A 72,089-nucleotide genomic window follows, 5' to 3' on the forward strand; every position below is an offset into this window, starting at 1 on the left:
TACATTGGAAGTTTGCTCAACAAATGATGAACTCAATTTGGTGAATAAAGAAACATCCATCCTCAATGATGAAATTATTGAAGATCAAATCACAGTCAAGGATGTGGATGGTCATGAGGAAACTGAACAACCAATTGAGAGGTTATTTGAGAAAAGCAAGAAAGAGGTGCCATTGGTGGTAGAAGAATCACTTGTAGTTGTTGATTTGAGGTTGTCAACACCACTATATTATGAACCACCAATGGACCCTTATTTTCCACTAATGCCGCATTCTCCATATTGTATTCTCTTTGAGTTACCAAAGGCTTCTCCCCAAGCACATCATCCAAAGTCTTATGCTGTTGGTGCTGACTTTTGTTCAAACTCATCGCTTGCCAAGCTTGAAGGCGAGTACAACAATAATTTTCAAGTTGTCTTGCATGACGCTTATTACGGGCGTCAACCGCTTGTTGATGTAGTGCGCAGGTAAGTATCTCTCAACCACAATTTTATTTTAACACATTGGGGACAATGTCATATTTAGTTTGGGGGGAGAGATTTAAAAATTTTATTTTTTGCACTTTAATTTTCTGTGTTAGTTTTTTTTTTTCTGTTTTAGTTAAGGATGGCAATAAGCTAAAAGATAATCGTGTGCTGCTCTTTAATGTAATGTGCTCTGAAATTGCAAAATAACTGTGTGCTTAATTCTGTTAACTCTTTGGATTAGTTTGGATGCTTAGGAACCTGTGTTTATCTGTAAATACTCAATCTGTGAAAATTGTTATAATTGTTTTACGATGGGTTGTGGTAAGATTGACAGGATAGCTTAGAACTTGCATGCTTATTCTCTTGAGACGAAATCCTTGATAGTGTTCAATTGGAATATGATTTAGGCATTTGTTGGATAGTTTGAGCCTTTCAAGCCTACCGTAATAAGATGTATCCATAGTTAACCTTTTGAGCCTAAACCTATTATGTTTTTCACCCATCGATTTGAAAAATTGCAACCACACTATTAATTTTTCTTCACCATGTTATCCATGATATCATAAGCTACATAATTAGTTTGGGGGAGGAGAAACATTTAGTGTGAGGAAATAGTGAGAGGGAGAAAAAAAACTTGTAAGATTGAGAAGAGGAAAATTGTGTAATTCAATGTCACTGAAAAAAAAAATGAAATATGATGAAAAGAAAAACACAATAAAAAAAGTAAAAATATGTGTGAAAGAACAAAAAAAGAAAAAAAAATTCAGTGATGTTGAAAAATAATAGAGATGTCTTCTATCAATCTTGGTAAATTCGGGAATATTATGGGATCTTAGAAAAAGAAAAGTAAGAAGCTTGTGGGTTCTATTGTGTGCTTATGATATCTTGAGCCAAAAATTGTCTTTTGCCTATCCCTGAATATCTGAGCCATATTACCTAAAGCCTTGAAAAGACCTAAGGATTCCAAAGAATGTTGTCAACATTAGTGGAGAAAGGTAAGCATGCAAGCTTATGAATTATCGGGCTGTGGAACTGTTGGAAAGAGTAAAGCTTTTATAACAATGTTTCACATTTGAATAAATTTCTGCAGATATACATAGTGTTATAAACTGAGCATCTAAATTAATTGTTAGAGTTGGTAGAATTGAAATTCTAGTTCGCGCAATAGAAGAGTACAACACATGAGGCAGTAGTATTATGATTATCTGATAGCGTAGTTAGTAGTTAGTTTTTAGTTTTTTTTTATCTTACTCGAGGGCGAGTAAGAATCTAGTTTGGGGGAATTTGTTAGGCCAAAATTAGTCTAAGTTTCGGGTTATATTTTCGGTTAGTTTTCACTCTTTGTTTCTAGTTTTAGGGCTATTTTACGCTTGATTCTTTTGTTTCAGGTCCTTGGGTGTTTAAAGAAAGTATGTACAAGAATTTAGGAAAAGTGGTGAAAGAATCGAGAAGAAAAACCAAAGTTTGTGTTCTCCTGGGCCGCGACTGGGAACATGCCACCGCGATCGCGGAGGAACATGCGCGCCGCGACGGAACCGGCAGAGAGGATCTCGAAGTTTCAAAGCGAACCCGTCGCGACGGGCTTTGCCGATTGCGACGGGGACCCCAATGACGGATTTTTGGCGTTCGTAATTTCACGAATTTTAAAGATGAGAATTGGTTTAAATAGTGAGTGGTTCGTGAAAATTGTGGATGATTCGAATTAGAACCCTAGAAACAAAGAAGGAGGCTAGAAGAGCGGCTTCGTGGCGACCGGATCAATCTTTCAACTAGTTCTTTCTCTTCTCTTTAATTTTTCTATGCTATTTTCTGTTTCAATGTTAATTATGGATTTGATTATGGATGTTTTGAACTAAACTCCTATTTAGGGAGAATGATGAATGTTGTTTAAGTTTTTCCTAGTTAATGATTAATTGTCATTCCTCCATCTTGATTGTGAATACTATTCATATTTGTGTTTAATTTCCATGTGCAAGATTGATCACCTTTTACATGTTTTATGATCTCAATTCGAAATCTAAAAAGTGAGAATTGAGAATGCTAAAATTGGATAGTCTAGGTTTTGATGTGAAACGAAAGTATTTACATAGCCTTTGTGACATTTAGATTATTGCTTAATGCTGATTTCATGTTAATTTAATTAAGAGATTAATTAGAGAGCATGAGATTTAGAACCTAGAAGATCTGAAAAGAGCTAGGTTAATTTATAATCTGTCATTCACTTCAAGAGAAGGATAGCAATTAGACATTAACATTGGTAACTTAACAACAGGATTCGTCTCCCTATTCTCTCATCTTGATTAATATTCACTTGTTTCTTTAAGTTTCTTGAATTTCTTTCTTCCTTTTTCAATCATAAATACTTTTGATTTGCCAAATAGAATTATACGTATAGTTTAGTAGTAATTAATCCAATTCCCTGTGGTTCGACCTCACTTGCGTGAGTATACTACTTGATTGCGTGCACTTGCGTAGTAATTAATAATTTTCGCAACATATTCACATATATAGTTGTACTATTTTTATAATCTCATTGGGTATATATGGGTTTTGACTTTTCAAAAGGCACTTAAAAACGATTTAGTTCAATATATATGAATTATATGTATGTATAAATGATCACGTCGCTCGTATCATTCGAACCAACTTACATATTGAACTAAATGACATTTTCGTAGCATTTGTCTAAGCCATATATTCTTTTGAGATTTTTTTTTGAATCGTTTTGTGGAATAAGTGTATTCCGGATGAAGGTATCCATTTTAATTTTGTAGAATGAATACATTTTTTTTATGAGAGCATCCATTTTATTTGCAGAATGAGAGTATTCTATGGATGAGAACATCTATTTTACTTGTGGAATAAGAGTATTCCATAGATGATGGCATCTTTTGATTTTGTGGAATGAGAGCATCCCTTGGATGAGGGCATCCATAAATTTAATGGAATGAGAGCATTCCATAAATTTAAATTTAGTGGAATAAGGGTATTCCATGGATGAGAGTATCCATAAATTTAATGGAATGAGGGCATTCCATAAATTTAAATTTAGTGGAATAAGGGTATTCCATGGATGAGAGCATCCAATTTTTTGGTGGAATGAGGGTATTCCATGGATAAGGGCATCCTTTTTCATTTACAGAATGAGGGCATTCCATAAATGAGTAGAGAAAAGAACAAATACAAAGTAAAAGAAAGAGAGGGTGAGAGAAAGAGGAATGCATGCACTCTTACCCTTGAAGACCTTGAATACTTGGAAGAACAACAATGGCAGTGATTTTTTTTATCTCTTTCTCTCTGTTTTCTTTCTCTATTTTTTTTCTTTGCAAAATGCAATACTCTCCTCCCTCCCTTTTGTCTGATTTTCTTCTTTTTTATAAACTCTTGATTTTCTTCTTTTTTATAAACTCTATTTTTTTTACGTTATGTGAAAAGTGATAAGAGTGGGATGTGAAAAGTGATAAGAGTGGGAAGTGGGAAGTTAGAGAGAAAAGTGTATCTATATTATTATTTATTAATAATAATATATATATATTTTCTCTTTTTTTTTCTGACCAATTTTTTTATTTTTTTTTTTTTGTTATTCTCTTTACTTGTTTTATTAATAATGGAATAAAATAGAATCGTTTTAAAAAAAAACGATTCAATGCCGTGCACTGTAGACAAACCCTCAATTTGCAGTCATAGTTGCTGCCTCCTTGGAGCATTAACCACTTCATATATCCATTTTTGCTGCCTCCTTGGAGGTGCTCTAATAGGTATAGAATAGAAGAAGGAATAGAATATGTATAGTGTGAGTGTTGTTGAAAGGGAACAAAGGACATGGGAGGAGTAATGCATGGTAGAAAGCGAGCCACTTATTCCCGCCGCTTATTAAAAAGCCCTCATACACTATATGCTACCTTTTTGGGGCTCACTTTCAAATCTAGATGACTCTATTTCTATACTATGTGTTTCAAATCTTTCTCTGCATTAACTTCAACTATAATCGCAAGGGGATTTCAGTGATTTTTCTAATTTTCTCTTGGTTTTAGGGGGAGTTGATCTTCGTTGTGTTGGCAGCTTTTTTACCTGACAAATAATGGCAAGTTTTTCGCATTGATACATATTTGAAAAAGTATGAAAAGATAATTGAGACGCTATAGAAGAAATTTAAAAAGATTAGACAAAATTGAAAAGATATATGGATTACAGAAATAAAATATATCTTATCTGAATTATTTTAAGTGACTATTATATATCAAATTCGGTCACATGCTTTAAGAGCCAAAAAAAAAAGTAGTTTAAGAAAATAAAAAACAAATAGTCTAAATGCGCTTAAATATGAAGAAATCGAATTTAGTCTCTGAATAAGTGCAGTAAATGAACCCTAATCTAATGGTCTAAAAATAGGTAAAAATAATGTCAAAAAATATGTCCATTAAACCCATCCTAAGACATATTTATTATCTATTTAATATATGTTAATAATTATAGTTCAATATTAGTTTAGTATTTAATAACTGTTCTCACTAGAAGACACAATTTTGGATGTTGAAAAAGGGAGAATATTTGAAGTTAGTGAGCTTTACAACTCTTTTCTTACCCCTTATGCTAAAGTTGATAATTATAAAATGATTTGGTATAGATTATCTATACCAAAACATAGATTTATTCTTTGGCAAAATTCTCATAATAACTTATTAACTAAAGATCACCTGTTGGCAAGAGGTAATATATTATGATGATTTCTATTAGCTGTCCAGTTTGTGAGGTTGGTGATGACTGTTCTTTTTCCAAGCATTTTATGTGTGCTATCCATTCTTGGCTTGACAATGCTATTTGGCACAAGTAGTCTTACCTGGATTGGCTTTTGTGGTTGAATGATAATCGTGATCGTACGTAGTCAGCTTCATATATAGGGTTGTTGTGGCTACTTGCGCAACATCAGTTTATTTGGTGGAATCGTAATGCTTGTATCTTCGAGCAAAAGGTCTTCTTGATTTCTCATGTGCATAATTTGATTAGAGTCACACTTAAAGCTAGATTATTACTTGTTAATAGGAGGAATATCTTTAAGAAAAACCAACAAATTTTTAATTTTATTTGTAATAACATGTAAGTAATCTCTCTTTTGTTGTTTTGCGGGTGCTAATTAATTTTTGTAGCATTTGTTTTGTTTTGATTAATGAAAATTTATCTTTTACTAAAAAAATATTAAATATAAATCACTTATAAACAACCAATCATGGTAGTGGCTAACTTTTGTTCACACTTCAGAGTCATATACTGGTCTATCTTAAAAGCAATTAGTTTGGTGATAAGAAAAATAGTTGATGTTTTTAGATGTGATTTAATACTTTAATTACAATTTATTTTATATGGGACAATACAGTATCTATAATAATTTTCAACCCAAAGCTTGTTAGAAGAAAAAAAAAAAGTATCATACACTACAATTAAATTTTCAACTGTTTAAATTACTACTTATTAGTTAAGACGCATGCAGTAATAAATATATATAATTTAAAATATAGGAATATTGTAACTATGGTAAGAGAAGATGTTAAGAGCTAGCAACTATACGAGAATGCTTTATTTACTATTAGACTTTTTTTTAAGTAGCTGGCAATTATAGCAGGCTAGACGTTTATATTAGCACTGGAAGTAGAAGCTAATATATAATTAATTAAAAAAAGATCACGCACACGGTTCAGGGGGCAGAGCATCATTACGATATGACCCCAGTAGCCAAAGCCACCTTAATTAGTTTCCTGCTTTTCTGCTCAGGTTTAGGAAAGGTTAGTTGGACTTCATTACTATGCATGTCTTTATTATCGATCACATCATGATCAACTATCAAAGTTTCTTTTGCTCTTGTTTATTTAAATTCATCACATCAACGTAAAAGCATAATTTTTCAATTTAATTTTTTTTTATAATTATATATGTTATAATTTTTTTATTTTACTTAACTTTCTTAAAAACTTACATATAATTTTAAATAAATACAACCTATACAATTATAAAATATAATTAATTAAGAAAAGCTCTTTTTTATACTAAAACAAATAAAGAATGAATCCAACAATCTAAGTGCATGTTTGGCATCATAACTAAAAAACTCTTTTTTGTTTTTAAAAATAGAAAATTATTTTTTGAAAATAATTTGGCTCGTTTAGCCTTATTTTTCTGAAATATTTTCTGAAAACAGTTTTCAGAAAACAAAGTTACAAAAAACAAGAATCTTGAAAACAATAAAATGTTGTTTTCTGTTTTAAAAACTAATTTACTTTTAGTCAATATTGTATTTAAAAAATACTAACCAAACATGACTTATTTTTAAAAACTTCAAAACTATTTTTTGTTCTCATTTCTAAAAACAATTTTTTGAAAACAAAAAACAATACCAAACATGCTCTAAATTTTTTAGAAAGTGTATTATAGTTTTTTTTTTCTTATTCTAAAAATCCTTACATTCCAAACCTAGTAGCTTATAATGAATTATTAATTGTACTGATTTTACAGTATCAAAATAATGCATGATGCATCATTGTTAACATGGTCCATGTATAAATCTGTAATTATAACTACTTTTGCAAATAAATTATTTTCTTTTCTTTAGTTATATTTAATTTAAAGCCTTTTTTCTTGGAAGATGATCTAGGAAAGGAATCATTTTTTCTGAACCAGCCCCCTTATGGTCTACGCACAAATTTAGTCAGCCATTGAGTCAAACACTCAGAATTTAATGCTTTCTAATAAATAATTTAACGATAATAAATGTTTTCCCATGCAAAAGCAATATGGCAGCCCTAAAATAAGCTAAATCTTTTTTTGCTCAAAGGCCGCACCAGACCAGTGGCCAAGATGGCAATTTTATTTGCAATGCTCTTTTCGTTAGTATAATATAATATTTAATTTTATATCTTTTGGGTTAAAACGATTAATTATACGTACGAGAAATACTAAAAAACACAAGTAGTACCTAGTTATTTTCTGTGTCATTATCGCTATAGTTTAATTAAGTATCGAGTTCCATATATAATTCAATGTAATAATTTTTAAAAATATAGCTAATCAATCACAATGCGACATGTCTAGAGATGTTAAGTACTACTGGTGCCCAATAACAACTCCTTAAAGACATTCCAAAGTGATGTTAATTTAGTACAATAAAACCTTTATCTAAACACTAAAACAATATCAATGTATACTTTCTTAATACGAGACTTAAAAATATATAACTAATTATAATTTAAAAGTTATTCTTATTTATAGATTATATAAATTAAAATTTGATTTTTTTATAATAAATTAGAGGATTATAGATTATTTTTAATAGAGTATTCTTAAATAGATGTTATACTTATACTGTATTATACTAATCACTAAAAATAATAATGTAGTAGAGTATTATACACTATTAAAACATTACTAGAGGACCTTAAGGTGCTCACCACTAGAGATGGAAATTTATACCGCGGGAATGGGTAACCGCGGGGACCCGCCCCTAATGGGGCGGGGATTTCCCATCTTGGTGGTTAATGGGGCGGTGGTGGGGGACAATTTCAATACCCGAAGCGGGGATGGGGCGGGGATAATACTATCCGCACCATATCCGACCCCGATATAGATATATATAATTTCATTTTTATTCTTAACATATATATAGTATATATATCTTTGATAATCAAAATTATCATCCATAATCAAAATTATATATCATATGCTTAAATTATGAAGATCTAATGACGATAGTGAACTGATAATCATTGTGGATTACATGTGTATAAATATTTTCTTCTCGATTCTTAATTTCATCTTTGTTTACTTTTTAATTTGTTGGGAGGCTTGAGAGGTATGAGACTATGGTCCTATACTTGGATTATGATTTTTTGTTTTGTTTTTTCAAACTTTAAGATATATTTAGTTTTTATTTTCTACTAGGTTATGCTTTTTTTAGGTAAGTTTATCTTTTATCTTCCATGAATTATGAATGCATAATAAATATTTGTGAGAATATTAGTTTAATTTATTTTTTTCAATTATTTTAATTATTTTTTTCATTTTACCTTAATGGATACCCGATGGATTCCCCATAACCGATGGGTATTCCCCTACCCCGAATCCGTTGGTTATTAGACGGGGATGGGGCGGGGATGGGGGTATAAATAGGTAGCGGGGATGGGGGCGGAGATTGCATTCCCCGTACATTAACCGCCCAATTTCCATCTCTACTCACCACCACACTTATATAGCACATTTTGAGTGGTCAACGGTTTGTTATATTATTTATTAAATTAAAATGTATGAGACTTGATATTTATTTGCACAAATAACAATATATCCTAGGATATTTGTAATTAAATATTTAGTAACAATTTAATTTGTTGGATATTTGTAATTAAATATTCAGTTCAAATTAATTTATTAATTAGGGTAAATTGCGGCATAAATACTTAATGTTTTAGATTTTATACACTTAAATACTTTATCTTTACTTTTGGAGGCAAAAATACCAATGTTATAATTCTCTTACACCTATTACACTACTACTTCTATTAACTAATAATAAATATGGACACATAGAGGACCAGATGCATTACATTTATTTATTTTATTTTAAAATTTAATATTCTTAAAATTAAATGCTACTTATTTTAAAAAAAATAAATAAAAGAGATGCAATACCAAATTACCATAACTGAGTGAACTACTGCACTATATGTAAAAATTATTATAAGAATTGTTTTTTTAAAACAAGTAGCATTTAGTTTCTGATATTAAGAATTTTAAATTTTAAAATAATAAAAAAATATATAATGCATCTGCACCCTCCACATGTCTATATTTATAAGTTAACGGAAGTGATAGTAATGGAGGTAAAAAAATTGTAACATTAAGTATTTTTATCTCTAAAAATAAACATAAGATATTTAAGTATATAAAATCTGAAACATTAGCAGTATTAGTTATTTATGCCGCAAATTAGCATGTTAATTATAATGAAATAGTATGACGGACTATTTCCAAGGTATAATTCTCTTTAATGTATTAGGCTCGATAAAAAAGATTCAGGGTCACATTTAAACCGATCGATTGACCAATATATATTATATACGTACAACTACGTTCTCTTCCACACTATAGATCTGAGCTCATTTGTCTACTGCTTTCCTTTTCTTCCATCATAAACTCCTCGTTCGTGCACTTTTTTTGGCACCTCAAAATGACAAAATCTATCTAAAATAATCACAATAATCCAACTAATACTTTCCGCTCAAAGGTTCACTCCCTTTAGGAGCTAGCATTCAGCTGTATTCAAGTACTTCTCTCTCTCTCTCTCTCTCTCTCTCTCTCTCTCTCTCTCTCTCTCTCTCTCTCTCTCTCTCTCTCTCTCTCTCTCTCTCTCTCTCTCTCTCTCTCTCTCTCTCTCTCTCTCTCTCTCTCAGGTAGTGTAAAGCTCCATTGAAAGCTGTTTTCATGTATACTAAAATGTGGTATATATATGCAGGTGAACTATATATAAATATAGTTAAGATCATCGAAGGTAATTGCTACGTACGTGATCATGAGAGGTGCACTAAGAAGCCCTGTTAGTGACCCAAGAGTTTTTGTAGTCTCTTGTGGTCTGATGTTTACTTTCTTATGTGGTATGTACTACCTAATTCTTATATTTCTCCTTATGCATGTGGATATACAGCATGGAGTATATAATTGTATACTATGCATATTCATGTGTTTTCTAAATTTGAAATCTCTCTGTACGTGTCAATGTCACGCAGTGACGGAGTTGTTTGAGTTTAAAGCAACGAGTACAGGAGAAACTGGCATTAATAAACAGGTCATTTTCAAGGAAATTAGTAGCAACAGTACTGGCCTCAACAGGAAGCTATTACACTCGGCCAGTAACAGTAAGATCTCATTTCTTCAAGTCTTGAAACTTAAAAGCTTATTATCTTCTTTTTCCTTTTCTAATTTTAAAAAAGAAACAAAAATCTCTTTTATTTCTTTGCACTTTTAAATTGGTATGTGAATTAATGAACACTACGTGAGAAATCGTTAATATCTAATTAAACATGCAAATAATGCTAACGGAAGGAACTACACATTGTTTTAAAATCAACCTCTTTACAAAAAATGCCAATTCAAAGTCGCAATCGAGTTTACATTTTCTGTTACTGCTATTATCAATTTTTTATTGACATAATAAATGGAACAAAAACTAGGAAAATTCTAAAATTCTTAAAAAAAAAAAAACTAGGAAAATTCTAAAAAAAAAAAAGACGTCCAAATACAGAGAGAAAAATGAGAAAATATTTTTCTATGTATATTTGGACCAAATTATTTTTCTTTTTTGAACAATTACCCTTATTTTAATTTTACAATTACAATTTTTTTCCCTTCCCTCTTGCACATTTTAAATTTACCAAATATGAATGAGGTATCTTTTGCACTCTAATTTCCTATCTCTCTCCCTTTCAATTTTCTAATTACTTTGAACACAATTTAATGAATAGAATGTAAAACTTAGACAGTTGTTTGGTGTATTTTAAATTTATTACCCAAGACTTAAATGCTAGAATGATACATACTTGTGCCAATTAGTCTATAGAGTCACACCTACCGCTTCCACCATTAATGCAAGGGAGGCTCCGTCTCGGTAGTTAAAGCAGTTTAATAAACAAAACAAAATCTAAAACTTGGTGGTTGAACTTGACACAGATGGAGTTGACATGGATCGTATTTCTTCAAGTACATGCTCAAAAGATGACATTGCAATCTTCCAAGGGTCAACAGCCCCACTTCCTAATGGGATTCCCTCCTACGCAGTTCAGATCCTAAACGCCCGCAATTCAGGCTGCAGCATCTCCCACATTCATGTCAAATGTGGATGGTTTAGCTCTGTCCGTTTGATCAATCCTACAATTTTCAGGAGAATTTACTATGATGATTGCCTAGTCAACAATGGTCAGCCTCTTGGCCCCGGCGAAACACTCTCATTCCAGTATGCCAATAGTTTCCCTTATGCTCTCTCTGTTTCATCTGTCGTTTGTTGCTGAACTTATTTGCCTTTCCTTTTCGTTTTTGCCTTTTTTTTTTGTTTTGTTTAATGAAATGTATAATATATAGTGAAATCTTAATAATAGTTGTCCTATATTTTCACTAAGGCTATATGTATCTAAGCAATAAAATTAAAAGGCAAAATTGACAGCTCTGATATTATTAAACTTTATGTTTTTGCTAGTATTGAAAATTAAAACAGAAAACAAGATAAGCCTAGCTAATTAATAACTATAATCATAAGAAAAATCAGTGACACCAACCATAGCAGAAACCACTTGGGAAACTAGGTAGAATCCTCCCCCAAGAATGGCCAAAATGAGAATTGCAGAAATGGGATTTTTCAATAACTCAAATATAGGCAAGAAGATGGTGTATAGAGCTCCAGTACTGACAGTGAGAGCATAAAGTGCATATCTTCTTACGTTGTCCCAAAACTCTTCAGCCAGTGGCCCTTCTGGACCTAAAGCTAATGCCTTTTGGTCATCCAATCCCATCAGAAACAGCAGAACTCCAACAGAAACCGCCCCAACTATTAAAGACCTTGAATAGTCTATCTCATTTGTACAAACATGAGCCATATTTTGACCCTTTGACAAATTTTGGCATCTGGGGTCAACTTCTTGGATTAAAATTGTATTGTTGATGATATCATCTGATTTGGCTGTGCATTGTGGCGCAGTGTGTCTCTGAATGGTAATACTAACTTTTGAAAGCAAAGATGAGGCAGCGCGTGGATTTGTGTGGTACTTTTGGTGTGAGATTGGGAAGAGTGGTGGACGAATTGAGATAGAATTGGTAAGATTGGTGCACCTGAGAAGGTTGAATTGGGATTTCAAGCTACACATTTTGACCCTCAGCAGATTAATGAGCTCACTGTTCTGTTTTGGTACAATGCGGTGTCATACCATCAGATTAGCTTTTTTTAGTTTGTGGCTGCTATTTGCTGCTCTTTTCATATCCTTATCTTGTTTTCAATTGCCTAAATGAGGTCCAAATGTAGGTGAAATTCACTTTTGACTTTTCAGTCATGTTAAGTATATCATCTAATTTCACTCACAACGCCCAACCGTATACAGTATCAGAATTGAATTCCTGTACAAAATATCAAAATTAGAATTTATTGTATCCATCGTGTGAAATTACCCCTCCTAAAAAAAGTATTTTTAATTTATATTTGTAAACTCTATAAATTTGAGTATTTATATGGGTAAATACTGCATTCCCGTTTGGTACGCGAAATTTGGATTGGATACGCGCTAATTTATTCAATCCAATGTTTGGGCAAGTATTACTGATGCAGATAACTAATCCAATTAACTTCATCTGTCTGGGATTATTTATCCCATCCAGCAGGGTGGGATAAATAATCCCATGTGAGATTTTTTTTTTATCGTTTTTTAATTTAAATTTTATTAATATATTTTAAATTTAATAAGAATTTCAAGGAAATAATTATCACACATTTATTTATACATTTTTTTTATCAAAAACTTATTCATTAAAATTAGTGAAAATGTATAATTTTGAATTATTATACATAAGTTTTTAAAATTTAGAATATTATTAATTAAATAATAGTTACTTAAATTGATTCTAAGAAAAAAAAATATGACAATAAAATTATATATTATTTTTAAATTACTAAAAAATTTATATAAATATTTTAAAAAATTAATATTTATATTAAATTAGTGTTTAAGATAAACAATTTTATATTATTCAAGTATTTTTATTTTACTATTTTAATTATTTATCAAATAAAAAATATGACAAAATATTTTATTATATGTTTATGATATATTCTTAATTATATATGATATATTATTATTTTTTTGCTACGAATTATTTATTTATATTTATTTATTATTATATATTTTAATTTTAATTTATTATTATATATTTTTATTTAATTTAAGGTTTTTTTTTCTAAAAGGAAATAAATAAAATAGTCCAGTCCATTCTTAAACCAAACACAGGATTACTTTCAGCATAATCCAATCTTGTCCAGTCCAGTCCAATCCTTTTCAGTCCAATCCAGTCCAATCCTGCGTACCAAACGAGCCCCATAAGTATTCAATGTTTTAAGTTTGTAAGCGGCATAAATTTAATATTTATTTTTAGCAGCATAAGTAGCCAATGTTTGTAAAACTGTAATTTCCTTCCAATTTCGTCAGTACAGACTCTCTTTTGAATTTATTAAAAAAACATTTGGAAGTAACTGATACATAACTTTATCTAGATCCAATGATCTAAAATTTAGGTTTTATATGTGTCTTATTTAAGACAATAATAGTCTGCACTGACAAAATTAGAGAAAAATTACAATTTTACAAACATTGGTTACTTATGGCGCTAAAAATAAACATTGGGTTTATGCCGCTTACAAACATAAAACCTGATATTTATGTCACTATTTACCTTATTTATATATGTTTCAAAAATTCCATTACTTGGTTTTTTTAGTAATTTTTTTACATTCTATTAAACGATTTGTAAACAAAAATATTTATTGTCTCGATCGTAGCTTTTATTTTTCCTCGGATCATGTCCTAGGTGCGTTTGGAAAGCCACAATATAATTGGATTTGTGTGTAATTAGAGGTAATTACACAATTTGACATGTTTGTCTGACCATGTAATTACATTGTAACTGTGTAATTGAAAGTAATTGAGGGGTTCCAATTACACTCTCCAATTCTCATGGCCCCCCATGAGAATTGAATGTAATTACACTGTGTAATTACTAAAAACTTTCCATATTAAATATTAGCTACTAAAAAATATTATTTTCCCATGTAATTACTAACTATTTTGCCAAACAAGATATTAAGAATTCATATGTAATTACCACCTTATATCCAAACACTTTAAAATATAGTGTAATTACTAGACTGTGTAATTACTACCTTAGTAATTAGCCTACCTAATAATTACACAGTTACTTCCAAACATTGTCTAATGTACGCAAAATTTTCAGCTTTTATTAAAAACAAATTCTATTTTATTAAATATTTTTCTATCTATGCCATTTTTAACATCTGTACATATATTCACTATGATTACAAAACATAAACTTAAACAAAGTAGAATCATCACAAAGCTTAAGAATATCATGCAACACCAAACCGAACTTCGCTAAACAACTCTCTTTTTTAGCAAGAAGCAAGACCACCAACTGGCGATCCGTCTCAACATATCAACCTCGACATACCCCAACCGAAGACACAACTGAATGCAATGCAACACAACAATGGCTTTAGCAATAGTCGCGAAGAAAGAACCATTTGTTGGAGTCGATGCAGATGCCATTACATGGCCTTCACGGTCTTGGATCACTTCTCCAAACCCCACCCGCCTCTCCATCGGCCTCAAAACCTGCATTCGTATTAAGCTTAAACCGCCCTACAGTTGGAGGAAACCACGGGGAGACACTAGTAGCAGCAGGTGAGGACGACTCAGCTTCAAAAGCGACACCTTCTTTTTGTTAGCATCCCAAAAATTACATGTGAAAGTCGAGGCTCATCCAACATCACCTTCAATATCAAGTACTTTATGGTTATGGACACATAAGTTCCTTCGATACCAGATGCCCCACAAAAATACCAATAAAACATCAATTTCATTCTTTGTGAGATCAGCCTCATGTTCCCTAAGGAAAGTGTAAAGATTAGTTCTAGGCAAATAAGCCTCAGGTTGCACAAACTCAATTAATTCCACAATAGGCCTAAGATTTGGACAATCCCAGCATGGAAAGAAGTTTTAAAATCCTTACCACATATGGGGCACACTCTATCAGTGGGAACCTTGTGAGTAGCCAAGTTAAACGACGTGGGAAACCAATCAAGGCAAGCTCTCTAAATAAAAATCTTAACTTTCAGGGAAAGAGAGAGGCTTCAAAGATACTTCCACCAAGATGAGAGACCCGAAGAAGAATCATATTTCCCCCAACCCAAAAGTCTTATAGCATTCCAATAACCACTCTCAACAAAGTATTCGCCAGAGAAATTGTAATGCTAAATTAAACAATTGGGCCCATGAAGCGACCATGGAATAGACAAAACTTGCTCAGTTTCATCAATAGAAAAGAGATCATCAATCAGGTTTCTATTCCAATTACTATTATCATCCTTCAAATCACTAACCATCACAATGTGAGGGTGAACATGAAAAGAGTAGGAGAGAGAGGCAGTAAATTTAAGAATCCAAACATGATCTTTAATATTCATCGTACTCCCATCCCCAATAAATCAGTAACTCCCATCCATCAAGAGTTCTTTTTCTCAAAGAATGCTTTTTTAAATGCAGTAATCTTTTTACGTCTTATCCACATCATTATCCAAAGAAATCTCTTTAAAATTCTTACCCGAATTTTTGAATTTAAATCACAGAGTGTGTCCATACTCCTTACCCTTAATAATCTCTACATGACTAGGAACATGTGTCGAAATAGGAAAAAAATCTTTCGCAATAAAAAATACTTAATTTCGAGTGCCATTAATTGGATATCTTTTATTCTGATTTATGATTTTAGTTTTTCCTTTAATATTCCCCCCGGCAGAATTAGGGGGCATTTTCTGACCATTGTGGTTTCCACCAAACCCCTCGGATTAAGATGAAGATCTCTACTCCTTCCCCTCTTATTAACTAGACCACAGATACCACAAAAATAACAAAGGTCAGGTAGCTTTTTTATATTATATGGGGAATAACAAAGGTTCACAGTCAGGTTAAGGCTTTCGTCGAATCATCTTAATAAGGGGATGTGTGATATTGAGGAGAACATGAACCTTCAAATAACGTCCCAAAAGAATGGGTTATTTTTTCAACCCATCCTCAACTAACTTCGCATCAATGTCCTCACAATACTCATTTTTAGAATCATCTTCAACCGCTAGAGAGATACAAAACTGAGAAATCATTCATATTGAAAAAAAAAAACACACTGGAAATTGAAAGAATAACCAGTGGAAAGACACTTTTCTCACTAAAGCCAAAACCCTTATATATTAGAGAGAATTTTTATCTAAACCACTTGGGGCTAGCTCAAGTGGTCATAGGTGGGTGTGTGAGTGTTGGAGGTCTTGGGTTCGAGTACAAAGTAAAACATGTTGTAATATATAAAGTATAAACGCTTAAATAAAAAAAAAAAAATGAATTTTTATCTACAATGTGAATTGTTATTTTTTTAAGTAGTAATTATGGTAAAGTTTGGTAAACACAAATAAATGTAAAGCCAGTTCAAAAAAAAAGGTAAAATTACTGTGCTTTTTCATGTGAATTTTTAATGTACTTTTCATGTGAATTTACTGGGATAACTTATTTTTCCCTTTCTAGGTATAGACTGAGTCAAAGATTCTAATTCTTATTCGAAAAGAAAGAAAGATATCTTTCATCCTAGCCTTGTGTGTTATGTCTTGGGCATAGGATAGGACTCTATACTTAACTTTAAGCTACATGTGAAAGAATCATGCTTAAAGACACTAAACCCAAATTAAGTTTGATACTGTAAAACGACACCGTCACAGAGTTTTCTTCATTGGGCTCAAGAAGCCACGTGGCACATAGAGTATAAAACTTTTCTGGCCAAGGCAAATCGACAATCATCATGGTGTCTTTCTCTGCCACGTATACAAGTTAATTAATACCCTATTTGAAAATACTTTATTTTCTACTTCGTCCTTCTTCTTTCTTTCCCCATCTTCCTTCCCTAACGTTTCGCCTCACCTTAAACTTTTTTATCAATGGAGTTGCTTTGACCCCAAGCTCTGCAACACTGGCATTTTCTCTGTAATTCTCAAATGCTTCTGCAAATTTTTACAGCCAAATCTCTAACCAGAAAAAACGTTTTGTATTCTCCACAAGCAAACCTTTTAACCAGAAATTTTTTTTAAACTCTTTCAATTTTTTCTACGTATTTCACACAGTCAAAAACCTTTGCGTAGTTTCTTGTTTTCTTCACTTGAAGATTCTTTTGCAGACCCAGAAACCTCTCATTCCATTCTCCGCAATTGCTTTGAAAGTTAATGTCATTAGTTTGATTCCTCCTGTCTCTGTATTTGAGTCTTTTCAGCCACACCAGAGTTGGAGGCCTAGGTTTTCTTTCCCTTTGTTTGTTCTTTTTTCCGCTTTCTGTGGACCTTGTTTTGGGCTTTTCTGAAGGAACCCTAGTGCCACTCTTTCTCGTCTGACTTTTGCGCATTTGTTTACTTGTTTTCCTTTATAATCGTCACTTGTTTGGTTGCTGGTTTTCCTGAAATACCATTGTTTGTCTACCTTCTTTCTCGTTTTCACATGTATAAACTCATGTAAGGTTTTGATGACATGAATTCCGTGAAGCGTGTCCTAAATACTTGGGGCTTTTTTTCCCTAAATGGGTTTGAACATTAATGAGAGTGTTTTTAGGGTTTCATTGTCATCTGAGTTAGCTCAAAGTATCAAAATAGTCTATCGCTTGGATTGGAGATTTGCGGCTGATATGATATAAAGGAAGACCTCGAATTATCTGGGTTTCGTTAACTTCACTATGCCTGAGAACGGTCACAGTTTCGTGGCGTGGGAAGAGCACATTCTATGCCATGAGCGTGGTAATCGTGTTGTTCATTATTACATGAAGGCGGAGTCAGGGGATTTGATTCTCGCTGTTATAGGGACTGAGAGGAGTATAAGGCACATGATGTATGTTGTCTCGGACGAGTTTGTAGAGGCTTATGGGTCCAAAGGGTCCGTCAATGCCAGCACCAAGTGGCGAGCCAGAAGAGAAGTTGTAGAGTGGCTTACATCCTTGGTCTCCAGGCAGCTTCCAGCAGAGTTCACAAGTACGTACTCATTGTTTACAAATTGTTTTTCTCTCCAAGATGTCTTTTCACTGATTTTGAGTTTTGAGATTGCTAAAGGTTATGTTTGGAGCAAAATCTTTATAGAATGGGCACGCTTTTGATGCTACTTTAGGACTACGCATTGAATGCATGGTTGTTCTTTCCTTATGGAGAGTGCTCCTAAAATGAACATTTTAAGATAATTCTCCTTTGCGGAATATTAGTATTCCTTATTGAAATCGTGTCATTTGGCTAGCTTAGTTAAGTGCAGGTATGCTCTTCCTAATATGCTGCAAATTTTAGATGCCTGTGTAGAGTATTGATTGTTGAAGTTTGACTAGCTTAGTCAAATGAATATGAAGTATAACATACTGGTCAAAGACTCTGCTCTGCGCTTGCTGAAAGTGGATGCTTGTAGTCATGTGAATGTCATGCAAGGTCATGTTTGTGCATAATATATTGCCACGTGTGTAGGATTGAATCTTATAGTTGATATTGAAAGATATTACCCTGAGTAAGAATACCTTTAATTTCATCTGTTGTTGTAGTTATTGTTCTGAGTTTAGCTGAACTATAAATTGTTTGGAGAAATTTTTGAATGGTAAATGACAGCTCGTGAGAGTATGTTATATAATCACATGTTGTGATTAAATTATTTTCCAGTAACTTGAATGGCGCAACTTGTGTGATGTGCACAATCAGTTTACAGGTGACTTCTTGGTAGAACTTCACTTTTAATTTAGTTGTCTCTCTCACCTTGAATACTTTGCTCTATCTTGACATCGTAGTAGTAGTGATGTGACCTTAGGATGTGTTTGGTTGGGGGTAATGGATTGGAGATGAGTTCATTTTTGTTCTTTTCCTTTATTTGGTTTTAATGAAAATGTCTTTCCAACTGAATGACTTTTCTACTATTCATTTTGGTAGAATGACTATTTCAGGAAAGACAATTCCGATCAATGTTGAAAGAAAGAAAGAATCATTTTTTTTATTACTATTAAAATTAATTCTATTCCTATTCCTCCGTATTCATTACTTCTAACCACACCTTTCCTTAACGTCTAGGTTGAACTTGACCATTTAGGTAGGATGCTTTGTCACTATACATACAGATTCACACATACATAAATAAAGGGATACTTATAATTACTTAGCTCTTTTGGTTAAACAGACATATTTTGAGATTTTATGTGGTTAAATTCAGTTATTTAGATTTGAAGCCAAATGAAGTGATATGATTTTCTTGGCTCATAGTTTATAAACATGTCCTTATAAACCAAAAAAGAAAAGAAAAAAAACTTGTTATCTTAGCAAAATTTGAAGTTGTTTTTTTCCTCTTCTTAATCTTATGGTTAATTAGACACATGATTCTAAGCATAGTAGCTACATGACATCACACTTTGCAAACATAAAGAAGTTGAAGGTATTAAATATTAGAAGTAGCACAATTATATAGCTTAACCTTTCTTCTTGGATTTTGGTGAAGATACAACAATCACATGCTTCGGTAATTTAATGATATGTTTGACATTTTATTTTATTTTTATTAAAAAAAAGTGGTGTACAGATTTTTTTTTTGCTCCCTTTTAAGCGGAACGACTATTTTAGATATTCTGTCTACAGATGGTATTATACCCAAGGGCTATCAAAGAAGCACAAGTGCACAACTGGTTGATGTCATATAATTCATATTTTGGTCTGTTGCATACGTAGAAATGTATTAATCTTACGAAGGTGCAGGGGTGCAGCTACATGCACCCTTATTTTATTTTGTTTTATTACGAAGATTTCCAATAAATTTGACCTTTCTTTTTTAAAAATGCTTTATTCCTATTATGTTTTTAAATTTTTAGCATCTTTTAAGGAAGAGTGGCTATTATATGTGTCTATGTGTCATGTGTATGGGGAGAAATGTGATGCCTAGATACTGATCGCTCCTCTTGTATTGAACTTTGATAATTTTATAGCTCATCTCATTAGTCCTCAAAGCTGGTAGACAAATTTGATATGGGTCCTCTGATTTATTTTTTAATAAAGTGATTGGTTGGTAAGAATATGCAGTATATTCTAAAATAGGGAATGGGCTGAATGGCAGGTTCGGGCATTCACCAGCCCATGTGAGTCCAATTGCTTGATTATCATTCTATTCTTTTAGGCTGGTCATCACAGAGTAAGGTTTTGTTTAGTTTCACTTTTCCCTTGTTTTGATTCTTAAAAATTGATCGAATCGTTCGTGTTACTTTGACATAATAAATTTTACTAGGCATTACAGTACTTACAAAATTGTCAAGTTGCTTTATATTAAGTAAATATTAGTTTTCAAGTCGCTGTTAGCTAGTTCAAAATATAGTATATCTATCTTTTCAATTTACATGGGCTAGCGTACCCTGTATGCTGATTGGTGTAAAAGTATGCACTCCATCCATTCTTATCATGACCAATATAAGAGAATGGTTTAATTGCTTGGGTCTCAGAGGCCTCACAAGTTAATGTTTTAAGTACCTCTGGATTTCACCATTGGATCTGCTACGCTAAGCAAGCTTGTAAAGTTCATCAGCATAAATCAGATTGTTGAATTTTATTTTTTCAGATAACTGTGAGTTTAACTTGACATTTTGCTCAAGATCAGGTTATTCAAACGTTTAAGCATAACCTATTAACATTTATTCTACATTTGCTTTTCGTCTAGTTCTCATTTAAAAATTATGAGAAAGTAAGATGTATAATTAATTGATCATTTGATTGTTACTTTTTCTTTCGGTGTTTTCAAATTCTAATGGGTGTATTGTTCTGATGTTAGATTCACCCCCGAATGACTCAACACTGGCCCCGTTGGCTCATCGAACTGTCTTGTCTAATCAGATGGTATTTCTATTTTTTTTTTTACTTATTATCTAGTATATCTTTTCTCTTTTAAATACTACCTAACATGAGCAATCTCTCCATTGTCCAGATTTTGAGAAAATTCAAAGTTCAATATTCAGAAATCAAATGGTCAGGCAATGCTTGGATCTGTGCCAAACAGCTCAAGCACTACCCAGCTTTTTCCAGGAATGGAAATACTATAGCAGTAAGTTACAACCTCATTTCCATTGCCACACTAGCTAAATTGTTCTATTGTTTCTAGATGTAATGGTGGTCTTCTCTTTTATCTGTACAATACATCACTGTGTTCCTTTTGTTATTTATGAAGATTATTATTTCTAACTATAATAATATTGGACTTCTCTGTGCTCTGTACGTTGCTTTGTTTTATTTGCATTTCTATTTATCACGATTTCAATTAATATTTCTGTTCCTCTGATTATCAGGTCCATTCCTTTGTATTTATAATGGCTTCAGACTACCCTCACTACCTTGGTTACTTGGAAGATATGTATGAAGATAGGAAAGGGCAGAAAAAGGTAAAGGTACGGTGGTTTCACCATTATCAGGAAGTCAAGGATTTAATCCCCCACTTAAATCCACATCCTAGAGAAGTCTTCATCACACCTCATGTCCAAGTGATCAGTGCAGAGTGTGTTGATGGTCCTGCAACTGTTTTGACACCTAAGCATTATGAGAAATGTGTAGATATTGTCACACAGGATTTACTATCTGGACTTCGAATGTGCTTTAGACAGTTGAAAAACCAAATTCTTAGACCTTTTGCTCTTGCTAAATTACACGGGTACTCTAATCAAGCAATTCTTTCCTCCCTAGATATCGATACTGTTCCCAAGAAGAAAATCAAGTTCTCTAAGTTGTGTGGTGGAGATCAGGATGAATTTCCCCATGATGATCATGTGAGGGTTGGTTCCAAGAGGAGTAGAAATTACAAACCTGAGCAAGGACTGGAAAATGGTACTCTTGGTTCTAAAAGTTCTGGTCCCAGGAATCAGACAACAAACTGTGAACCAAAATACCCAAAGTTGAAATTTAGGTTGAAGAAGCCAACAGGTGTGAAAACTGTTGGATTTGAAGTTCAGCCTCCTACATCCTTTTCGGTTGATGAGAGAATAGAGGTGCTCTGTCAAGATAGTGGCTTACGAGGCTGCTGGTTCCAGTGTAAGATATTGCAGATATCTCAGAAACTTCTGAAAGTTCAGTATGATGATGTTAAGGATGCAGATGGCATAGGCAAATTAGAGGTATTGCTGTCATTTGAATATATATGTGATTGTGCATTTGTATGATTTGCATCCTTTAATAGGAAAGGAAAATTACTAATATGCATAGTTTTATTGTTGTAGGAGTGGGTACATGCATATAGAGTGGCTTCTCTTGATAAACTGGGTATGAGATGTAGAGGGCGCTTGACAATTCGACCGTGCCCTCCCAAGGATTCAACAGAGATTATGTTTGAAGTTGGAACACCAGTGGATGCATGTTGGAGTGATGGTTGGTGGGAAGGTGTTGTTACTGGAGTTGACGTTTTTGGACCCAATACGGTGCAAGTTTTTCTTCCTGGTAAGCCCTAATATTGCATTATATTTTTGCAAATTTAAAGCATATAGTATAATTATTGTTGTGGTATTTTTTGGGTGCTGATATTTATCTACCATGGCTCTCTTTGTGATCTAAGGTGAAGGGAAGCTTTTGACTATCCAGAAAAAGAAGATTAGGGCTTCCAAAGATTGGGATGGATGCAGTTGGGTTAGTATAAAGCCAAGGCCTGACATACTCTTATGTATACCTGAAAATATCTGTCCCAGTATTACTACAAAGGTCTCAAAGGGTACAACAGAGTTATCTGGGTCTGAAATTCATTGCATTCCTAAGCATGAAGCTTTTGACGGTCCAGATGGAAAAGGATTGCATGACTTAACCGAGTCTGTTGAGCTTGTAAAAAGTTTCGCCGATTCCAATTCAATAAGTTGTCCTTTGGGAAATGATAAGATTGATACTAATCATTTTAGTGCTAATAACCATGCTGATTTTGGGAATGAAGGTGAATCAGGTTTGGGGAAAGTTCTTTGTCATCCTATTTTTGAGAAAAGTGAAGCAGGTGTAGCAGAAAATATGGAAGTGGTCTCTTCTTAGTCTTAGTTGGTGCTGGCTGAAGATCTTAGAAAAGGCAGGGTTCGTTGTTTTTGTAGATAGACTTGAAATGTGGGCATGGGAAAATGCAAGATAATGTTCTAATTTCCTAACATCAAAAGAATTTGGCTGTGGTGTACAGGAATTGATGTATGTGGTAAGTGTGTTGGGGTAGAAAGAAAGGTGTAGTCATAGTTAATTCAGGGGCGATGGTAGTATTATTAGTTGTAGCTCATTGCTATTTGAGTGAAGTGAGAATATGTTTATATGCACGTTATTATAGTATTTTCTTTGCTGAGTAAAATAGTTCTATACTTAGACGGCTTTTTGGGTTTAATTGTAAAGCTTTAGGAGTTTTGTTTGGGTTAATAAAACTAGAGTGTTTCATATTTTATTAGCTATATAAAGATATAGCTGTTTGCTTCCTATATTATACGGTAATTGGTTGCTAAGCTTCCATGGTTCTCCTACATTAGTGTTTGGCATATAACATCCCTCTAATGAGGTGTTTTGGTAGACACCTAATTATTTTAGCATATAATTTTTTTATGGTCCTATATTATAGGTATTTAAGACTATTTGTGAATTTTTAGAAAATTTTTAAATAATTTATAATACATAAAAAAAAATTATTTATTTTATAGTACGCATGATTTTGTTATAAGTGTACAGATGATTTTTGTTATAAGTAAGTAATTGTTTAAATTTTATTTTTAATATTATAAATTATTCGAATTTTTTTTTAAATTTACACTTGGGCTTGGGCTTAAATAGCCATAATTAACTATAACAAAAAAAAATGGACAATTTTTTCTAATTGCTATTTTTATGGTACTCCAATTCATATTTTAATAATATATGAATAAAAACATAATTAATTTTTTTATATAGCAAATAACTTTTTAAAATTTGTATATATAAAAAAGTTAAATAAATATCAACTCAACAAACACATCCAACAATTATAAAAGGGAAATTTTAATTTTTGACCCTAATAAAATACCCCATTTCAAAATATATACCCTCCACTAATTTATACAAATTAATTCCACTATTACTCATTTGTACCCAAAATACCCCTCAAATTTAATTTTCCTATTCACACTCTCTTTCCGTCTTTCCCTCTCTTTCACTCTCTCTCTCTCTCTCTCTCTCTCTCTCTCTCTCTGTCGTTCCATCTCTCTCTCTGTCGTTCTCGATTGACTCTTCGACATCGACCCAACATCACGACCCACTCCGGCCATCCACCCACGTCCCCGACCCACTCCGGCCATCCACCCACGACCCCGACCCAACCACGAACCACCACGGACCACCACCACGACCCAGTGACCACCACGAACCACCACGAACCACCACGGACCACAAAACGTCGCCACCACCACCACCCGTGATCGTCGACACCGAACAGAGGCCTTCGCCACCACGAGCAGCACGAGCAGTACCCGTCGCCACCACCACCCGTGATCATTAAAAGGTAATGTTTATGTTTTGAGAAAAAAAATACATTTTTCATAGATTTGGATGCCAATTATTGCATGTTGTTGAGATTGGTGGATTTTGTGTAGCATTTGTGATCTTTAGGTGTAGTGTTTGAATGAAATCTGTGTAAATTACAGGGTTATCGATGACATGTCAATAGGTTATCGATAGGATGTCGATAGATTGAGTGTCTGTTTGAATGTTACTGTAATTTGTATGTCGATAGGATATCGCTTGTATGTCGATAGGATGTCGACTGGCATTTTAAGAGTATTTCTGCCCTATATTGTCGACTACTTATCGACAGTATGTCGATGGTATGTTGATTAAATGAACATGTTGATTGTTAGGTTGTATTGTCGACTTAATGTCGACTGTATGTCGACAGTATGTCCATATATTGTGTAATTGTTATTTATTTGAATTATCGACTGAATGTCGACAGGATGTCGACATTTTGTCGACATGAAAGTGTTTTCTCTGCTTTTGATAATGTCGACATAATGTCGAGGGTATGTCGACATAATGTCGACATGTTTGTTTTGAAATTTTTGTGTGCTTACTGTTAGATAATGTCGACTGAATATCGACATGATGTCGATGTTATGTCGACAATTTTAAATTTTTTTAGCAGCTTTATTTATTTGTTTTTTTGTTTTTTCAGATGGCTCCCAGACTCATTATTCCAGCACCCGAGCATTTCACTGGCCGCGTCACATATAGGGGCACTGGAATTTTTGCCAAAATTAAAGCTCGGTTTGAGGAGTTCAACCTTAACAACACGGCGAAGGAAAGCCGTTTCGGGAGCTTCTGGAATGCCGTACCACTGACATTCTCCTCGGTGTTATTTCACCAGCTGATGCTCCACAAAATGAAAGTGGATGCTCAGGAGGAGTTGAGGATGAGGTTTTATGTTGGTCGGAAGGAGGTCCGATTCGGGGTGCTGGAGTTTGCACTCATTACGGGTTTGGACTTCTCCTCGGGGCCAACAGAAGAGGAGAAGGCTGCGCAGGTCGCGCGCTCGGGGTCAGACCGACTGATCAACAAATATTTCAACCGGTCTGATAGTGTGAAGACAGAAGCACTCCAACTTCAGTTCACAAACTGCCAGAACCCGGAAGACTTGTACAAGCTCGGCTTGTGCTTGTTTGTGGAGTCAGTGCTTCTGGGCCGCGAGGCCAACGCGCTGATCACGCCTCACATCATTAGATATGTGGAAGACCTCGAGTTCTTCTTCCGGATTCCTTGGGGGAAGCACTCATTCGCCAGACTCATGCACTCGCTTCAGAAAGACATGTTGAAACAGAAGGCCAACTACGAGAAGAAGCTGAGTTCGGATGTTCAGCACGAGTGCAAATACACAGCATATGGCTTCGCACCTGCAGTCCAATATTGGGCGTACGAGGCCATTTTGGAGGTTGGCAAGAGGTATGGCACGAACCACGGGATTCGGTTCCCCAGGATGCTTAGCTGGACGAGCAAAGGCGATATTGGGAAGAAAGACGTCAGCGCATTATTTTCTAGACGGGTATGATTTTCACTTATGTTCTGAATAATTATTTAACATAAATGCTTGTAATAAATGCTAAATGGTTTTATTTTGATATTTGTTAAACCATAAACAGAATCTGGAAGTGGTGAAGGGGCTCCTTCCACGGACAGAGGAGGAGGCATTTGTGAGGACAATTTCTTACGATGGTGTGGAGAACCTGGTTGATGATGCTGTGGATGACACAGAGGCTGAGGCAGGTAGTCAGGTACCAGAGACTCAGGTCCCAGACACTCAGGAAAGAGACACTCAGGTACCAATTTTTGGAACTTTTTTATGTCTTCATTTTTTATTATTTTTGTTTTGTGATATTTGTTACATTGTGGAATTATCGTATGCTTACCGTATTTTTTTGATATATATTTTTTCGAACGCGGTTCGAACCTCAGCCCAGTGCACCATCTTCATCAGGCGTTCGGGGTGCCGAGTACACTGATTTAGTGGCTCGGTTGGATAGGATCGAGGGTGACACTCAGGGTCTGTATGCTGCTCATGTCGAGCTGAAGAAGGCATACGAGACCAGCCATGTAGAGCTGAAGGGTGGTCAGAACGTAATTATGGAGCAGCTCAGAGACATATTGGCCATGTTGAATCGTCCGCCAACGACAGCTTCGGCACGGAGGCCCCAAAGCAGATCCATCTACCCCACCACCACCGCTTCACCCCCGGTAGAAGAGGATGAGGTCTTCCCCGACGATTACGATCCTTATGAGGGAGCTCCAGCGACTCCGATCGAGGCACAACCTCTTATCCATGTACATGACACCGAGTCGCAGGGTGAGATTCTGTCCATAGAGGCACAACCTGCAGTGGTTAAGAGTCGGAAGAGGAAGAGAAAGCCTCCTGTATGGTTCGGTGACTATACGGAGATGAAGAGGAGACATAGGCCATCTTCGACTTTTGATCCCCTGGAGCCACCGGACGAGAAATTGTTAACCACTTTCCGAAAGTGGTGTGTTGGACTCATTCCGAACCACCGACTTCGGGATTTGAGAAGTGGTGATTACGGTCCAGGATTCTTTTGGATAATGCTCACACCAAAGGAATGGCTTACAGATGACGTAAGTAAAGTATTTTATAATATTACTTCACTTTACAACTTTATGTGCAATTAATATATTTTTTTGTGTAACTGACATTTCCGTTTATATGCAGCATATAGATGCAGCAATGCATATGCTGAGGAGGCGACGCACCGACTATCCACTGACATTTCCTCAGAAGGGTATCATTCTCTCCACATTCGTGACCGCCATGATCAGCAGTGCATGGACGAGCCACAAGGGTCCGAGGAAAAACTTTAAATGGGAGGAATATATCCTGGACTACTGCACAGGGTTTCATAAGGTATTGTTTTAGTAAGATTTTAAATGTTAATTGTTTGGGAAGATTATTATGGTTTGTTAATTGTTTCGTTGTTCTCTGTAATTACAGTCCCAAGTCTTTGAGAGATGGAGGGGTAACGAGTTTATTTACTTCGTTCTGCACCTTCCCACGGCAAGACACTGGGTCACAGTTGAAGTGGACATAGAGCTGTGGAAAATTAATGTCTACGACTGTGATTCTAGCGTCTGTCATTGGACCGCCATGGAACCCATCTTGAAGGTTTGGTCAGAACTGCTGCCCTCGCTAATCCTTGCAACCGGGGAATTTCCACATAACAACCAGATCATGTCGTTAGCTAACGGTGACATCACGGTGCTTCCAAAAATGCACGCGAGTCGAGCCACTCACGACTTAGTTCCGAAGTCAGCAACCAGGTACATAGCGATAAAAAAGTACTATAGTATTAAAATATGTTTTACGTTAGACTGACTTTACATTTTATTTTGCATTTAGTGGTGATTGTGGCGTGTATTGCATTGAGTATGTGGAGCATCTCATGATGCAGCGTGGATTGACCGATGTGACGCCAGACCGGATAGCCATGTTTCGTCAACGGTGGTGTGTCGATTTATTTTACCAAAATGTCGGCTGATTATATTTTTAATTATTGGGACATTGTATATTTTGTGTAATTAACATTACAGTTATGTATATATATATTTTCTTTTCGTTCAAATTTTGATAATTATACGTGGTTTCAAATATAAAATATCAACATTATTCAACAAAAATAACTATTAAACCTAAAAATAATTAAAATATTTGAAAAATATTCAACCTCAACAAAAATAACTATGACAAAATATGCGTCATTACAATATATCAAATTTCCCAACGAATACGTACAAGACGCCTCAGATGCGGGCTTTGCATGTTGCTCTGTTGTGGCCTGAAGCACCACGGCGGGCTGCGGTTTCGTGGTACGTAACCTTTTTTATCACCAGACGGGAAACGGTTCTCCCGTCTTCTTCCAGCGTTGCTTTTTCTTGGACGACCTACAGGCTTCTTTTCCACAGGTACCCCAACTTTCATATTCTTGATGTGTTCTGGGAGAACCCAATCATCCTCGTCACCAGCGAGATTGATGGTATCATCGTAAATCTTCCTCCACGTTTCTTTTGAATAATAAGGTGAGCAAAGCGTGTACACACTTGTGTTCGTTTTCAATGCCGCGGCACATGCATGAAGGCAAGGGAGTTTCAATAACGTGAACACGCCGCAGGTGCATGTTTTTTCAACTAGATTCACATCACCACCTCTTTCACCGTTAGGTCCCCTACCAACGTTATACAAATTGGCTCCATTTCGTTGGACGCGCCTGTACCTTGCATTTTCATGAATTTTTGCCAAGTTTTTTTCGAAGAGTGTGGCCAAAGGGGTGGCACATTTGTCAGCATTTTCGAGGCGATCAGCGAACCACGATTGGAGTGTGAACCTGATAAATTCAACCAAAGTAGTTATTGGATATTTCCTGAACTCTTCTGTGACACTATTGAAGCTTTCAGCAGCGTTGCTCGCTCTATCACCCCTGCTTCCTTACTTTGTAAACAAGTAGTTAGCTCATGATTTTCCATTATATCTTCCTTTGTCCACATGGGAGCTTTGAACTTGGTACAAACTTCGAAAGAGGAGAACGTTGAGAACGTTGCATGACGAGCATGTTCTTCAGTTCTGCCTGGTCGACTACTGCTAGTTCCAGGTGTAGTGCGATTTTCACTACGAGGTTGTCGTTCTCGCTGTGTACCTTGGTTACTCGGTACACACTCTAACCTCAACAATGGTCCCGCTACGGGTTCATCGACTGCTAAATCATGGTCATCGTCCATATTCAAATCTACAATAGGATCATTATTGTAGAAGGGTGTATCGAACTCTTCAAACTGATGAAATCCTGTCGCTTCTTGTTCTTGCCCTACATTGGTCGGAACATCAAAATTGGTCGGAACCTCTAAATTGGCCGGAACCTCCTCATTCACACCAATCCCAACATCTGTTTCGGGAACGCAAGACCCTACCACACTCCGAGGGAGAGGATTAGTAGGCGGCGTAGGCTCCGAATTCCCAACTTTTCTCACCTTGGTCACGAATAATGGCATAAACTCTGGCGCAACCATTTTTCCCTTCATGTACAAGGAACAAATCTCCAACTTTAAATCATACGCTACCGGATCAACTTCCAACTCTTCATATAAAATTTGTCGCAGTTCTTGTAGGGTTGTCTCGGTTGTAACTGTCAACGTCAAGCTGCTATTTGCTTTGTAGATCCAATTATAATTCTCACATAACCAAACACCATCGTACGATACAACAAGGAACACTTTGTCTCCTGCAATTGCAAACCAAAAAAACAAGGTGAGTAAAGGAAAAAACACCAAAAAAAAATAAACATCGACATCCCATCGATATCAATAGACATAATGTCGAGAAGCACAATACCAGAAATTAGGGCACTGATTGTCGACATTGTGTCGACATAATATCGACATACAATCGACAACAACAACAACCATGCTAGTCATCGACATACTATCGACATACCATCGACATTACATCGACAATAGAAACGGTTGCACATTAAATGTTAATAAATTTTACATACGTTCCCAACAACCCTTCCCAACTGAAACGTTGCATGTCAGACACGTGTCCTATCGACAACATATCGACATGAAGTCGACATGTCGTCGACAAATGTGGTAGCAGTGACACTAAATTGGCATGTTGTCGATAAGATGTCGACATAGTATCGACATTCTGTCGATAAATACGCCATTTCATGCGTTTTTCCCTGTACAGTTACGCATTTAATGACCATTAAATTTTCATACATTCCCAACATTTTTACTGCTCTATAAAAGCAAAGGGAAATCTTATTCATAAGTGCTCTTGTATTCTACCTATCTCTTACTCTTAAAAATTTTCTCTTATTCTCTTAAGTTTGAAATATGGCCCCAAGAAAGAACGGCAAATTCCCCATCCTAACTCCTGAGGAGCTGAAGCAGGAGGAGGATGTTGGCATAGTTACTCCTGCAATGCAGAAAGTTTTGGACGCCGCTCGAGCTTTCGAAAGAGAGCGAAACGGTAACGAGTTCAGGTTCATGCAACTTGAAAGAGAATTTGCAAAAACTGGTGAATGGCCGGCTCCACCACCTGGGTTCCCCGAAGGATGCCGTCGTTGCAAACTGGGCATCTTCAACGGTAAACCGGTGAAGCCTGGAACATTATGCAAGTATTGCAAGGCTCACCCACAAGCCAAAGAATTTAAAAAAAAATAATTTCTTATGTTATGGTTTGTGGGTTTTATTTAATGTTTTTTTTTTAATTTTTATGAACTTTTATTTTCTGTTTTTTTTTTATGTTTTTTTTTTGTTATTTTTAATGAAGTTTATTTTCTGTCAATGTTATGTTTATGTTTATGTTTTATCTACGGTATTTTTCCATTGCATCGATATTTTGTCGACATCATGTCGACAAAATATCGACAACTTCTCAAAAACAACAAAAAATGCTTGTTGTCGACATTCTGTCGACAAACATGTCGACAAAATGTCGACAAATAGTTAATCCCAAAGTTGGTTGCATGATGTCGACAACATGTCGACATAACGTCGACATAACGTCGATAATGGTCGTCACTGACCTTTCCTTTATAATCATCGACAAACCATCGACATATCATCGACATATCATCGATAACACTGGAAAACCCAGAAATCAACTGAAAACCAGATCTGCCAGATCTCAACAATTTCAGACCAAAAAACAGCAGTTCCAACAATAAACACACGTATAACAATTTTAAACTACATAAAGTCAAACAAAATGCTTAAAATGCAACTTACCCATTATAATGGTGTAAGATTCTTGAGTGATGTTGTATTGTGCTTCGGTTTTCCACCAACACCCACCGAGAAAACAACCATGCAACAGCAAATAATATCGTGTGGGACGGATTTCAGCTTCGGTTTTTCATAAATTTTTCAAATTTTTTCCTAGAGAGAGAGAGTGGTGCACGAGAGAGAGAGGGAAGAGGGAAGAGAGAGAGAGAGAAATACACTTTCAGATTTTAGCTTTTTTTTTTTTTTTTAAAAAAAAAGGGTAAAATGGGAAGTTCATGTAATTAATGGACTAAATTTGTACAAATTATAAAGGGGTATAAATTTTGATATAGGTTGTATTATTAGGGTCAAAAATTGAAATTTCCCTTATAAAATGTTGTCGAAAGGAAAATCAATTTAGCTAAATTGCAAAAATATAAAATTAAAAATAATAAATATTATCAAACTTTTCTAAAAAAAATTCCAGTCTAATTTGAAAATAAATAAGAAAAAATTAAATACAAACACAAAACTGATACCAGTAAATATTAAAACACTAGAAAAATATTTAATTATAAATTATTATTTAAATAAGTGAGCAAATATAAACACTATTTTTTTAAAAGATGCATAGACACTGTTGATATTGTTAATAAGTTTAAGGTTAAGTCTTTAGTACACCTTACTGACAGGGTGTTTCAATAGACTCTTTAACTTGTTTAACTGTTTCGACATAAAAAAAAAATAGTAAATTTTTTATATGGTAAATACCATTTTGGACCCTGTGTTTTGCAAAAGTTACAGATTGGACCTGTGTTTTGTTAAATGACAAAATGGACCCTGTATTTTCTAAAATAGTAAAAATAGGACCCTGAACTTAATTTTTGACAACTTTTTTTTTAATACAATCAACTTGAAGACAATGCTTAATACGAACAGATACAAAAAATGTAAACAGTTTTGTCATAGCATTTTTAGATCGGATTATAATTAAACTTTATTTTGACAAAAAATCAATTCAGGGTCCTATTTGTACTATTTTAGAAAATACAGGGTCCATTTTGTCATTTAACAAAACACAGGGTCCAATTGGTAACTTTTGCAAAACAGAGGGTCTAAAATAGTATTTACCCTTTTTTATAATCATATACACAATAAATATTTAGCAATACTTGTAAATTTTTTTAAAAAAATTAAATAATTTACAATGGCGAATATAAAATTTGGCTTTTTTCAGTTTTAACCAAAAAAAAGTAACAATTTTACAAATATACTTCCAGCAGACTAAATAAACAAATATACAACCCAAATAAAAAAATTACACAAATACTACTTACACACACCTCTAACTCAAGATCCATGATTCCTGGACAACTATCACGCAACCATCGCGCAACCATCGTGCAACTATGCAGCAACCCAACGCAACCGAAACAAAAATTCAACCAGAAAGAGAACCACCATTAATTCTGGCTTCACCTGAGAAGACGACCAGAATCAATCAAAACAGGGACTGTTTCGAATTCATAAAAAAATGTAAAAAAACTACTACGAAATTAAAATTCAACTGAAAATCTAGTTTAATTTGCATAAAACTAATGTCTTGACTTCAATTTTTAGATCCATGAAAGGCATATCTCAAAAAGTTGAATTGGAGTTCCCAAACAATCCAACTCAAGTATAATCCAAGAAAAAATACATCAATACTATAGTAAAATGTTTATCCTGGTGTATTTTTATTATTTTCCAAATTTCTAATGGTGAATTTGTTCATATTAAATCATAAAGAGACATGTAGATAGAGTTACGTATGTGAAAACACTATTTTGATTTTTAATGTTTCAAAACAGTTGCATTATAGTTGCATAACCATTTTGCTAACAGTTATTTCGACTGATTGAAAACTTCGTTTGATGCAACCTTCGACCAACAACCCAGCAACCACCCAGAAACTTTCGTCTGATGCAACCTTCGACCAACTACCTAGCAACTACCCTGCAACCATCGTCTGATGCAACTACCGTGCAACCACTCTGCAACCATCGTCTGATTGTGTAAGTGATGATAGTGTAAGTGGTATTTTGGTAATTAAAATTACATAAAAGGTATAAATGTTGACTTTACCTTATGGAAGTATTTTTGTAAATAAAATGTCAATTTATATTTTCTATGTAATAATTCCTATAAAATTTACATATTTTATTGCACACATGATTATTTTCTCTTAAACTAGTAAGTAACTGTTTAAATTTAATTTTTGGCACTATAAAATACTTAGAATTTCTAAAAATTTACAAATAATTCTAAATAGTTACAACATACACGATCATAAAAAAGATTAAACTAAAAGAAAATTCTAGCTACTAAAATATCTACTAAAACAATCTTTTAAAGGGATCTACTATAAAAATGTTCTAAGTTTAATATATCTTTTTAGATATAAGTTGAAAGTTACTAATATAAATTTTTTTAGTTATATATTGTTATAAAAATATTTGGCTATGTTTACAGTACATCCGCTAAAAGAGTATTTCGATAGATTTTTTATTTGTTTCGGTATACAAGAAAGTTTTTTAATTTATTTTTTTCATGATCATATACGTTATAGTTATTTAAGATCATTGTAAATTTTTAAAAAATTCTTAAATGTGTGATAAGTAATTGAAACAGATAAAAAATTCTACCAAAAAAGACTCTTTAGAAAGAAATTTCTAATATATTTAACATAAAAGTTATTTATTTATTTATTTCTAAAAATATAATAAAAATTGTCAGATTTTTCAGTTAAAATTAAACATTGTTATATATTTAGTAAATTATGCAATGTGGTGAGTTTCATATTATCAACTAACACACGATCCATTCTCAACCATCAAATATTAAATCAAAGGTACACAAAACTTCCTCACTGGTACGGAAAGCTTGGCAAGCCCCACGATTTAGTACCCTATATATTATATGATATGAGAGAGAGAGAGAGAGCTTGTCTGCCGTCTCTTGACAATTTAATTTCAACCCCATTCATTACATTACTAAACAATCTTCAATTTCCAGATAAGTTCCCTCTGTCCACTCCTCATTGGTGGATCTCTTTCTCTCTCTCAATTCTCAACCAAACAAGGTATACAAAGGAATCTATTGACAACCCCAAAAACAAGGAAACGACACTCTTCCTTACTTCCTAAATAAAAACATCACATCCTCCAAACCAACAGCACACCAACATATGGAATAATGCCATTCTTTGTCCCTTTTCGACTTGTTTAATAATTTCTTGACCAAGTCTGTTTCTTCTTCTCTATCCTCTTTAGCCATCAACATCAACCATTGCTAATTCCTCTTCATACATCATCCCTAAATAGATATTCTAATTCTTCTCCTTAAGTAGTATGACAAGTTAAGAAGAGCCCAAGACAAACCACACCTCAGATCAAATCATGGACTGGCTTGAAGATTCAGTTTCCTTCCTTCCCTCTTTCTTAGATGATCCATATCAATCTGCTGAGATCAGTGGCTATCCATGGTGGGATGAAAGACAAGATATTATTGGCCACGATCTACTTCATACCATAAACACTTCCGTTTATAGCCCTCCCACCACTGCAACTGTAACTGCCACTGCCACTATCATCACCACCACCACTAGCCCTCCTGATTCCACCATTTCCAATCTCCTTCCTCTTCCCAATTCCTCAAAAAAACGAAAAACAGCTGATGGCCCAATTCCTAAAACGTCTCAAAACCATCATAATCCGCGAAAAAACCAAGGCCGGCAGACAAACCAGGTTGAGGATGGAGACACAGCTGTTGAAGAAGTGGTTGCAGTAAGGAAAACAGTTGGGAACAAGAGGAATTCAGGTAAGGGTGCGGGAAATAATAACTGTAATAACAAGGAAGGTAGATGGGCAGAGCAGCTGCTCAATCCTTGTGCCACTGCAATCACTGAAGGAAATTGCATGCGCGTACAACACCTTCTTTATGTTCTACACGAGCTTGCTTCTCTCACAGGAGATGCCAACCATAGGCTCGCGTTTCACGGCCTGCGGGCACTGACTCACCACTTATCCTCCTCCCCTTCTGTCTCAGCCCCGGCGGCGGGGTGTGTTACCTTCTCTACAGCAGAACCGCGATTCTTTCAGAAATCTCTGATCAAATTTTCAGAGGTTAGTCCTTGGTTTGCCTTCCCTAACAACATTACAAACTCTTGTATCCTCCAACTTCTCAATGAGGAAAATGATCGAACACGTAGTCTGCACATTCTTGATATTGGGGTTTCACATGGGATTCAATGGCCAATACTTCTGGAAGCCTTGTCCCGAAGATTAGGTGGTCCTCCTCCGCTTGTTCGCATTACAATAATCGCCGGCACTGACCAAAATAACGACACGGCATTCTCAAAAGGTCCACCAGGTGACAATTTCTCAACTCGGCTTCTCATTTATGCAAAATCCATCAACATAAATTTAGAGATCAACCGATTGGACAATCAACCATTACAGAATCTAAATGCCCAGATCATAAACTCCTCAGAGGACGAGACTCTAATCATCTGTGCCCAATTCAGACTCCACCACCTAAACCACAACACCCCAAATGAGAGAACAGAGTTTTTGAAAACATTAAGAAAAATGGAGCCCAAAGGTATTATACTAAGCGAGAACAACACGGAATGTAGCTGCAGTAACTGCGGAAACTTCGCCTGCGGGTTTTCTCGGAAAGTGGAGTACTTATGGCGGTTTCTGGAGTCGACCAGCAGCGCATTCAAAGGGCGAGAGAGCGAGGAGAGAAGATTAATGGAAGGAGAAGCTGCGAAGGGTTTGACAAACAGGGGTGAGATGAATGAAGGGAAAGAGAAATGGTGTGAGAGAATGAGAGGAGCGGGGTTTATGGGAGAGAGTTTTGGAGAGGAAGCCATTGATGGAGGTAGAGCTCTTCTGAGAAAGTACGACAGTAATTGGGAAATGAGAGTGGAAGAGAAAGATGGGTTTGTGGGGTTATGGTGGAAAGGTCAGCCAGTTTCGTTTTGTTCGTTGTGGAAGTTAAACCACCAACCAACTCCCACTTAGTTAAATTTTTTCTTTTCTTATAGATAAGTTTTCGTTTCGTGTTAAATTTATGTGTTTTAGGCACTATTTCCTGATCAATCTATATTTCTCCTATTGATTTGTTAACTTTAAGGTATACACATGAAAACATAACAAACAATTTTTTTGTTTTTAAATAAAATATAATTAATACTAAGTTGATTCATTTACTAAAGGAATGATAAACAAATGAAAGGCCATATGGGCACTTTGTTTAATATTTTCTTATAAGGCCGGTCCTAGATATTAATAAAAGAGTAATGATACGGCCACCAACAAATCTCTCTCTCACACACACAAGGGCCAAGTAAACTTCTAGTAATATTGTTTTAACTGTAACATTTCGTAACACTTTTATTTTTAAATATTTAATCACAAAAATAAAAATAAAAATTTTACTTTTAAAATTTTATTTTTAAAAAATAAAAATATATTGTATAATTATTTTTATTTTTTAATTTTAAAAATAAAAAATAAAAGTGTGTTATGTAAATTTTATTTTTATTTATTGATTTTATTTAAGTTGAGTTTTAGAGCCGAGTCCGAGATCAGGAGTGGATTCAAGTCTAGGATCAAGTTCAGTTTTCAATGTATAAGTTGGGGTTGAGAGTCCAAAATATTGGTTAAAAAAAATTATTTGAGAAAAATTTTAAAGTGAATTTTCTTTATTTTTAAAATTTACATTCTTAATTAAAAAATTAAAAAGTAAAAATAATTTTATAGATTATAATTTTAAAAAATATATATTTTTTTATTGGGTAAATAGCGGCAAAACTTCCAATACTTTCGTTTTAGTTTCATTAAACCCCCAAAACCAGGAAACTGTTAGCAATTTAACACTTCCGTCCAAATTTAGCTGTTAACTGCCAGGTTGGATTGTCCACGTGGACAGAATAAACACGTGGCACAATTTTATTGGTCCACGTAAATAATTATTTAAAAAAAATAAAAAATTAAAAAAAAAATAAATAATATTTTTTTCTTTCTTTTTTCTTTTCTTTCTTTTTTTCTTTCTTTTCTTTTTTTTGTCTTTCTTTTCTTTCTTCTTCTCGTACGTATCTCTCTCTCTCTCTCTCTCTCTCTCTCTCTCTAATATGCAGAGGCAAGCCACATATGCCCAGACCACCGCCCACACCACAGCCACCCTTCCTCCGCCCAGACCACCGCCTAGTCCACCCTTCACCGCCCAGACCACCACAACCGAACTGCCCACCACCACCAAAACCCCACATCTCAGATCCAAACACATCAAAGAGACCTAAACACCTACCCAAATTCAGATCCTGATTCCATAAACACAAATTAGATCTACAAGAAAAAAAAAACTTGAGATTAAAGAGAAAGAAAATCGCAAGGGTGAGAGAGAGAGCTCACTGAAAATCGCAAGGAGTCTGTCGATGTGGGGCTTGTGAGATCTGAGATCTCGAACTCCAGCAGTGGTGGCGTTCCTCAGTCGCCTGCTGCTTCCATCTCCGGCAGTAGTGGCATTCGTCCTAGAGCCTTGGTGATGAAGATGAAGAGGAGGATGAAGATGATGAGGTTGAGAAGTTTATTAGGTTGAGAAGTTGATCTAGACTGAGAGAGAAAGAGAAAGGAGATCGAGAGAGAGTGATAGAGCGAGAGTGATAGAGAGAGAGTGATAGAGAATCGTTTCAGAAGAAAAAGAAAGATAAAGAAAAGAAAAAAAAAAGAAAGAAAAAGAAAAAAAAAGGGAAAAAAAAAAGAAAAAAAAAGAAAATTATTTATTTTTTTATTTATATTTTTTTTAATTTTAAATTAATTTTTTATTTTTTTAAATAATTATTTACGTGGACCAATAAAATTGTGCCACGTGTTTATTCTGTCCACGTGGACAATCCAATCTGGCAGTTTACAGCTAAATTTGGACGGAAGTGTTAAATTGCTAACAGTTTCCTGGTTTTGGGGTTTTACCCGCAGAAATTTGGGTTGTGGGGGTTTAATGAAACCAAAACGAAAATATTGGGGGTTTTGCCGCCATTTACCTAATAATTATTTACGTGGACCAATAAAATTGTGCCGTGTTTATTCTGTCCACGTGGACAATCCAACCTGGCAGTTAACAGCTAAATTTGGACAGAAGTGTTAAATTGCTAACAGTTTCCTGGTTTTGGGGGTTTACCCGCAGAAATTTGGGTTGTGGGAGTTTAATGAAACCAAAACGAAAGTATTGGGGGTTTTGCCGCCATTTACCCAATAAATATTTACGTGGACCAATAAAATTGTGTCACGTGTTTAAATTGTCCACGTGGACAATCCAACCTGGCAGTTAACAGCTAAATTTGGACGGAAGTGTTAAATTGCTAACAGTTTCCTGATTTTGGGGGTTTACCCGCAGAAATTTGGGTTGTGGGCGGTTTAATGAAACCAAAACGAAAGTATTAAGGGTTTTGCCGCTATTTACCCTTTTTTATTTTGAAAACAAAAACTAATTAAAATACTATTAACGAACGCACCTTAAATATTTATTTATTTGATTGTAGTACCTATTTCTTTAAACAAAAATCACAACACACATATCTATACACATCTCTATCTACTTTTCTCTCTTTTTTTTCTTTTGATTATATTTACTTATTTCAATAAAAATATTTAATAATTAGAATATTTATCCACGCTTCCCACGATATTTTACAGGAATTATAGTATTTTTAAGTTATTAAATTTATACCAAATGAATAATTTAATATAAAATATGTCATCGTGTTTTGTGAGAATTGTGGAAATTATGATCTTTTTTCTTTTTTTTTTAAGATTTGTAATAGAAAATAAATATCATACTAAAAGTTAGACTCCACGTAGATAAAATTATCTTCATGTTCTTTGATTCATGGGCTTGTTATAATCAAAGACAAAACAACTTGAGAATCAAACTCATAAAAAAAAATTATAGTGTGAAAATAACGAGGGTTATTATAATCTCCAATTATTTTTTATTTTATTTTCTAATGTAATTATTTTTTTTAATTGATAAATTGACTTAAGAAGTTTATAATCTGATTATAGCTTATAAATCCAATCTATATGAAAATTTCATATATTTTTATGGTAAGTTTATTCACAAATATAGCATTAAGCATAGCAATTAATAAATCATACAAACAACCTAAATATTTTTATTCAAAATAATTTTATATCCATAATAATCATAGCATATTTAAATTTTATTTTTCAGAATTTTAATTTAAATTTATATATAACAATTAAGGGTAATCAGTTAATAATTACAAAATTAAAACAAATTGTATGGAATTGAAAAAAAGAGAAGAAGAAGAAATTGTATAATCACATTAATCCACAAATAAACTCAAGTAGTTCACGTAATAAAAAATTAGCTACTAGATGACATTCCAAAATAATAATAAAAAAAAAATTAACTAAAGACATAAAAGATAGAGTTGAAGAGATAAAACACTGTTTGGAGTCCTCCACTGGTGCCTTCTACTCCTCGCTCTCCTTCTACACTCCGAATTTCTCTTAATTTTCGAATGGTGTCAAAGCTTTGCCATCAACCCTGATTTTATGATGCAAAAATCCGAGTTTCCCAAAAAAAAAAAAAACCAAGGTTGCGGCCTTTACAAATGATTTCCATTTTCTTCGCTGATTTTCACATTTTTTAGTTTTCAGTTCTTGTTGCAACGATCGATAGTATTTTGACTATTACTCTCTCGATGTAATTCAAAATTAGACGATTCAAGATATTTTGAAAAGATAAAAGAGAGATATAAAACTTTTATTTAAAAAGTTATTCTTAGAAGTGAATGGATTGTAGTTAAAAATTTACTTGAAGCTTCAAACTTTATTTTCAGTCACAAACGGAGCATGTTCTACATCCAAAACATAGAATTTTTTGATTTATTTTTGGAAAGTGATCACTCTTGACTGTAGATCATGAATTTTGGAGCTAAATATGCAAACCTTGACCAAATTGAGGCAACAAGAAATCCAACTAAGCATTATTAGAGTTTTCTTTTTCCTTCATAATTTCTTATTTTTGTCTCAAAAAGGCTTGAAGAACACTAAAATTACCAAAAACGAAGATCTCGCACCATTTGTTGTCTTTGTTGTCTAGGGAATCGACCTCATCGGTTCACTACCTAAGGGGAAAGGCGAAGTTCAATATACAGTAGTGACGGTAGATTACTTCACCAAATGGGTCAAAGCAGAGCCCTTAGCCACTATCACATCAAAGAAGGTTCTTGATTTCATGGTCAAGAACAACATTTGTCGTTTTGGACTCCTACAGAAGATAGTGTCAAACAACGAAACTCAGTTTGACAGCAACCTCTTTACTGATTTCTGCATTAGACATATATCATTAAGAGTTTCTCAGTGGTTGCTTATCCACAAGCAAATGGACGAGTAAAAGTAGTTAACCAAACTCTTAAGGATACATTAAAGAAACGTCTTGAGCAAGCAAAAGAGAATTAGCTTGAACAACTGCCCGAAGTACTATGGGTTTATGGCACAACAGAATAAACAACAACTATATTATACGATATGCTCAGGGTCCTATTTTTACTATTTTAAAAAATATAAGTCTATTTTGTCATTTAACAAAACAGATAGTCCAATCGATAACTTTTATAAAACACAGAGTCCAAAATAGTATTTACCCAATTTTTAAACATTTAATCTATTTGATAGTATACATAGTCATATACATGAAGGTGTAATCGGTTGACTACAATGTTTTGCTTATTTGTAATTGAATCTAAAATCTTCTGCTCAAAAGCGAATCCTTGTTAAGCATTTTATTTTAAGCTCTGTTTTTTTTCATAACATTTAATACTAAGCTTTTCTTATTAATATCATCAATGTTTATACAAAATTGAATCTCTTGGAAAGAGTAAAAACACCTGGTTTGGTGTTTCTTCATCTCATTTTCTATAGCCATGAACTAGTAATCAAAATCTTACTTCAAAGAAAAATAAAAGTTAGTACTAAAAATGGAGATTCGTGTTCCTCAAAATCCAACAGTTATAAACAGTGTTCCTACACCTGACATATATATACATAAACATATTTAGGGAGGGAGAGAGAGATGGGTCAGTTGGTTAATTAATGGAGTTCCTTTTCTAATTGGACTGAATCCCTCGTGTTTGTTCTACACATTTTGTAGGCTTTTTCTTTTTGCTCCAACAAAATGTTAATATAATAATAAATAAATATACAAAAAAATATTAATAATAATAATAATAAGCTCATTAATTTCAAGGCTGAGCAATACCCTTCTTGACGAGCATATCGTATACTTTGTCAATTCTACTAGGGTCAATTTTGAAAAGCTGATGGGCATCAGATTTTTTAGTAATGTTGCCACTGAAGATCTCAACTGACATAACCTCTTGCATCTTTAGATATATAGGTGGAGTTAACCTCGTCTCACTACATAGCCGTTTCTCCTGCCATTCAAATATATTTGTCAATAAACTACAACTCAAATTTGAAGAACAAATTCAATATAATATATATATATGTGTGTGTGTGTGTGTGATGGGGGATACTTACAGCTTCAGATAGTAGATCTGCACCATTAAAACCCATGACATCCATGTCTCCAATAGAGGCCATGAAACCACCTCCTTGACTGCTTGGACCAACATGAGCACCTTCCTTTGTTCTACCACCAACATCTTCAACTTCCCTTTTCCTCTTTTGTTCAAGATATCTATTGGCCTCAACTGACGTTCGACAGCCAGCTGCGCGTGCCTCCTGCATACGTATATAAACAACATTAAGACACTACACGATACAACACAACACAGCAACAAATAAAAATAAGTGACTTACCTTAAGTTCTTGAATTCTTTTAAGAGTTCGATGCTCTGAAATGACAGTCCGAAGTAATTCTTCATGTTCTTCCTTGGAATGGAAACGCATGAACACATCATATCGTCGACATATTCCCTTCTCTTCAGGCAATAAGTCAATCTCAAAATTGTTAGGATACAACAGATTTCTTTCTAATATGAAATCCTTTCGACGCTTCCTCTCATCTAGCCTGCCAAAACAGGGAAAGAGAAACTCAGATTTTTCGAATTGTATGTTTGTATGAAAAGTAAATATCATGCAAAAAATTCATCTGAGTTATAATATTTTTGTGCTAAGCATAAAGTCCCCTCCATCTAACTGTGTTAACATTTCTCACGCCAAAGATAAATAGACAATTTGTAATAGCGTAGCTTGAACACTCTGATTGACACATTACACAAGTTTCAGAGAAAATGAGATTCAAATTTTTGCAACCTACCTCTTTGCGTATATACGCAGCACTCTCAACTTAATTTCACGCTCTTCCTCAGTATCAGCATCTTTGAATTCCATGTCCGCCAATAACTGCTCAGCATCATTATCGTATTCAGGATCAAACTCCAATCTTTTGGAGTTATAACCACTCATTTCAACCAAAGACCCTTCATTCCCCAAAACTGGCCTTTTCCCTTTAAAACCCCTGTCTGTATGAGGATCTGCCAGCAACATAAAAAAACATAGTATAAATATCAATTTTATATTGGTCCAAAAGAAAGGATCATGGTTATCATCTTCACAATACAATTCCACAAGCCTGTGTCCCGACCAAGGTAACGATCTCAAAATGTTGTGTGACCAACCATTTTTTTCCCTAAAGAAACGAGAACCTTGTTTTAATTAAGGAAGAACATACAAGGAAAGGTGTAAACCACACTTGGAGAAAAGACGATAGGGAGAGGTATTATAAAGATACTCCATTCCCTAGCTAAATCTGAAAACATGCTTACAAGTTACTATAATCATCAAAATTCAAAACATGAACTCATTACTTGTGTTTAAGATCATCAGATTTTTTATTATCCATTTAATTTAGAAATTTTTTGTGGGAGCGATTTATAGTATAAGCATGTGTGTGCCGGTGTTCGCTTTGCATATTTATATTTGTGCTGAGGGAGTAAGAAAGATACTAAAGTAACCAAACATTTGTAAACAAGTTTAGAAGCTTTAAATCTAACCTTCAACTTTTACAATCGGACCATCTTTAACATGGGTTGCATTAGGCTTTTTGTTAGCAGCACCTACGTTTGCCCCACTAGAACGAGGCCCAGAATCTGCATTTCAATCGCCATTAACTTCAAGTCTAATATCTAATGCTTATGCATAAACTGAAATCCAAGTAAATAAAGAATTTTCCAACCAGTATTTAAGCTAGATAGTAAACGGCTAGAGGAGCCAGCTTTGTGTGAATCTTCTAGTCTGATCAAAAAAAACAAAATTCAAAATGATAAAACATCAACTTCCAGTCTAGTCACTTAAAGTTCATATATAATAATTTCATTAGGGAGAGTGATAGTGTTACTTGATCCTTGATGGAGAAAATGGAGATTCTTCTTTTATATCAAGCTCTGAAATCATGGGTAATCCTGTGATTTGGGAAAAAATTGATAGAACACATAAGTCATAAATAATGTCCAAGAAAATTTAATTTAAATAAACCATAGTCGTGAATAAACTGCCACTTATTGAACTTCCAAGTCATTGCAACCCGAACATCTAACATATACATTGTACAGAGAAACTACTGACACTGACTAAATAAGCAGAATATCCATGAACCTTTCCTTGCTTAAATAAGTAAAGCCATTGATTATGACCTTAAATCCCCACCACCAGATCTATCATCATATTTGCAAATCTAGTATGATAAATTCTTTTAACGGTAAAATTCATAATGAAAGAAAACAAGAAGAAAAAGTGCAGGAAGAGAAATTTCTCACCTTTCTTCTCTTCACTATGCCCCTTAGCCATGGCAAGAAGTTCCTTTCTGTTTTTTCCAACAACATGAGACATGTCCTTGGATAGATACAGTCACAAACTCAATTACTTCCATCAAAAGTTGCTAATAAGAAAAATAATTCATAATCTAAAAAGACGTATCATACCGGAAGAGGAAATAGTGGAGAGTTCATGTATACATCTGTATAGTGATTGATACATTGCTCTTTACTCTTTGTCCCCACATGCTCAGCAATTTCAGTCCAATTTCCCAAGCCATACATTTCAATTCCCTAGTACATGGAAATCAACTTAATTCAAAATGAATGAAGGACACATTACTCACATGCGCATTCCATTCATACCACCCCTTTTTTTTTCAAAATACTAAAAGTCACAAGGGAACAAAAAAACAATAAAAGTACCTCTAGAAGCAGTATCTCATCATCTGCATTCCAGTCGGGGCAGATAAGAGGAAAAGATAAATTATCCTGTTGAATGAAAAATCATAAATACATCTTTCAGTTTCCATTGTGAAAGAAAGGCCAGAATTGATATAAGGGAATGTGAACAAGCTGGTTTTTGGATATTCTTTCCATATATGGAAGAGAAACTTGTTCACATAAGAGGTTGGAGAATATATAATAGATGTTCTAAAGGAAAGTCAGAGTGAGCAGTTAACCATAAGCCTCTCAAATTCAAAAATCAATAAAATAAATAAAAAAATTCCAGCTGTAAAATATTGCTGAACAGGAAATTTTTGCCTAAGATACCACCTTGCTGCTTGAGAAAATGGTGCTTCTATGAATAGCACAAACCATAACGCTAGAAGTCAACAAATAATCAAAATGAAAAAGATTCACTTAAAAGGTATTACTGACCATAACCCTGTAAGGGTGATTGCTTTTATGAGGTTGCACCTCAGCTCCAACAGAAAAACACTCTATGCACAGATCAAAATCAGCACATGTGCAACACTTGATTCGAATCTTCCCTGTAATATCCTTGTTGCAGTAATTGCAATGGTATAAAGCTTTCCCTTCACTAGTTCCTTGACCTGACTCCAAAAAAGAAACATTAAAGTTGAAAGGAAAGTAAAAGAAGGGAGAAGGAAGAAGGAAGAAGGAAGAAGTTTCCAAGCGAAATGCAGACAACCAAAAACCATAGTGGCCATGATGTTGATGCTCTTCAAGTGTAAAACCATTACAATGACAAGGATATTTTACAAGTGTTTCTATTCTAACCCAACAGCACATTAATAACTTGCTTTAATATGAGGGAACCGGGAATAAGCAACAGGATTTTCAAAATATAAATGAAAAGCTCAGCATATTAAGTTATTAACAAAAAAGCACAATGCAATTATACCTTTCAATACTTTATTAACTAGGAAATACAAGCTAGTGTAACGGTACCTGCTGTGGTAGATTCTAAATTTTCTCCGCTGGATGCATTTTTCTTTCTCCTTGATCTGGAGGACCAAAAGTGGATATTCAGATTAAACAAAGCAAGTATGCCAATAATAAAATCAAATTGGCCAAACCATCCAAACTAGATAATGACAAATGAATCCATGACAGGAAACATTAGGTTATAACAGTAAAAGAGACAATATCAAACATAATGTGGTCAGAATCATCTTAAACCCTAACTAACAGCATTAGCATATGCACAGTACAAAGAAATCAATGAAAACATACTCACACAACTAGAAAAAAATAACCCAGAACTCTTTTGTGGGAATTCAATCAAAATCATGCGGAATAGGAATGCAAAGTACACTTATCTCCACTAAACACTTTTCTTTTATGGCCTGAAAGCCAAAGATTTGGACTTGAAATTTCATTATACACTACATTTCTACTCCTTTATGCAACTTCTCAATTCTTCGATAATTTTTCAAAACTGAAAATTCAACTAAAGACGAAGTGTAGAGGTTCGAGAAAAACAGCAAACAAATAATCCCAAAACTCAAATTTCCACAACTTCAAAATGGGACTAAAGATAATAACAATTAAAAATTTAAAAATATAATGATAATAATAAAAAGTAACGACCTTTGAGTGGGGTCCTCGTCAGGAGAATGAAAATTTCCACGAGAACGACCCATTGTTGATTTTCTGAAGTTGAGCTCGCTCGATAGTCAGTACCCACGAGCGGAGCCCCTGAATAAACCCGAGAACAGAAGATATTGTGGTATATTCTACCAAAGTTGGAGTTTGTCAAAGTAGAGAGGTACTTGCTGTGTTTTCTATTCTATTCTGTTTCGAGGAAGGAATTAAACCCAAATTCATGTCTGGGTTAAACAGTCATTTGTTCTGGGTTTTTATGGGTCTCTCTCCAATTTTGACTTAATTTCAAGATTTTCGCTCCCTTTTGAGGATTCGGATATTTCCTCAACTGGTCCAGCCTTATTTTTCCTATAAATGCCATTATTTTTTTTTTTTTGAGATGGTTAATAGTTTTTCTTTTTTAGGGTATGAGATGATTAAATGATATATTTATATTTTAAATGATTTAGAATTTTCGGAATCGAAGTTTCGAAAATTAAAAAGAATAATAATAATAAAAAAAAATCGAAATCGAAGAACAATGTTTTTTTTTTTTAATGAAGTTGGAAGAACATTCTTTATCATTGACAAAATATATATTGTAATTTACATTTGCGAATGCTTATTTGGTCATTGTTAGTAAATAGTTGTCACTGAAGTAGAAAGCTAATTGATTGAATAAAACATATTATTTGATAATTGATATGTTAGAGTACTCTGGTTATTCTAAAATGGAAATTGATTAAAAATTCTTAAAACTACCAAACTAAAAATATATTATATTAGATGTTCTAAATTTTTTATTAGTGTTTTTTAAATTGGTATGATTGAGTGGTAAGTCAAATAGATGTGGTTGATTCTGTTCTTGCCAAGACTATAGAGTTAAAGAGGTTTTGAGTTAGTTTTAAGTGATTAGTTAATTGTATTGTTTACTATTTCACTAGAACTTCGTGATTAAATGTTGATTGTACCTATTCGATTACTATAATTTTGAATAGTTTACGTGACGTTTTTTTAAATAATCTGAGTTAATAAAATTTGTAATTTTTTATTAAAAAAATATATTTTATTTAAATTTATTATTTACAGTACTAAGTATATTTTATTCATTATTTTAGATTTTAATATTTTTTCTATATGTATATATTAATATTACATATTTAAAATTAACAAAAATATAATAAATTATTTTATATATTATTTTCTAACTCTTTTTAGTTTTATTTAAAATTTGAGTTGTTCCGTATATTTATGTATAAATATTTATGTATAAATGTAAAAAAAATTGTTTTAAAATATATAAATGAAAAAATTCTTATAAATATATTAAAATTTAAAAATAAGAATTTTAGTGATTTATTTTTAAAGAAATTAATATATTCAGTGTAATGTAAAAATTTGAAGTAAAATATTAAAATTATTAAAAGAAAAATTGTATTCATTTTCAGGAATAGAAACAAAAATTGATTCAAAAAAAACAAAGAAAAAAAAGTAAAAATACTTGGCAATTATCATAGGCGATACATCATCTAGGGTTTTTTTTTCATAAATGTACAACAAAAACAAAATAATTACAAAAAATGTGCAAAAAAAAATTATTTTAAAAATTTATACATTTTGAAAACTTATTACATGAAACCATACATTTTTAATATGTTTATTAAACCTCAAAATAAACAATTTCGTAAAATTTATTAAACAGTTTTATAAAAATAAACAAGTTAAATTATTTTTTTATTAAAAGATAAATGTTTATTATATATTTTAGTATAAATTATTGTAATTTAATAAGATTTTTTTTAATAAAATACAATATCAAAATTATAAACATTAATGTATATAAATATAAATCAATACTTAAAATTATTAAAAATAAACATGACACGTAGAGTGATATAATAAACATATGTGAATATTATTATTTTGTTTATTAAAGTTATGTTTAATAAATAGAAAACAAAGTAAACATATATATACAAAGTATTTTATATTATTAGTACGTTTATTATAATTGTAAACATAAAAATAGACATAGTCAATTTATACTATACTAAAATAAGTATATTTTCTTTCTATTGTTTTTATATATTGATTATTTTCTAATGAGTTAGTGAACGAGTTTTTTATTGAAGTATAATTCTTACATCAAAAAATAAATAAACAAACATAACTTTATAAATTCCAAAAATTATTTAATTAAAAAAAATAAACACGACACAATTAATAAACAAAGAAAAAGATAAAGATAAACAATTTTATATATATATATTATTTATTTACTAAAAAATTACTAAAAAAATAAACATAACACACGTAGAGTGATATATAAACTTATGTGAATATTATTATTTTGTTTATTAAATTAGTATGTTTAATTAATAGAAAATAAAATAAATACATATATAAAATATTTTATATTATTAGTATGTTTATTATAATTGTAAACATAAAAATAAACATAGTCAATAAACACATATATAAAATGTTTTATATTATTAGTATGTTTATTATAATTGTAAACATAAAAATAAACATATTCAATATTACCATATATATATACTAATCAATAATTATTACCATATATATATTATAATAAAAATTGAAAAAAAGTTTTTGATTATATATAAAAGTGTATCAGAAAATGATAATAAGTTTTTTTGCACATATTTTGTAATTAATTAAAATAATGTATACAAAATTGTAAAATGCCCCATCATCTATTGAGGCTATATCACCTGAGATACTTTTCGGAATTTTTTTTTTCTCATTTTTGTTTTGAATGTTGGCAATCGATTCCAACAACTAATATAACTCCTACATCAATAATTTTAATGAAAATTAATTATTGGTAACAGTGAAGAAATTTGTGGCACTCATTTAAGTTCAAAATCAGTGAAAACTCTATAAAAAGTGATTATATTACTCGCTTGTTGTATACTTGATAGTTGATACAATGTTAAAAAAGGCATATAAAATTTTGTGATAACATGCTCATCTCATCCAACTGTATTGAGTATTATAGGACTTGATAAACTTTGAAGAACATTTCTTGAGAGTTTTCCTAGTGCTCATGAAAGACTAAATGTCTTTTAGAACAAAAGCTATAAACCTTGTTTAGGTTTATTGTGTGTTCTTTCTTTTCTTCTTCCTTGTCTCTTATTATATCTTACATCATATTGAGTTGTAATAGCTCTTTTATTTGTATTAGGGAAATTGAGTCTTTTAGTTATAACATTCATATTCAATCAGTAATGAAATATTTCCCCACAACACATAAATTACACTTAAATAATACACTGTAAAATTGTTTTAAATTAGTGAGTGTTATAAATATTAATAATTATGTGGATGTCCAAATCTTTTATTTATTACCATTAATTGTAATCAACATTCATCTTTTTCTTAGTTTCTCTTTTTCTTAGTTTCTTAATATCTCACTCTTGTATTTGTATAAATAGGGGTTCACCCCATTGGAATAAACAACTCAGAAATTCTCATTCACTTTCTCTTTCTCTCTTCATCTTCTTCTTTCTTCTCATCTACTTTATATTATATTATATTATTTTATAACACGTTATCAGCACGAGTCTCTGCCAAGCTTCAAGCATGAGTCTCTGCCCAAGCTTCAAGCATGAGTCTCTACCCAAGTCCCAATGTAAGTATCTTGTTAAAGTTCTTGAATTGTTTCAAAGTCAAAATACACTAAATATATATTTATATATATATACTCCTCTGACTGAAACAATTTTAAGAATCATTTGGTTTCTTTTTTCTTTTTATCTATATATCTATATATTATATATGTATGTATATGTTTTTATATATTTATTATTGATTTCATATATATATAATGGTCTTATCATTCATAATATTTACAATATATGTGTGCCTATGATATGATAGAGAAAATCTATATAAATTATACATATATCCAGAAGATTATGTATCATCGATAAAATATTGCATATATCCTAAAGATTATGTATCATCGATAAAATATTGCATATATCCTAAAGATTATGCATCATCGATAAAATATTGCATATATCCTGAAGATTATGCATCATCGATAAAATATTGCATATATCCTGAAGATTATGCATCATCGATAAAATATTGCATATATCCTGAAGATTATGCATCTTCGATAAAATATTGCTTACATCCTGATGATTATGCGTCCTCAATAAAATCTTGCATATATCCTGAAGATTATGCAAACGTAATATTCATTATATAGTTGATGAATATATAATGAAAGAGATGAATACATATTTATATATATGTTCTTGTATTCTTTGAGGACAATGAAAAATAATATAATATCGATATAGATTTTGACAAACATTTTCTGAAGTAAATGTTTTATATTTATCGAAGAAAAAAAAATGATTGTATTTATGTGAATACAACTAAAGAATCATTAAAAATGATTATTATTGATGCAATTTTATAGTGGGTTTTGAATACCCAAAAAGAATGTTAAAAAAATTGCATTGAAACATTAAAGTATAAGAATAACAATGAGCATGACTAATGTTATTTAAATACATGAGGCAGTATTTATTGTTCATCATTCCCTGCAGAGAATGATACGAATTAAAGTCAATCACTTTTAAAGATTCCTCGTATTAGTCATGTTATTATACATTGTTATTACTTGCAATGTTAGAAATTATTGAATCTGACATATGTTAAAGATTAAATTTTGCATACATCTTGGAGACTATTGTTGCTATAATTTTAAACACTACGCAAGTATACGCAATCAAGTAGTAAATCTCACACAGGTGAGGTCGATCCCACAAGGAATTGGATTAAGTACCACTAAATTATACTTATGATTCTATTCGGTAAATCGAAAGCAATTATGATTTAAAAACAGTAAAATATGAAAGAAATTCAGAAAACTTAATAACACAATTTAAAGTTGAGCAAGATGAGACAATAGGGAGGAGAATCCTGTTGTTGTTTACCCAAATCGTTAATGATTAATTACTATCCTATTCTTGAAGTGAATGACAGATTATGAAACAACCTAGCTCCTTTCAGATCTTCTAGATTCTAAATCACATGTTATCTAATTAATTCCTTAATTAAACTAACATGAAATCAGCATTAAGCAATAATCTACTCGTCACATAAGTCATGCAAATACTTTCGTTTCACATAGAACATTGATTATCTTAATTTTAGCATTCTCAATTCTCACTTTTCAGATTTTGAATTGAGATCATAGAGCATGCACAAGGTGATCAATCTTAAACATGAAATTAAGAACAAACTAAGATAATTTCACACACAAGAATTGAGGAATGGTAATTAAACATTAACTAGGCAAAACATTAAACAACAATCATCATCCTCCCTAAATGGGAAATTTAGTTCAGAAACAAATCCATAACCATTCCTAAAGCAATATTCAACATAAATAAATTAAAGAGGAATAGAGAAAGAAACTGTTGGTGGATGAATCTGGATCTTCACTTTGATTTCCTTTGCTCTTCTTGCCTCTTTCTGCTGTGTTTTAGGGTTCCAAATCGCTTCCCTTGACTTCCAATCGCAGTTTTCTATTTATATCTAACTTTTAGGGTTCGTCGGACAAAAATACCCCTGACCGTACGGACGCTCGCCGCGGCCAAAAGTGGTCTCGCCGCGGCCAAAAGTGCATCAAAAAACTACGTTTCTGCCCAGACTTTCTAGCCGCGGCCATGGAAATCTCGCCGCGGCGAGATGGAATTTTCAGCTTCGATCTGTTTTAGTAAAATGGGCATAACTTTCTCATACGAACTCCAAATGGGCTGATTCAAGATGCGTTGGAAAGATAAGAAAGAGATCTAAAACTTTTATGTTTTGACTTTTTCCAAAATATGATCAGAACATAGTCGAATTTAGGCTTGAAGTTTCAGCTTTATTCTCTTTTAAAATTTTCTCTATTTTATAGATCACTGTTTTCCGAAATTTGTCCAATTTATACATTCCAAGTGTTGAAACCTGAAATCAAAGAAAACAAGCGTAATTCTATTCCAAAAACAATAATAAGGAAGAAAAACAACTATAAAATGTGACCCGAAACTTAGGCTAAAAATAGCCTAACAAATTCCCCCAAACTGAATCTTTACTCGCCCTCGAGTAAATCTAAAACTCAAACTGAAATTAAACAATGCAATCGATAACTAAACCTTCAATTGATTGAACTCCCACTACCACCTGCACAACTTCAAGCAAATCAATAACCAGAATTTCAACTCAATAACTCTACGAACTAACTTGGATGCATAATTCAGAAGTAAGCAATTCATACAGGCACAAAACATCGCTTTTGACATTCATATCACAACCATTCTACACTTTCCGACATTCCGCTAACCCATGTTCAATAAGTTTGGATGACATACCTCTCTCCACTAATGTTGACAATTTTTGCTCGGAATCAAAAGGTCTTTTTCGGTTATAATAGCATGGCTTAGGCAAAACGGGTAGATGAGAAGTCATTTAGGTTACATTATACCATAAGCACAATTATACCAAACAAGCACCCACACTTATCCATTTTTTTCTTTTTCATATATCCCAAAGAAGATAGTAAGAGATTGCATATTTTTTTCTATGTGCCTACCCCATTGTTCACAATTGATTCTCAAGAAGAAATTATCACATGTCATTTTTCTCTTTTTTTTCTTCTTTCTCTTTTTTTTCAATAGAGGCACAACACATGACAACTATTTAATTTTTTTTTTAATCTCTTACTGCAAAACTTATTCCCCCACTTACAATAATTTATCCCCCCCAAACTTGCTTAAAAGCTTATGGCATAATAAGGTATGTTGAGGGTGAAAGTAGTTAAAGATAACGAATTCAGCTTAGTTAAGTGGTGAAAATTTTTTTAGAATAAGCTAAGGCTCAACTTTGGGTATACTAAGGATAAAACTTTTTTAGGTAGGCTTGAAAGGCTCAATCGATCCAAAGAAAATTTGCCTAAATCATTTTCCAAACAAAAATCATCAAGGATTTCGCTTCAAGAGAGTATGTCAAACAAATTCTATTCCATGTCAAGCCAAATCATTCCACAATCCAAATAGAAAAAAAAAAGTGATATGCGTCAAAAATAAATGTTTTACATCTAAATGAACAACCTTCTAATACACATCTAATTCAATTCAAAAAGTTATGACTCAAGCACACAGTTAAGATTTCAATCCATTGCACATGTGAATAACAGTAAGTCAATCAATATTCCAGCTTAGTTATCAACACATGACACTAACAAAAACAAAAACTAAACTAAAAAAAGAAAACATAAACTGAAAAATTGAAAAAAAATTAAATCTCTCCCCCCAAACTAAAGATGCACATTGTCCCCAATGTGACATTAAAGAAAAAGGAAAGGAAACTTACCTGAGTGCCACATCAATAAGCGGTTGACGCCCGTAATAAGCGTCATGCAAGACAACTTGAAAATTGTTGTTGTACTTGCCTTCAAGCTTGGCAAGTGATGAGTTTGAACCAAAATCAGCACCAACAACATAAGACTTTGGATGATAAGCTTGGGGAGATGCCTTTTGTAGCTTGTAGAGGATATAATATGGTGTTGATGAAATATATGAATTCATTGGTGGTTTATTAGTCAATATCATTGATGAAGTCGAATCAATGATGCCATGTTCTTCTTCATCCTCCAATGTCACAGTTTCTACACTTTCATCTAACAACACTTCTTCTTGTTGCTCACTCTCCACTTGGCTATCCATACCCTCACTTGTGATTTCATATTCAATGATTTCCTCTTCACAAGGATCTTGATCTTCAATTGTAGGCTCATTATCCTCCTTGTATTCAAATAATGACCCTTCTTCATTGTACCAACAACTCTCATAACTTTCATCATTGGAGTTATTACATTCTGAATCATGAGTCATTGAATTATCACATAAGGATCTCACCATGTCAGTTAAGCGGTTAATCTCTCCTGGAAGTGATTGTAGAAGTGATAGTAGTTGCTCCTCTTTTTCAGTTTGTTGGGATGAATTTGGGCAATAAGGTGGGTATTGGTGACTCCAACCCTGAAGTGATGGATCCCAATGCCAGTCGTAATCAAAATCTGCCATGTTATTCAACAGATTTATTACATCATAGCCTCTCATTAATAGAGGTGCTCCAGTTGCCTCTGCTCCATAATCAACCCAGCTTCTTGTTTCATCATTAAGCCCATTATAAAAGAGCCACGTAAAACACCCACTTGAGAAAGTGGGATAACATCTCTCTCCAAGCTCTTTAAATCTCCTCCAAGCAGAATAGAATGGTTCATTGTGTTGTTGGGCAAAATCCTCAAGATATAACATCTGGATTTATCTTGCAGGTCAAACTCATAAGTAACACATTAGTAAAATTAAAAGAAAAATAAAACTAAATTAATACTAAAAAGATAAAAATTTGAACAACAAAATTAATACTAAAACTAAAAAGTAAAACCAAATTAGAACAAATTTAATTTTTAATAATATTACAAAAATTAATCTAAAAGAAACAGATTAGAAATAAGCAAAAAGAACCAAAGTAGAAGTTAGTATAATTTTATGTAATATCAATCTTTATACAATTCCCCGGCAACGGCGCCAAAAACTTGTTGCTATAATTTTAAACACTACGCAAGTATACGCAATCAAGTAGTAAATCTCACACAGGTGAGGTCGATCCCACAAGGAATTGGATTAAGTACCACTAAATTATACTTATGATTCTATTCGGTAAATCGAAAGCAATTATGATTTAAAAACAGTAAAATATGAAAGAAATTCAGAAAACTTAATAACACAATTTAAAGTTGAGCAAGATGAGACAATAGGGAGGAGAATCCTGTTGTTGTTTACCCAAATCGTTAATGATTAATTACTATCCTATTCTTGAAGTGAATGACAGATTATGAAACAACCTAGCTCCTTTCAGATCTTCTAGATTCTAAATCACATGTTATCTAATTAATTCCTTAATTAAACTAACATGAAATCAGCATTAAGTAATAATCTACTCGTCACATAAGTCATGCAAATACTTTCGTTTCACATAGAACATTGATTATCTTAATTTTAGCATTCTCAATTCTCACTTTTCAGATTTTGAATTGAGATCATAGAGCATGCACAAGGTGATCAATCTTAAACATGAAATTAAGAACAAACTAAGATAATTTCACACACAAGAATTGAGGAATGGTAATTAAACATTAACTAGGCAAAACATTAAACAACAATCATCATCCTCCCTAAATGGGAAATTTAGTTCAGAAACAAATCCATAACCATTCCTAAAGCAATATTCAACATAAATAAATTAAAGAGGAATAGAGAAAGAAACTGTTGGTGGATGAATCTGGATCTTCACTTTGATTTCCTTTGCTCTTCTTGCCTCTTTCTGCTGTGTTTTAGGGTTCCAAATCGCTTCCCTTGACTTCCAATCGCAGTTTTCTATTTATATCTAACTTTTAGGGTTCGTCGGACAAAAATACCCCTGACCGTACGGACGCTCGCCGCGGCCAAAAGTGGTCTCGCCGCGGCCAAAAGTGCATCAAAAAAACTACGTTTCTGCCCAGACTTTCTAGCCGCGGCCATGGAAATCTCGCCGCGGCGAGATGGAATTTTCAGCTTCGATCTGTTTTAGTAAAATGGGCATAACTTTCTCATACGAACTCCAAATGGGCTGATTCAAGATGCGTTGGAAAGATAAGAAAGAGATCTAAAACTTTTATGTTTTGACTTTTTCCAAAATATGATCAGAACATAGTCGAATTTAGGCTTGAAGTTTCAGCTTTATTCTCTTTTAAAATTTTCTCTATTTTATAGATCACTGTTTTCCGAAATTTGTCCAATTTATACATTCCAAGTGTTGAAACCTGAAATCAAAGAAAACAAGCGTAATTCTATTCCAAAAACAATAATAAGGAAGAAAAACAACTATAAAATGTGACCCGAAACTTAGGCTAAAAATAGCCTAACAACTATGCAAAAATTGCATTCATATATTCTTTGAAATATCGTAAAAGAAATTGTTGAATAATTTCTTATATTTTTTATGGATGAACAAGTAATAAATTTTTAAGAAATTTATAATAATGTTCTACTTGTTCAACGTCATTCCCCGAAGTGAATGTAATGATTTTAAATAATCAATGACATTATTTACTACTCAAATATTTCCAGAAAAAGTGGAAACAACTAAAAGATGAGATACCACACATAATCAAAGTGCATGAAATTTATATATCATGTGTGGAATTTAATAATAATGGTCGCGTACCTGTAGTACGGACATACTTATAATCAAGATAAAAGTATACTTGATTATTTAATAGAATGTGAATTGTACATTTAGAATATTTAAATATCATTACCTAAAGAGAATGAATAGACATGAAATTTTATTTCAAAGAATATAGATTTCACATATATTGGCAATGCCAGAAGTAAATTAATATATACATATTTTATTATTTCTTGAAATCAATAGTTTCAAACTATTGTTGGTGCAGAATATGTGTATATATATAGTTACTATATAATTTAGTTTGTATATTCCCAAAAGTGGATATATAATTTACTAATATTTGTTAGTGATCTAATATAATCAAAGTGATAAAGAATCACAAAATAATTATTTGAAAAGCTTCCTAAAGAAGTCTTACATACAATTGCTACTTAGAGTAGTAAAATATATTTGTATGTACCTAGATGTATAACTTTTATCTAGTTATGAAAGTATAATAAGAAATAACTTTATATGTACTGGTTGTACATTTAAATATATAATATATCAAGTCATGATAATTAGACTGATGAATAGTCTATTAATAAATTAGACGACTTGTTAAAAAGATACCAGGAAACATGAATGATATATATTATGGTTATATCCATTTGACCATTATAACAACATGATGAAGTTGTCATGTACATTTTATATTATACACATCATTGAATTGATGATAGTGATTCCTGAAGAAATATAAAGTTTGATAAACATAATAGTGACTCCTGAAGAGTGTATATGTTTTGGAGAATAATATAATTATATTATTCGTGTATATAAAAATGAAACTTGTAATGATTATGTTGTAATAAATTTACATTACCTTTTGAAAGTTTCATTGAAATACAAATTATAGTGAACTTGAAGTTCATGAATTGAATTTTTTGACATGATCAATCATATGCAATAAATTGTCAAAGAATTTGACTAAATTTTGTTGAAGAACCAGAAGATTCTTCTCATTGTTAATTTATAAGGCTCAAAAGAAGAATGTGCATATATTTGCACATAGAAAATATTTAAATTATATTTCTTTAACAATCTTGAGCCATTGTTAGATTTTTATTGCATAGTTTCTTATCGATGTGATAAGATTATATGATCATGCATTTACAAAATGTGTAAATTTATGTATTTCTAATTATACATGTATGACTCATTCTTAGAAATGAATTAAGTTCATAAGGATTGAACTTAAAACTGAAGTTTATTGAACCTGAAGTTCAATGTCATATAGTATATATGAGTTTAAACAAATATTGATTCATTGTGATATACTGAAATCCCTACAGGTATATTAATATTATTAGATATCACAATTTCTTAAAATTCTCTCGATCAGGGGGAGAGAAGCAGTTGGGATCGATGATAATTTTTGAAAAATGATCCTTGCACAAAGTATAAGAACGATATAGTTCAAAATGATATATACCAACTGCAAATCAATATTACTCAAAGTTGAGATAGAATGAGTTGAAAACGCCTGAAGCGTAAATGAACAATATAGAAATTATTAGTAAATGTTCATTTGATTTGCCCTGAAGTTGTTAAATCTAGAGGTACTCATGGAGATACCTTAATGTTATAAAGTATTAAAATGATAACCGTGATGAAAACGGTACTCGAAGAGACTCCCAAGAGAAGTTAGACATAACACATTTAATCATAATTGAATCCCTAAAGTGATTCGTTATAGGTACCTATAAATGATAAACATATTTAAAAATATGTAATTTAAAGAGATCTCTATAAGTTATGTCAATATGGGAGGAAATTATCATTTATTGAAATTTTTGTCGACAATAAATATTGAATGTATGCATATGCAATAAACTAACATGAGATAGCAAGGATCATTGTATTAGATTTGTCTAGAATTATCGACATACATTTTGATTTTTGGCCAAAATATTATGACGCAATCCAGGCAAATTTACTCACATAAAGTGAAGTAAGACCTGTAGGGTGTGCAAATAAATATTTCTAATGAGAAATTTGCATATATGTATTTGTACATAATGAATTGTTGTACAAAGTTTGCATAGACATGAGATTGATTGAAGTAAGGCTTAAATATTGAGAAAATATAATCATGATTTGATTATAGCCTGGAATATATTTTATGAGGATTTATAAGCGTCACATAAATGTTGCAACAAAAGGTTATTCATTTGGAGCTCCTAATATAGTGAGAATTTGAAATAAGCCTTATCTAAAAATTCTAGAAGAATTTAATACATGTCTTAAGTGATATAAATTCTAAGTCGCGCGCACTATATGACAAAGATCTTTGTATGAAATAAAGACATGTAAGTAAATTATTGTTTGAAAAATACGTATGGTTGTCTATGCAGTATAAATACGTAAATTATACGTTGTGATAGACTCTTGAAGAGTTTTTGATTAATTGCAAAACAAACTTTTATTTCTTTTGTATTTCGAGAAGTATTAATGTATAAAGTTTGTTCGTTAGTATTGAAGTCCTGAAGTACTTCATATGTATCAAGAATTATAGATATATGATCATTTGATATGGAAATTAAGATCATAAAACAAGATGGAATAAATATATGGTCTTGGAGTACCATCATTGTCACAAATGAAAATTTGTAGTACCATTAATGTGTTATGTTCATATCTACTTGAAATTTTAAATTTTCGTATGAACAAAATTGTGTACACACATGAATGATACAATTAGTTGGATAAAGACTAATGTTCCACGAACCCCTCATCTATAATTTAGAAGTCCATGCATACTCTGGAAGAGTTATAGAAAATATATGATCAAAGATTATATATGGTGATATTTTAAAAGTGATAACAATAATCTTATGAGATTTATTATCACCAAAAGAATTATGGATCATATGTGCATGAGGGGGAGACATATTCATGTTGCACTCTTTTTCCCTTAGCTCAGGTTTTGTCCCACTGGGTTTTCCTGGCAAGGTTTTTAACGAGGCAACTTGCAAATAATTATGAATATGAAATATACATTGTACTCTTTTTTCCTAGCTCAGATTTTGTCCCACTGGGTTTTTCTGGCAAGGTTTTTAACGAGTCAGTTATAAATCATGTTAACATACTTGCATTTTATGAAGCAAGTAGAGAATGTGTGTGAGTGAGATCATTGACATAGCATATTTGGGAAACATATGAATTGCACTCAATAAAGAAGTATCAACCCAAGCAATTCTCTATGGATAATACTGCTTGCATCGCTCAACTAAAAGGAGGGTACATTAAAGGAGATAGAGTTAGAACACATTTCACGAAATTCTTCTTTATACGCTTCAAGAAAATACATATTGGTGTTCAACATATTTAATCAAGTGTCAATCTTGTAAACTTATTCACAAAGTTATTACCAACATTAACATTTGAGAAGACGACAGATAAGATCAAAATTCGTCGATTAGAAGATCTCCACAAATGCCTAAATGAGGGGGAGTTAGTTTACACTATACTCTTTTTCCTTTGATCAAGTTTTCAGCAAGATTTTTAATAAGGCAGTTATTATGGACATCCAAGGGGGAGTGTTATAAATATTAATAATTATGTGGATGTCCAAATCTTTTATTTATTACCATTAATTGTAATCAACATTCATTTTTTTTCTTAGTTTCTCTTTTTCTTAGTTTCTTAATATCTCACTCTTGTATTTGTATAAATAGGGGTTCACCCCATTGGAATAAACAACTCAGAAATTCTCATTCACTTTCTCTTTCTCTCTTCATCTTCTTCTTTCTTCTCATCTACTTTATATTATATTATATTATTTTATAACAGTGAGTTCTTATTTAAATAAATTTAATAGGTTAAATGAAAATATCACATTATTGATTATAATTTTTAAGTGTAAATGTAATTTATAATTGGATATATTTTAAGACTACTCAAATTTCATTTGTTTTGTGATTTTTCTTTCAAGAAAATTATATGCTATATATGGATGGTAACTTAAGCAATGAAACATAAAACTATTTAATTCTTCTTTAATTCTATTTTGTAAAATGATATATGTTAAATAGTTATTTAGGATTATTTTAGCATTTTCATTTATTTTAGTCTTTTATTTATGTTAGTTGTTTATCTAATTTTTTTTTATTAATTGTATTTTTTTACTTTTGATTTTACAATTGAATGAAATCTTAATTTCTCTGCATATCTTCTTTTTTGGTTATTCTTCTCTTCACAAATAACTATCATTCATAGTATCAAAACAAGATTTATGATAGTGAGTTTCTTAAGCGTAATCATAGCTTTTGCGAATCCAACTCTGCGGTGAGTTGGCTGGGGATTGCAGGAGGCAGTGCACCTCTGCCTGAGGTTCGGGACGGAGCCTCGAAAGTTTTCGCAGATATTCGTACAATCGTGTCCGTACAATTTGACAGTCTAGTTTTAGTATTGAATTCTTAGACTTTTTTCTTGATTCGCATAACAGTTTTAATTTTGATATTCGCGTAGCAATTTTGGGTATTGATTTTCGCAGCACAACTTTAAATTTCCATCAGTTTTGTATTTAGAATTTTTTTGCAATTTATTCTTTTTTCTACAATGGCTACCAATAAAGATGATTCCCTTCAAGCGATCAGCGTGAGATTGAATAGAAAGAATTATTCGTATTAGAGTTATGTTATGAAAAAAAGAAATTGAAAGGAAAAAAGATGTGGGGTTATATTTTTGAAACAAAGAGGAAACCAGCAAATGACAATGCAGATCTGTTAGAAATTTTAGAAGTAGACAATTTGAAAATCCTCACCATGATAAATAACTCCGTGGAATAATTTATTGGTACTCAATTAGCAAAGTATGATGCGACAAAAGAAATCTGGGACCATCTTGCAAGATTGTATACACAGTCTAATTTTGCAAAGAAGTTTCAGTTGGAAACTGATATTAGAGCTATTGAACAGAAAGATTTGAGCATTCAAGAATTCTATTTTGTAATGACAGATCTTTGGGATCGATTGGCACTCGCCGAATCAGCAGAGCAACATGCTTTTGCACTATATATTGCTCATAGAGAGGAACAATGATTGGTTTAATTTTTAATAGCTCTTCGTAGTGATTTGAAGGGACTTTGTGGTTCTATATTGCATCATTCTCCGCTTCCTTCAAATGATTCAGTTGTCAGTGAATTGTTAGTAGATGAAATTCGCCTTAAGTCTCAATCATAGAAAGGCATTCTCTCAACACCCAAGTCTTCTATTTTGGTAGACCCTCCTACTACATTGTTTCCTCCACAAGAGAACAAACTTCACACAAAGATTGGTATTGATGAGTGTAGCTTTTGCAAACATAAAGATCATTGGAAAGCTCAGTATCCTAAGCTTGCGAATCGTGCTTATCAGCCCAAACCTCCTCATATGGGTAACCAACCATAGTTTAACAACCAATTTCGACCTCCACAATTTTATATTGTTGTAGTTGTTCCTCCATCTGCCGCATACGATTTTGTTGCTTTGTCAAAATAGTTTGAAAATTTTCTTGCTACTCAATCTAATGTCATGTCTATACTTTGGTAGGTCAACCACCTACTAGCACGTCAAGTATGTCACCTTCTACATGCATTTTGAACTCTGGTGTTTCACACCATATGTCTTAGCATTCTTCATCTTTTATTTCTTTAAGTCCTACATTATTTGTGTCTGTCATGACTACTGATGGTACTCTCATGCCATTAGCTGGTATTGGTCCTGTTGTCAGTTCAAATTTTTTACTTCGTAATGTTTATCATATTCTTAATCTTTCATTAAATTTTGTATTTGTTGGTCAATTGTGTGATTTTGGTTATTCAGTATTTTTTTTCTTCTACTTCATATCATGTGCAGGATCTACAATCTCAAAAGTTGATTGGGACCAGGCGTAGGCAGGGGGATTATATATTTTGAATGAACTGATATTATTAGTATATGCAACTTCTAATGTTGATTTGTCTTCTTTTTGTTTATCTCTTTTGTCTTCTAGTTTTTATTTGTGGCACTCTTGCATTGGTCATGTTTCAAAGTCTTGTTAAAAAAATTTAGCTTCTAAAGGAACCTTAGAAAATTTGCAACCTCGTGACATTTCTGATTGTAGTGGATGTAAACTTGCAAAATTTTTTACTTTACCTTTCAATAAAAGCACAACTAGTTTGGTTGCGGCCATTGATTTAGTACACCCATCCAAGGATCTAAATAAAAAAATATCTTTTAAAATATACATATTTTTTAATAATTATTAAAATACGTACTATTTATTCTTATAATAAGAACTAATTTTTTTTTCTTATGACTCATTTTAACTCAAGATCGACGGTATAAATGCTATGTTTGGTGTGATTTTATAAAAAAAAATTCAAAACATTAAGCTAATTTTTTTTTTTGTTTGAAGAAAACATTAAGCTAAGCTTTAATTAGACTTAAGTACACTCTTTTTCGATATAAGACATGTTAGTTCAGCTCACTCTTCTCATTAATTCATCCGCATCTTTAATTATTGTCGTTAGACATTAATAAAGATAACTTTTCTTCTCTGTATATTAATAATTCGTTGGAACAACACTCATGAATGAATGTATCGATCAAATATATACATAAATATTTGACATTACACAAATAATAATTATAGTCACATAATTTAAATAATATTGTCTTATTTGCAAATTAAATTTAACATTAAATTACACTATTATTATTATGCTAAATACATTTACAAAGTGAAGTTTTATTTATTATGCTAAAACTACCATCACAAATTTTGATAATATACCAATTTATATTACTTAGTACATAATAATACAATTTACTAATAATTTAAAAATCTTAAGTTTGAACCCATATCTTCACCCTTTTTCTCACCGTTCCCTCACCTGTTAGCTAACCTTGGTAGCTTATTTATTTTTTAAAAAAATCTTACACCTTAATTTATGTTTCATTCCATTTATTTTTCATATTCCGTCATTGGTAATTAACAGGAGTAGGATGTGCTTTCCAAGTTAATTAATTATTTTTTTCAGTTTTATTTAATTAATACCTTCAAATTCGAATGTCTCTCTTGCTATTAGAGATGAAGTGAAAGAAGGGCTGATATGCTATCGCCCATTAATTATAGTTTTTTTTTAGCTTGATCTTAATGAAGTTAGAAGACTAAGATGAATGATTGGACTTAAAAATTAAATTATTCATGGCTGCGATAAAAATAATTAATTAAATTATTCAAGTAAGACTCATCTTACTTAAAATAATTAATTATTTATTTTTTTACCAATATATCTCAACTAATTAATGGCTGCTGTGATAATTGATAAAGTGTTGGCCACGTATCACAAATGCTTTGACTCATTACATAGTCAAATTATAGAATCGTCATGCCAAACGTCATGGATTTTCTTATTCTTCTTCCTCGTATGAAGGTTCTAGCCTCTAGGTAGGCTTCTTCAGATTATAGTATATAAAGAACAATAGATACACTTTCACTCCATTCATAAAGCATCATAGATCTTTGCATATCTGCTTTTAAAGTGAGTGATAATAACAGAGGAAATGGCAGCTTGTGTCGAAAATTGCAGAAGCCAGAACTCAACTACCCCATATTCCTTAGAATCTAATAACCAATGCCAATTGAGCAATTCCTTAAGCAAATTAGTCAAATTATGTATACCCACTTTGCCAATTTCCACTCGTATCAAATCTGTCAGCTGGGTCGATGAGAAGATTTCACCAACATACAACTTCTTGCCCCAAGTAAGAAATGAAGAACAAAAAGAAGAAGAAGAAGAGTTGTGGATTCAGATTCAAGAGGAAGCAATGTCCGATGTTCAACAAGAGCCAATTCTCCACGAATACTACACCTCATCAATATTGTCACACAACTCCCTCGAAAGCTCATTATCACATTTGTTGGCCATGAAGCTAAGCAATTCAAGCCTATCAAAGATAACACTTTTGGAAACATTCTATAGCGTTTTCATCAAAGACGACGGAATCAGAAGAGCTGTTAGGAATGATCTGAAAGCGGTAAGAGAACGAGACCCTGCTTGTACTAGTTATGTTCATTGCTTATTGAACTTCAAAGGCTTCCAAGCTAGTCAAGCTCACAGAGTGGCACATAAATTTTGGTGTCAAGGAAGAACAGCCATGGCAACTCTGATTCAGAGCCGAGTTTCAGAGGTTTTTGGGGTTGATATACATCCTGGAGCTAAGATTGGAAGTGGGTTAGTGATTGACCATGCCAATGGGGTTGTAATTGGGGAGACTGCCGTAGTGGGAGAAAATGTTACAATTCTTCATAACGTGACATTAGGTGGGACAGGGAAGGTTTCTGGGGATAGGCATCCCAAAATTGGTGATGGGGTGTTTATAGGAGCAGGGAGTAAAGTTTTGGGTAGTGTTAGAATTGGGGAGGGTGCTAAGATAGGTGCTGGTTCTGTTGTGTTGAAAGATTTGCCTCCTAATACCACTGCTGTTGGAAATCCTGCTAGATTAATTGGGCCTAATTGAAAGATTAGGACCAAATCAGTACTGCCACGTGTTAAATGGTAATATCTTATGTCAAATCATTGTAAGAGTGCTCCAACATCTTGTTGGCTAGTACATTTCTATGTTAATAAGTTGTTGCTTCCAAAGCCTCTACTTTCATATGATATAATTTAATTTTGCATTTATAAATCATAAATAGTGAGAATGAGAATAATATTTACTTAGGGGCGGAACACATAGAGTCTATCTGCCTAAGGAAATATTATTAGATGAATAATAATTAAACCGATAAATATTATTAAAAATTTAAATTTGCTTAATGTGTTTTAGTTACCATTTGTCAAATCCCAAACAACCCGAGAAACATTAACACTATGTTGGGTGATTAGGAAGGAAATTAGAAAATAGTGAAAGTTTAGAAAATATGATATGTTGTTTGGTATTAGAAGTAAAATTAAAATGAGGTAAAAATAATTATTAATTAAAATTATTATATTATCTTTATTTATTTATTATTAAATATATTTACGATATATATTTAATATACTTTATTTTCTCATTTTCTCTTTCTTTTGATTTTTAAAAGAATTGAATTTTGTATATTTAAGAAAACATATATACTTCCATCTCTCCTTCCATCCTTTTCCTTCCACTCAAAAATTCTTCTTGCCTAGTGTAAAGAGCAAATCAAGAAGAGAAAAAATAAGAAAGAAAAAACAACTCATGCACACAAACAAAAACAAAAGAAAAACAAAATGCAAGATGACAAAAAATGGTTGACAAAAGGTTGAATAGTTCCATATATAGTCACAAAATCTCATCCCATAATTCTTCCACAAGCTTGCACATTGCTCTAGAATAAACATTTCTTTACTCTTCACTTAACTTTTATGAGCTATATTTTAGTTACAAGGAAACAAATGAAGAAGAAAAAGAAGATTATTACTGCATTATATAAAGAGATAGTGGGTATAATAATGAGTTCAGAGATGAAAATGAGAAGAGTACCATGTGGTTGTTATTTAAACTATAAAGATTCTGATTTGGTACCAACCAAGTTGAAAAAAATGGGAATATGAGATTAGTTGTCCCATTCAAAATGTTGCGACTTTATATTGGTAGTATCCACTTCCCTCCAAACATTTTAATAATTAAATTTAATATTTCAATATAGAGAGTCCATCCTCCTAAATAATATTTATATAATATAATTTCATGCACTAAACTTACTCATATATTGCTACACTCGTCCATTTTATGTCAACAAACATAAATAATTAACAATTAAAACTTATACACAATAGTTTTTACGAAAATTATAGCACATCGTTCCGTATCTATAATATTTGCTATAATTAAACAATGTTTCAAATTTGATTAAATTAAACTTCATTTCCTTACTAATTTTACGTTCATTATTGGCATTTTCACATTAACTATAAAAATCTTGGCATTAATGCCATATCTTTGATTTTTCATCAAAATTATGTTATCAGGAGAGTGGGGTTTCGAATTTGAAAAATTCTCTCTCTCTCTCTCTTAATAGGAAATGTAATTATAATACAGTAATAAACTACATGTCTATGAATTACAATTAATAATCTTTATCTGCCACTTTTAATGGTAAATAATTTTAAAAGCGATGGAAAGGTTTCCTTAATTAGTCGGACAGTACAGAATTATCAGGAAAACGAAGAAAGGAATATGGCATTTTAGAAATAGTGGGCCCCACTAGGCCCAGATATAGCAGACAAGGAAGGCCCAAAGTCTACCAATGATACAAAAATTTCCCGCCACGTCAAAAATGGTATTTTATGTAATTTAATAAGCTTGTACGTGCACTTAGTTAAGAGACTCCCATCAAACCCAAGAACCCGCGCATAGCGTGAAATTTGAATTCAGACAGCGCCCCCCTGAGACATCTGCAAAAGTTGCCACGTGTCCTCAACCACATCCCCTTCAACCTTTTTCTTCTCAAAAACAAAAACCTCTTCATCTCACTTCTCCCTTCTTCTCTTCCAAAACCTCTTTGCTAAGAAGAAAAGCTTCGGAGAGTACCAATGGCGTTTGTAATGAAGCCTTCTTCGCGCTACAGTTCGTACGATTCACGCTCTTCGACTTCGTCTCACTTCTCAGATCCCTCTTCGTCGACGGAGTTCATCAAGCGCAAGTCCCCTCTACCCGCAAAGAACTCATCATCCTCACGCGCTCTTGTCAAATCCAAGCCCTCTGATATATCCAAGTTAAAATCCAAGCCATCTGATCCAAACTTTACTACCATGGTCAAGAAATTCATGGAGAAGCGTTCTAATTCTTCTTCATCGAAAACGAAGGTGGATAATCGAGTGGGTCTGGTCATTCCTTCGGATATAATTGCTGAAGATTTGAAGAAGACGGCGAGGAAGGGATCGAATTTCGGAACTCTGCACAAGAAATTGTTTGGGAAAGGAACGTCGTCGTCGGAGAAGGAGAAGAAGGAGGTGAAGGCGTTGACTGAAGTGAAAGGGAACACGAGGACGCTGGCTATGGTTTTGAGGAGTGAGAGGGAGCTCTTAAGCTTGACTAAGGAGCAGGAAATGGAGATCTCCGAGCTAAAGTTGGTGCTTGAAAAGAAAAATACAGAAGTCAGTCTCTACTTATATATATGTCTGTATTTTATTTTTAATGCAACAAGTTTGCGACCGTTTCTGTTTTAGTCAATCTTTAATTCATGGTTCCCTTTTTTGCTATATCCGTGGGGTGTGTATATACAATCTTTATGTTTTCATATATGGTAGTGGTCTAATTGTTTGATTGAAATGCATAGGTGGAGAAATTGAAGGACTTGTGTTTAAAACAAAGGGAAGAAATCAAATCATTGAAAAATGCAATACTATTCCCAGATGCCATTAATTCACAACTTCAAGACATTTTAGAGAAACAGGACTCAGAGCTGAAGCAAGCAAAACACTTAATCCCTACACTGCAGAGGCAAGTGACTTCTCTTACAGGCCAGCTCCAATGCATAGCTGATGATCTTGCCGAGGTATGTATAGTCTATTAATTTATGAATATAGTGTCATTGTTAACCATTCAAGCAAAGCATGTTAAGGGCATTCCCATTACACTTTCGACTATCGTCATTTTGAAGTTATACCTCCAATAAATTGTTTTGATCTCTACTAGCCAACAATGATACAGTTTTAGTAGAAAATAAGGTACAAAGGGTTTATGGTGTCCTTTTGTGTAATGAGACCATCTGCAATTAAGAGCAAAGCAATTTCACCATTGTTGATTTGTTGTGTTAGATTGCTGATATTTATTGCTTTGAGCAGGTGAAGGCTGATAAATATTCTGGGAGAACTGGTTTTCAGAATCACAATAGTTCCCCGAGAACACCAACATTTAATCATGATGATGCTTCCAATTCTTTGGTAAGCAGGACCATAGAGTACACTTAGTGATGATAATTATAAAGTTTGGGAGTTTTGCAGTTACATGACTGTTGATAATCTTACATTAGGAGGCAACATGGTTTTCTTGTATAATATTCTTCCCAATATGGCTTTAAATATCATCCTAAAAATGTTTACTGAATGAATTCAGGAGTTTAGCTCTGAAGATCAAGCCAGCCCCTGTAGTCCGGATGACATGTTACTCAAAGATTTAAATCCTTGTTTGACACCGTACTACGCTAAAACAAGATCCAAGGTATCCGTCTTTAGGTCTCGGTTTTCAAATGTGCCTCTTATAGAGTTCATGATTTTTTTCCTTCCCCAAACATCCATCACTACGATGGGTTTTTAATTGAGAAGTTTCATCTTTTACAGGAATTTGAGGGAATGGGATATGATTCTCCTCAACCGCAAAATGAAAGCTTATCTGAAAACAAAATGAAATTTGGATTCAATTCCTTTAGCAAGAAGTTTTCCAGAAGTTCTGATTATTGCCAAAGTTCCAAAACAGAAAACACAATAAATCGAGCTGCTCGTAGATCGGATGAAACTAAACTCACCTATGGAAAACAAAAGCACCATAAACTTTTTTGAATTGTGTAATTTTTGCTGTTGATCTCACCTGTTGGGTTTTTACATTAGATTTCTCAAGTTTTGCCTGTAATTCAGTCAGCATGTGGTATCATGCACTATTATAAGATGAACAATAGAAAATTCCAAGTCTATACCATAATTGAAAGGGCTTGTATGTTCTTAAAAGCACTTGCTGGTTGTACATGCTGAGCTATGAATAAGTCCAATATTTTTCTTTTCAGTGAAAAAGATTGCATCATTGTTCCCTAATGAATTTTCGCTCTTTAGGATTTTTTAATAGTTATTATTATAATACAGGATGAAAACATGGATATTCAACACCAATTTTACTCTCGTGAACAAGTGAGTCGATAAATTTGACTATTGATTAACATTTATTACTAAGTTCTCATTCTTTTTGAACTTATCGTTTTATTTCACAAGGGGAGCAAAATATTCCCAAAAAAAGAGGCATCGCCATTTATTTATTACACAAGATAGCTACAACTTTTAACTGGAGTTTATAACATGGTATTTAACTATGCTTAACGCATAGTATAGTACAACAAACAAGTACAAGACTTCCATGTTTCATGCGAAGCCATTTCCCTTAAGCCATGCCACCGCTTGTAGCTGTTCTAATTATCTGGAACAAGGCTGCAAATCAAGAAGAAAAAGAAAGCAAATATCAGTTTTAAGTGGCAAAAAAAGAAGAGGTACAACAATATTAACAAAATGAATCATGAATATACATTGCCTCTATGTGGAAAGTATGCCTTCGCTTCACAATGAGTAACAAAATCAATATGACATGACAGAGGATAGAACAAAGAAACTCACACAACCTTCCCTTATCGAATGACATGACATGTCTTAGTGTTCATCATTATTCAATCATGTTCCGAAACAATAATTTATACCCATAAAAGGCCAAAGGTCAAGACATGATATTTTGTCCCACACACTAATTAAATGACAAACAAATACAGCACAATTATACTTATTAGCCAGCCACGAACACGAATTTGTCAAATAATCAGAGAGAAATGAGAAAATGTCATATAGTTAGAGGGTGCATACATGATCCGATCACCACGAACACGAAGAAACCGAGGAGAATTGGGCCAACTGGGTAGTCATTTCCTTTCTTTGTAGAGGTCTCAGGAACTGCTCCCCTCTTTGTAATGTTCTTCTGGAACTTGGCAACTTTCTTATCAGCAAGGCGCTTTGAGGTAGTCTGTCAAAGTAAAACAGCAAAGGACATAAATTTCTACATATATATCCTCAAAAATTAAATTTTCAAGCAAATCATCCAACTAAGAACACAACCCAAGGGCAATTAACAAACATATATGATCAAATGATTACAATTTACAAATTACGATTTATCAATCTAAATATACATGTAAATTTTTTAATTCAAATTTATCCATAATACCCAATAAAATAAAATAAATAAATAAAGGTTTTCTTCATCATGATTTCCATAATCCGATCTAAGCAACGAAACATCTTTACCCAAAAAGAGTTCTTTTTTTTTTTTCCTTTAATAAATAAAAAAACAGAAACTTTCCCAAAGATTAACAACGAAAACCCAGACTAATTTACCCGCATAGATTCAAGAAAAAAATTGCGAAAATGATTCTCGAAAAGTTCATACTATTAAAAAAAAATGTTGTTTGATAAAAAAATTTAGAATAGGTAAATCTACACTCCTGCATGCAACAAAGGGAAAAGAAAAGTAAGGAAAAGAACGAAGATTATTAAAGGTACGAACAGAAACCTAATCGAATATGATCGGAGCATGAATTAAGGAAAAGAGGGGGCAATTTTATATAACAGAGATAAATGTAAAATATAATCAAAGATCGTATGGAAAAAGTTGCTTACCATTGTAGCGATTTCGGGGTGAAAAGAAAGAAAGAGAAGGAAGAAAGGAGGAGGGGTTGTACAATTTCTTCGATTTGGTTTGGTTCTGCAAATAAAAGTCAAATGAGAAAATTGCCGTTAATGGCTATAAATACGAAGACAAAATAAATTAAATTAAGAAAAGATGGAGACGAAACGTGCCATTTAGACAAAATCTTGAACCCTATTTTATTATTTTTAGATTAGATTACTCAGCAATCCGACCAAACAAGTAAATGACTGTTATATCCAGGCAACAAATTTAAAATAAAAAAAAAAAAAAAAAAAAGGGTAGCAGAGAGTAGAGGTGGAGCCAGAGCCTGTAGCACCACGCAAACCACGCCCAATATTTTCACCTTCTCGTCCGTGCACGGAGCGGAGCTTACAAGGTCAAGAAGCTCACCCAACTACCATATATTATAGGCATGATAATTTTGTGTCGTACTCAAATTTGTCCCTCGTACTTGCCTATTTTTCTTAAACAAATTAGTTCATTTTCAATACTGAGGCTTGAATTCATACTTTACTATTTTTATTTTTATTTTTATTTTTTTTAATAATTATTAAACAATGCGTATATTTTATAACTTTAGTTATATTTATAAATTTTTTCAATAATATTTTACAATAATCACATAAAAAAATAAATAACATTATTAGAATTTAAATATTAACTTATAAATATTTAAATTTTTATATTACATTCTATAAATAAATTTACTTTTACATATTTTAATAGCTTTTACCATAATTATAATATTAATATTATAATATCACCCATATTGTTTTAAAAAATATCCGTATTTATAACACTAATTACATTAATATTTACTTAGTAATTGTGATAAAACTTAACAAAAATATCATTTATAAAATTATTATAAATATATAATGTAATGTAAAAATTTAAGCTAAAATAAAAA

At 32.7% G+C, this 72,089-nt stretch overlaps 9 protein-coding genes across 9 annotated transcripts; 6 read left to right on the top strand and 3 right to left on the bottom strand.

The window, feature by feature from the left end:
• The first annotated feature begins 11,039 nt into the window (after positions 1–11,039).
• On the top strand, positions 11,040–12,386 carry LOC115707287 (TPD1 protein homolog 1). The gene has a single exon (XM_061116655.1). It carries the CDS (start codon positions 11,184–11,186, stop codon positions 11,508–11,510), a length of 327 nt encoding a protein of 108 aa, XP_060972638.1. The 5' UTR covers positions 11,040–11,183; the 3' UTR covers positions 11,511–12,386.
• On the bottom strand, positions 11,643–12,507 carry LOC115707286 (uncharacterized). The gene has a single exon (XM_030635198.2). It carries the CDS (start codon positions 12,357–12,359, stop codon positions 11,736–11,738), a length of 624 nt encoding a protein of 207 aa, XP_030491058.2. The 5' UTR covers positions 12,360–12,507; the 3' UTR covers positions 11,643–11,735.
• Positions 12,508–17,174: 4,667 nt separating this feature from the next.
• Positions 17,175–23,780, top strand: LOC115707289 (uncharacterized). The gene is made up of 6 exons (XM_030635201.2): positions 17,175–18,328; positions 21,129–21,193; positions 21,282–21,398; positions 21,640–22,458; positions 22,561–22,777; positions 22,893–23,780. Exons 1-6 carry the CDS (start codon positions 18,037–18,039, stop codon positions 23,348–23,350), a joined length of 1,968 nt encoding a protein of 655 aa, XP_030491061.2. The 5' UTR covers positions 17,175–18,036; the 3' UTR covers positions 23,351–23,780.
• Positions 23,781–24,333: 553 nt separating this feature from the next.
• LOC133034733 (uncharacterized) lies at positions 24,334–28,440 on the top strand. The gene is made up of 7 exons (XM_061110085.1): positions 24,334–24,824; positions 25,494–26,357; positions 26,455–26,656; positions 26,988–27,439; positions 27,534–27,725; positions 27,813–28,138; positions 28,218–28,440. The coding sequence occupies exons 2-7, from the start codon at positions 25,494–25,496 to the stop codon at positions 28,354–28,356; spliced, it is 2,175 nt and encodes a 724-aa protein (XP_060966068.1). The 5' UTR covers positions 24,334–24,824; the 3' UTR covers positions 28,357–28,440.
• A 6,383-nt stretch (positions 28,441–34,823) lies between these two features.
• Positions 34,824–36,753, top strand: LOC115703632 (protein NODULATION SIGNALING PATHWAY 1). The gene is given in 1 exon segment (XM_030630867.2): positions 34,824–36,753. A coding segment is annotated over 1 exon segment (1,677 nt). The 5' UTR covers positions 34,824–34,971; the 3' UTR covers positions 36,649–36,753.
• A 4,850-nt stretch (positions 36,754–41,603) lies between these two features.
• On the bottom strand, positions 41,604–46,849 carry LOC115707295 (transcriptional adapter ADA2b). The gene is made up of 13 exons (XM_030635206.2): positions 46,491–46,849; positions 45,849–45,904; positions 45,315–45,490; positions 44,859–44,924; positions 44,601–44,726; positions 44,436–44,511; positions 44,018–44,081; positions 43,856–43,914; positions 43,674–43,769; positions 42,938–43,154; positions 42,478–42,688; positions 42,196–42,399; positions 41,604–42,089 (listed from the first exon to the last, which is right to left on the bottom strand). Exons 1-13 carry the CDS (start codon positions 46,541–46,543, stop codon positions 41,898–41,900), a joined length of 1,596 nt encoding a protein of 531 aa, XP_030491066.2. The 5' UTR covers positions 46,544–46,849; the 3' UTR covers positions 41,604–41,897.
• A 17,355-nt stretch (positions 46,850–64,204) lies between these two features.
• LOC115704710 (serine acetyltransferase 1, chloroplastic) lies at positions 64,205–65,438 on the top strand. The gene has a single exon (XM_030631909.2). It carries the CDS (start codon positions 64,316–64,318, stop codon positions 65,270–65,272), a length of 957 nt encoding a protein of 318 aa, XP_030487769.2. The 5' UTR covers positions 64,205–64,315; the 3' UTR covers positions 65,273–65,438.
• A 1,680-nt stretch (positions 65,439–67,118) lies between these two features.
• Positions 67,119–69,507, top strand: LOC115707299 (uncharacterized). The gene is made up of 5 exons (XM_030635212.2): positions 67,119–67,875; positions 68,058–68,276; positions 68,566–68,664; positions 68,837–68,941; positions 69,061–69,507. The coding sequence occupies exons 1-5, from the start codon at positions 67,312–67,314 to the stop codon at positions 69,277–69,279; spliced, it is 1,206 nt and encodes a 401-aa protein (XP_030491072.2). The 5' UTR covers positions 67,119–67,311; the 3' UTR covers positions 69,280–69,507.
• A 205-nt stretch (positions 69,508–69,712) lies between these two features.
• Positions 69,713–71,607, bottom strand: LOC115707301 (uncharacterized). Its single transcript, XM_030635213.2, has 3 exons — positions 71,149–71,607; positions 70,339–70,495; positions 69,713–69,915 (listed from the first exon to the last, which is right to left on the bottom strand). Exons 1-3 carry the CDS (start codon positions 71,149–71,151, stop codon positions 69,869–69,871), a joined length of 207 nt encoding a protein of 68 aa, XP_030491073.1. The 5' UTR covers positions 71,152–71,607; the 3' UTR covers positions 69,713–69,868.
• Between the last annotated feature and the right edge of the window lie 482 nt (positions 71,608–72,089).

Source organism: Cannabis sativa, chromosome 1 (assembly GCF_029168945.1).
Source record: "Cannabis sativa cultivar Pink pepper isolate KNU-18-1 chromosome 1, ASM2916894v1, whole genome shotgun sequence".
Taxonomy (NCBI): Eukaryota; Viridiplantae; Streptophyta; class Magnoliopsida; order Rosales; family Cannabaceae; genus Cannabis; species Cannabis sativa.

Bases quoted from the DNA above. Each gene is read 5' to 3' on its own strand.
- LOC115707287 (XM_061116655.1), top strand. From the start codon at position 11,184: ATGGATCGTATTTCTTCAAGTACATGCTCAAAAGATGACATTGCAATC.
- LOC115707286 (XM_030635198.2), bottom strand. From the start codon at position 12,359: ATGTGTAGCTTGAAATCCCAATTCAACCTTCTCAGGTGCACCAATCTT.
- LOC115707289 (XM_030635201.2), top strand. From the start codon at position 18,037: ATGCCTGAGAACGGTCACAGTTTCGTGGCGTGGGAAGAGCACATTCTA. The intron at 22,459-22,560 runs GTATTGCTGTCA...TTATTGTTGTAG, and splicing joins ATGGCATAGGCAAATTAGAG to GAGTGGGTACATGCATATAG. The intron at 22,778-22,892 runs GTAAGCCCTAAT...TTGTGATCTAAG, and splicing joins GGTGCAAGTTTTTCTTCCTG to GTGAAGGGAAGCTTTTGACT.
- LOC133034733 (XM_061110085.1), top strand. From the start codon at position 25,494: ATGGCTCCCAGACTCATTATTCCAGCACCCGAGCATTTCACTGGCCGC. The intron at 27,726-27,812 runs GTATTGTTTTAG...CTGTAATTACAG, and splicing joins ACTGCACAGGGTTTCATAAG to TCCCAAGTCTTTGAGAGATG. The intron at 28,139-28,217 runs GTACATAGCGAT...TTTTGCATTTAG, and splicing joins GTTCCGAAGTCAGCAACCAG to TGGTGATTGTGGCGTGTATT.
- LOC115707295 (XM_030635206.2), bottom strand. From the start codon at position 46,543: ATGGGTCGTTCTCGTGGAAATTTTCATTCTCCTGACGAGGACCCCACT. The intron at 44,512-44,600 runs GTATGATACGTC...TATCTATCCAAG, and splicing joins CTCCACTATTTCCTCTTCCG to GACATGTCTCATGTTGTTGG. The intron at 43,770-43,855 runs GTTGGAAAATTC...ATTGAAATGCAG, and splicing joins ACTATCTAGCTTAAATACTG to ATTCTGGGCCTCGTTCTAGT.
- LOC115704710 (XM_030631909.2), top strand. From the start codon at position 64,316: ATGGCAGCTTGTGTCGAAAATTGCAGAAGCCAGAACTCAACTACCCCA.
- LOC115707299 (XM_030635212.2), top strand. From the start codon at position 67,312: ATGGCGTTTGTAATGAAGCCTTCTTCGCGCTACAGTTCGTACGATTCA. The intron at 68,277-68,565 runs GTATGTATAGTC...TGCTTTGAGCAG, and splicing joins TAGCTGATGATCTTGCCGAG to GTGAAGGCTGATAAATATTC. The intron at 68,942-69,060 runs GTATCCGTCTTT...CATCTTTTACAG, and splicing joins ACGCTAAAACAAGATCCAAG to GAATTTGAGGGAATGGGATA.
- LOC115707301 (XM_030635213.2), bottom strand. The intron at 69,916-70,338 runs GTATGCACCCTC...CTTGATTTGCAG, and splicing joins GTTCGTGGTGATCGGATCAT to CCTTGTTCCAGATAATTAGA.